Genomic DNA, 69954 nt, shown 5'->3' on the forward strand with positions numbered 1-69954 from the left:
GTTGAATCATGTCCCCCAGATTTCATGTCCTTCCCGGAACCTCAGACTCTGACCTTATTTGGAAATAGGGTCACCACAGACATAACTAGTTAAGATGAAGTAGGGCAGGCCCTTAATTCAGTAACTGGTGTCTTTCTTTAAAAGAGGAGGGACACACAGAGACACAGACACACAGAGAACATCATGGGACCACGGGGGCAGAGACGGGATGATGTGTCTACCAGCCAAGGAACCAAGAGATGCCAAGGATTGACAGCAACACGAGAAGCTGGAGGAGGTCAGGGCTCCCCTAGGGCCTTCAGAGGGAGCCCTGTCCTGCCAACACCTTGATTTCAGACTCCAGCCTTCACAACTGTTGAAACAACAAAACTGTTGTTGTAAGCCCCCCAGTTGTGGTGCTTGGCTATGGTGCCCCTGGGAACATGGCGCAGAGGAGACAAAGCCCCAGACCTCGAGAGGCTCGCAGTCCCGAGGGGCATCTCTTTCCAAACTCCGACAGGATTCACCATCGGGCATAACTCATGTCGCACTTCTTCTGGGCTACCTTGTATTATTACTGCTCTTTCAATGTACATTTTAGGTGCTCCTTTAAATAAAAAGTGAGATCCATGCTTGGGTGTCCCACCTCCCTGCCTGTATGCAAAGCTGCTCCTTGCCCTCACCATCCTTCCTCCCCCAGGTGGGGGGACTGCAGTGGGTCCTGCCCCCGAGCGTCTCCAGCCTGGGGTGATAACCTGCAGCCTCTCACATTTCTTCTCAGACCCTTCTGTTATTTATTTATAGACATCCACTGCAGAATTAAGCATCATCACTGGCCATATCAGGCCTCTCTTGTCTCTCTTATGTATGTACACACTGACATTCGGATGCATGAATGTGTCCGTGTGTACATGGGTGCAAGCATATGTATGCATACATGTGCGTGTGCGTGTGCGTGTGCGTGTGTGTGTGTGTGTGTGTGTTTTCCACCTTTCCCCAGCAACAGTTCTCATGTATCTGTGTATATCCTTTATTTTTTGTCTCTGTTCCTGAAAATGTGTCAGGTTGCTTCTGGTGCTGGTGTTTTGATTTATGTCATGGTATCATGCTGTATCATTCATCTTGTCTCTTCCTACATTCCTAAAGCCCACCCCAGGGAGTTGCTGTGTGGACACCCACCAGCTGCGCAGTACCCCCACGGTGTGCACTGCTTGCCACTCGCTGGCCTGGCGATGGACCCCCAGGCGGCCTCTGGCTCCCCAGCTTCACCACGATGTGTGTCTGTGTCCCACATGGTGCATCTGCGTGAGAATCTCTCTGGCATATATGCCCAAAGCAGCATGACTCCGTCCTGTGGGGTGGGCTACTGGCTCAGGGCCCGCATACGGGGCCAGCCCTCCAGCGGGCCAGGTCCTCGGCCTGCCTCCCCACAAGCTTGGCTTGAGCTTCACATCTCACCGCGTTGCTGCCAGCACTGGGTATCATCCAGCTTTCTCATTTCTGCCAGCAATGGGTATAAAATGAGATCTCGTCAAATAATTGCATTGTTCTAATAGCCACCACCTTGGAGCATCTTCTTCTGTGCCCTTGGGCCTTTTTGGTTTCCTCTTGTGTAAGTGGCCTTGAGATTCTTTGCTTGTGTTTCCAGTGGGATTGCTTCCTCTTTCTGGCTGATTTGTAGGCTTTCCTAGTGTGTTCTAGATATAGTCCCTTTCACTTAAAAAAAAAAAATAGCTCTCTGGAGTTATTCACATACCATACAATTCACCCAGAAAGTGAATCATCAATGGACTTCAGTATATTCACAGATATGAGTAACCCTCCCCACCATCAATTTTAGAACATTGTCATCCCCTCAAAAGGAAACTCTATGCCATTAGCTATCACTCCCCCCTCCCCCTGCTGCCCAGCCCTAGGTGACCATTAACCTACTTTCTGCCTCTGTAGATTAGCCTATTCTGGACGTTTAATTTGAGCGGAATCATATAATTTGTAGTCTTTTCTAACTGGCTTCTTTCATTTAGCAGAATGTCTTTTTTAAAGATTTTACTTATTTATTTATTTGACAGAGAAGGAGAGAGAGAGCACACAAGCAGAGGCAGGGGGAGAAGCAGACTCCCCACTGAGCAGGGAGCCCGATGCGGGGCTCGATCCCAGGACCCTGGGATCATGACCGGAGCCGAAGGCAGACGCTTAACGACTGAGCCACCCAGGTGCCCCTGCAGAATGGTTTTAAGGTTCATCCACATTGTAGCGTGAATCAGCACTTCACTCTGTTTCAGTGCCAGATAGCATTCCACCGTGTATCCATCCATCAGGTGATGGAGCTCTGGGTTGTTTCCACCTTCTGGCTACCAGGAGTAAGGGTGTGCTGAACATTTGTTCCAAGTTACAATTTGTTACAACATTTGTTACAAGAAGGCATGTTTCCATTTCTCTTGGGTCTTTACCTAGCAGTGTGGTGGCTGGATCAGATGGCAGCTCTGTGTGGAACTGTTGGAGGACGTGCCAGACTGTTCTCCACAGCAGCTGCTCCACTTACATTCCCACCAGCAGCGTGTGAGGTTTCTGACTTCTCCACATCCTCACCGACGCTTGCTGTCTGACTTGTTGATTCTCCCCACCCTAGCGGGTGTGACCTCATATCTCACTGTGATTTTGATTTGCATTTCCGTGATAACTCATAATGATGAACCATCCTTTTCCAGTGCTTTTTGACCATTTGTGCCTCTTCTTTGGAGAAATATATATATTCAGATCCTTTCCCCCTTTTTCATTGAGTTGTCATTTTATTATTGAGTTGTGAGAGTTCTTTATATATTCTAGACAAGTCCTTTATCAGATACATGATTTGCAAATAGTTTCTCATATTCTGTGGGGTGTCTTCACTTTCTTGATGGTGTCCTTTGAAATAGAAAAGTTTATGAGGTCCAATTTATCTGTTTTTTCCTTCGGTTGTTTGTGCTTTTGAGTCATGGCTAAGAATCCCTTCTAAACCCAAGGTCAAGAAGATTTATGCCAATGTTTTCTTCTAAAAGTTTTATGGTTTGGCCTTTTACATTGAGGTCTGCAATCCATTTTGAGTTAATTTTTTGTATGGTGTGAGCTAAGGGTCAAGCTTCATTCCTTTATGTATGGTCCCTTTCTCTTCTAATCTTTACAAGTATCTTCCCCTGATCTGTCCTCACTCCATTATCTTGGATACGATGTCCTTTGTGGAACAGAAACAGACTGCACTTCTCAATGTCAAATTGTTCCTATAACTCTCTTTGGATCCAACATCTTCAAGTCTCCATGGAGTTGGTGAGCCCATAATGGAGATTAACCAAGGCTCAACCCTTCAGACCAATGAAGGAGGAAGGATGTAAGGGAAGTCATTATATAAATCATCATCTTAGCATTTAAAGCTAATCCCCTTCCTTGAAGACATCAAAGGGCCTTCTGGAATTGCAAACGGGTAACAAGTTGACTAATTATTTTCTTCTTCCTTCATCTAGCTGCCACTAAATACCAAAAGGACTTGCAGTGCAAGTAGCAGGGAGATAATGATGAGAAAGACAAAAGACAATGAAAGAACAAGCAATCAAGACTTGGTGGTCAGGGGATGATCTTCTTCCAAGCCTCATACTATTCCTGATTCTACTCTTTCCCTCTGACCAGAAGCTCCTTCCTTTGCCCATGTCTACCTTACCATCTCCCTGAGCCATATCATGCTGCAACCCACCCCTCACCTCCCGGTTTCCCCTTTTTCCCCCACTTTCTGGGCCAGAGCCCCAGCCATCCTGAGTGATTTTGTCACCAGCGAGCTCCTCCATCCTTTCCCCATAGAGATGGCTAACAAGACCTTCTGACTAACTCAGTGGCTTCTCTCTCCCTGGCTATTCTGTCTCTGGGTCCCTATTCTACAAATGGGTCAAATCCTCTGTTGTTGATGTTGGTGTCCATCTGCACCAGCCCCAGCTTCTGCCCTTTGATCTGTTTCAGGGAGGCTACTTGCTAATAGACGTGCACTCGTGTTTATCTCTGGCCTCTGAAACTTGCCACCTGCCCTAACAGATCATGGCACAATGCAGCTCGAAACAGAGAGGACGATACTTGACTCTTGAGGAAGATGCTCCTGAAGCAGGAGGAATGAGAGGGAATCAGACCAAGGACAGTGGGCTTTTTGGGAAAACAGAAGTGGACCCTGGTCACTAAAGTGGTGAAGGACTGGGGATTTTTCCAGACGTGGGTACCTGGAAGGGGCAACAGGAGCCCCCCAGACCACAGCAGCCAGAGCCCTGTGCACTTCCTCATGTCCCTGCCTGCTGGGGAACCCCTGAGCTGTAGGTTCCCCTCCTTGGTCAGCCCGTGCCTCACCCTGTCCCTCCCTCCAGGGTGGGGTCGATGGAGCCATAAAGCTCAAGGGGTCAGAGACAAAGCAGCAGAGGCGAACCCAGAGCAGAACACACAGGTGCGTTCTGATGGGGGAGGCCGGGGGCAGTGGACAGGGGGGCTGGAGGGAGGGGAGCATGGGAAGAAGGGCATGGAGAGAAGGGCAGGAGAAACACAGACACGGAGGGGGAGGTGAGCCAGAATGCAAGGGGCAGGAACCCAGAGGGAAGGACTCCAGGGCGCAGCACACTGGGTTGCAGGTGTAAACTGCCCAGGGGCGAGATAGGAAGGGCACAGCCAGGGCCTGGATGCCATTCTTGGGGTGCTGGGGATGAGAAGTGGGGAAGAAGGGCATGTTTCACTTGTGGTCTCACTGGCCGCCAAGTTCTCCCTCCTCCAGTGGCTTCATCGCCATCATGCACCTCACCCGCTGCCCGCTTGGACTTTGGAATAGAAGATTGTACTAGGAAAGGTAAAAGTGAAAGGAGTAGCCAAGTTCAGGTTAAAAGGACCACAGATCACCTGCACATCTCCCTCCTTAGCAAAGCAGAAAGAAATTTGGAATTAAGAGATTATAAAATAGGGATAGTGGCCATGAAAATACATGGAGGAATTTAAATGAATATTACTAAGTGAGAGAAGCCAATCTGGGAAGAGCTACATACTGTGTGATTCCAACTGTATGACATTCTGGAAAAGGCAAAACTATGGAGACACTAAAAAGATCAGTGGTTGCCAGGGGTTAGAGAGAAGGGAGGGATGAACAGGTGGACAGGTGGAGCCCAGAGGATTTTTAGGGCAGAAAAATGGCTCCGTATGATCCTATAATGATGGATGCATGTCATGGTACGTTTGTCAACCCCATAGAACGTACACCACCAAGAGTGAACCCTAATGGAGGCTCTGGACTTTGGGTGACAACGATGTGTCAGCGTGGATTCATAGATAGTAACAAAAGTCCTACTTTGGAGAAGGATTTGTTCACTGGGGAGCGGTGTATGAGTGGGGGTGGGAAGTGCTTGGGAAATCTCTGCATCTTCTCAATTTTGCTGTGATCCTAGAAATGCTCTAGAAAGCAAAATCTTGGGCGCCTGGGTGGGTCAGTCAGTTAAGCGACTGTCTTTGGCTCAGGTCATGATCCTGGAGTCCCAGGATCGAATCCCGCATCGGGCTTCCTGTTCGGCAGGGAGTCTGCTTCTCCCTCTGACCCTCTCCCCTCTTGTGCTCACTCTCTCTCTCTCTCTCTCTCTCAAATAAATAAAATATTTTTAAAAAATGTTTAAAAAAATAAAAAGCAAAATCTTGGTTGGGTTTTTTCAAAGGAGGTTTGACAAAATTTAATAACAGAACACAAGCTCACCCCATATCCTTTTGTTGGCTCTGGATTCACCCCAGCAGCCCCTAAGTGTCCCCCACGCCCTTCAGGCTGGAGAACACAAGGTCATATGAGTCCGGGACTTCCCACCAGGGCCAGCGGAGGAGACGAGACAACCAGAGGGGACTGTGTTGGCAGCCCTGGGGGTGGGAAAATGAGGCGAAGACCCTGACCACAGCCCCCCAAAATGGAAGGGAAAGGGCATAACCCCAAATGCCACCTGGGATGGCTCCACCCTGTTTGGATGGTCAAGCTGCCACAACTGGAGAGCGCCACCAGAGGGGCCAAACAAGCTTCTGGCCACCAGGTCCTCACCCTCAAAGCCACAAGACTACAGCCTAATCACAGTTGAATTACTTCACATTGCTTACAATTTTTTAAATGTGTTGACATCACAGACTGTATCTTCATAGTTGACTTTTTTTTAAAGATTTTATTTATTTATTTGATACAGAGAGAGACACAGCGAGAGAGAGAACACAAGCAGTGGGGAGTGGGAGAGGGAGAAGCAGGCTTCCCGCCGAGCAGGGAGCCCGACACGGGGCTCGATCCCAGGACCCCGGGATCATGACCTGAGCCGAAGGCAGATGCCTAACGACTGAGCCACCCAGGTGCCCCCATAATTGACTTTAAAAAAAGGAGTGTAGCTAGCATTTCCTGAGTGCTTCCTAGAAGGTGGACATTGTCCTAAATGCTTTATCCTTATTGTCCAATTAATTTCTTACACCAATTCTAGGAGGCACTATGGTTGTTATTTCCAGTGTAGTTGAGAAAGTGGAGGCCCAGAGAGTCTGAGCCACTTGCCCAAGGTCACACAGCTGGTCCTAGTGGGAGGTCGCACCAGCACCTGAGCCCAAGCAGCCTGACTCTGGAGTCGACTCTGTGAACTTCTACACTAAATTTCAAAATATATCTACATAAAGAGTATTGTATTGTATCAAAAAATGTAGTTTTGCTGTCAATTCCCCATGACACAATAAGCACTCTGAGGCATTTGGATTTGGATTACTCATAATCTAAAGGTGGAGAGGTAAGAGCCCAAGGTTCTGCCATGCTGAGAAAATACATAAAAAAGGGCAAAATGAGTTTATATAGGTAAGAAAATGCACAGGACTATCTGAGGTCTGCGGATGAGCAAGGAGAGAGCAGAATTAAAATTGATGGGAAAGGGTGTGTGGGTGGCTCAATCGGTTAACCATCTGCCTTCAGTTCGGGTCATGATCCCTGGGGTCTGGGACTGAGCCCCGCATCGGGCTCCCTGCTCAGCGGGGAGCCTGCTTCTCCCTCTCCCTCTGCACCTCCCCCTGCTTGTGCTCTCTCTCTGTCATATGAACAAATAAAATCTTCTTTAAAAAATCGATGGGAAGCACAGATCTAAACAGCATTAGGTCCCCAGCTGCCATGGAGGCCTGGGGCAGCGGAGGGAGGGGGCTGAGTCTGTAGGAAAACCACCAGGCAGGGGACATCGCCATCCAAAGCTCTGGCCTAGAGGAAACCCACTTCCTTCCATAAACTAAGTTCATCTCTGCTACTGCATTCCAGAGCCATGCAGCCAGATACCCTGGCCCTCGGCTGGGCCATAGCTGCCATCCTGGTGCTGCAGGCGCTGGCCACGGCCAAGTGCCCCTCACGGACCCTGCCCAGCCAGCCCGGGGTGTTCGAGGACCTGAGCGCCCAAGAACTGAAGGCCGTGCGCAACTTCCTCTGGTCGCAGGAGGAGCTGAAGCTGGAGTCCTCCCGAGCACCCACCATGGCCAAAAACTCCGTGTTCCTCATTGAGATGTTGCTGCCCAAGAAGCAACACGTACTGAAATTTCTGGACAAAGGTGGAAGGCTTCCCATCCGCGAGGCCCGAGCCGTCATCTTCTTCGGAGCCCAGGCGCATCCCAATGTCACGGAGTTCGCAGTGGGGCCCCTGCCGCGGCCCTACTACATGCGAGAGCTGCCTCCCAAGCCGGGGCATCACACCACCTGGGCCTCCAGGCCCATCACCGGGGCCGAGTACGCCCTCCTGGCCCAGGCCCTGCAGAAGGCCACCAAGCCCCTGCACCGATTTTTTCTTGATACCACAGGCTTCTCCTTCCAAGACTGTCACTCGCGATGCCTGACATTCACAGACGTGGCGCCTCGGGGCGTGGCCTCCGGCCAGCGCCGCTCTTGGTTCATCTTGCAGCGCTTTGTAGAAGGCTACTTCCTGCACCCCACGGGGCTGGAGCTCCTCATGGATCACGGGAGCACCAACACCCAAGACTGGACGGTGGAGCTGGTCTGGTACAACGGGAAGTTCTACCAGAGCCCAGAAGAGCTGGCACGGAAGTATGAGGAGGGACAGGTGGACGTGGTGGTTCTGGAGGACCTACCCGCCAAGGGCCAGGGCGGGGAAGGCACAGAGGAAACACCCCTCTTCTCCTCCTACAAGCCGCGCGGGGCCTTCCCCACCACCATCCCCGCAAACGGCCCCCGCCTGGTCCAGCCCCAACGTCGCCGCTACAGACTGGAGGGCAACACCGTGCTCTACGGCGGCTGGAGCGTCTCCTTCAGGCTGCGCTCGTCCTCGGGGCTGCAGATCCTAAACGTGCTGTTCGGCTGCGAGCGCATAGCCTACGAAGTGAGCGTGCAGGAGGCGGTGGCACTGTATGGAGGGCACACGCCCGCCGGCATGCAGACCAACTACATCGACGTGGGCTGGGGGCTGGGCAGCGTCACGCACGAGTTAGCGCCCGGCATCGACTGCCCGGACACAGCCACCTTCCTGGATGCCCTCCACCACTACGATGCCGATGGCCCCGTGCGCTACCCCCGAGCCCTCTGCGTCTTTGAGCTGCCCACGGGAGTGCCCCTTCGGCGACACTTTAATTCCAACTTCAGTGGGGGCTTCAACTTCTACGCGGGGCTGCAAGGCCAGGTGCTGGTGCTACGGACCACGTCGACGGTCTACAACTATGATTATATCTGGGACTTCATCTTCTACCCCAATGGGGTGATGGAGGCCAAGATGCATGCCACCGGCTACGTCCACGCCACCTTCTACACCCCCGAGGGGCTGCGCTACGGGACCCGCCTGCACACGCACCTGCTTGGCAACATGCACACCCACTTAGTGCACTACCGCGTGGATCTGGACGTGGCAGGTAGGACCCAGGCTTGGAACCACCCTCCCAGCCAAACATCCGCCTTCCTGCGGGAGACAGTGCTGAAACTTTCCTGGAGGCATAGATTCAGGAGCCTAGCCTGCCTCTCTGCAAACTACGGGGCTAGACATCTAGGTGCCCCTGAAAAGCAGTGGAAGTGACCAGCATGTCCATGGCCCTGAATGCGGCAGTGGGCCCTGCCCTGGCCCTGGGGCTCCTTGACCCCTGGAGGGTTGGATGGGGCAGAACAGTGCGCATGTGGGCTTAAGGGTGGGGACAATGCTTAAGGGTGTAAGAAATGTCACTGCCTACGGCTATGTCGGCCGCAATACTCATTGTCTCCTGCATTAACAACGTCACCACGAAACATGGCAGGGGCATTATGACGGGCTTTGGCTGCAGAACAGGCCTGACTCTGAGTTGTCTTCTAGTTCCTCTGTTAATTTTTTGGTTTTAATTCTTTCCTTCTACCCTACACCTAGCTCAGTGCATATTCCCAACATCCTCTTTGCTCCACTCCTGATGGTTTGCTCTTGGATGTGGTCTGGGATGGAGATCCCAGCACAGAAATGAGGGTATTTCAGGTCAGGGGGATTCATTCTCATTGTCCTTCTTCCTGCGCATCTGCAGGCACCAAGAATAGCTTCCAGACCCTGCAGATGAAGCTAGAAAACATCACCAACCCCTGGAGCCCAAGACACCACCTGGTTCAGCCAACCCTGAAGCAGACAAGTTACCACCGGGAGCGCCAGGCAGCCTTCCGCTTCGGAAAACTTCTGCCCAAGTACCTGCTCTTCACAAGTCCCAAGGAGAATCGCTGGGGTCATAAGCGCAGCTACCGGCTACAGATCCACTCCATGGCCGACCAGGTGCTGCCCGTGGGCTGGCAGAAGGAGCGGGCTGTCACCTGGGCCAGGTAAGGGAGGCCTGGGAGGCGGGGCAGGGCTAGTATTCATGTGTCTCTGTGTGTCATTGTGTCTGTCTATGAGATTCTGAGTCTACGTGGTGGTCTATCTGGGCCGGTGAACGTGTGTGTGTGTGTGTTTTCTGAACCTGGGGCTCTGTGTTTGGGGAGGGGGAGGGGAGAGCTGTGCCGAGCACCTGAGCCTCAGCTGACGGTTGGTCGGTCTGGCTGACCTCCAGGAGATGATCTCACAATGGGGGGAAGACAGTAACTTCCCCCCACCGTTGACCCTGAAGATGTCTCTGGGAGGGCTGGGAGGCCCCCTGGCACCCAGAGCCACCTGGCTTCTCTTCTGGGCAGGTACCCCCTGGCAGTGACCAAGTACCGGGAGTCAGAGGTGTGCAGTAGCAGCATCTATAACCAGAACGACCCCTGGGACCCACCTGTGGTCTTTGAGGAGTTTCTTCACAACAATGAGAACATTGAAAACGAGGTACTGGGGGCGCCTGGGTGGCTCAGTTTGGTTAAGTGTCTGACTCTTGATTTCGGCTCAGGTCATGATCTCAGGGTCATGGGATAGAGCCCCGAGTCAGACTCCATGCCCAGTGGGAAGTCGGCTTGAGATTCTCCCTCTCCCTCTGCCCCTCCCCCCAGCTTGTGTGTGTGTGTGTGTGTGTGTGTGTGTGTGTGTGTGCGCGCGCACGCGCTCTCTCTCAAATAAAGAAAAAAGAAAAAAAAAAGAAAACAAGGTACTGGCCCTGCCTTCCTCCAGGCTTAGACCAAGGCCGGACCTGTGCAGCGCCCCAGGGTGGAGAGCATAGCTCACTGTGTGACGGACGAGCTCAGCGGTCTGCCCATTCCTTAAACACAGGGCTTGAGGGGGTTGCCCACCCCTCCCCCCTCTGAGCCTCCTTAGCGCTTGCCCACCCCTGTCTCCCATAGGACTTGGTGGCCTGGGTCACCGTGGGCTTCCTGCACATCCCCCACTCAGAGGACATCCCTAACACGGCCACACCCGGAAACTCTGTGGGCTTCCTTCTCCGGCCTTTCAACTTCTTCCCTGAGGACCCATCCCTGGCGTCCAGAGACACCGTGGTCGTGTGGCCCCGGAACAGCGGCCCCAACTACATCCAGCACTGGACCCCGAAGGAGGAGGAGGGGGACTGCTTGATGCCCGACCCTTTTAGCTACAATGGAACCTACAGGCCTGTGTGAAGGACCCTCTGCCCCCAACTAACCCCACATAGAAGCCCAGGTGCCCCCCAGGGAAAGGCAATAAAGCCCTGGGGGCTCAGCTCTGCGTGCTGCTTCTTGGGGGGAGGACACACCCAGCTGAGGGAGCAGGTGGCCTTGACCTCCCTTCACCTTGGTCTACTCCACCCCAGAAAAGACCTCCATCACTAAGGCAAGTGATGCTCACTCAAATACTAGATTCACCTATCAGATTGGTTTTAAAAAACAGACTGGCAGCTCCCTCTCCGGGCTCTGCAGAGGACTCTGGGATGTTGCTGAGGGGCAGGCAAAGTCCTGCGGCTATTAGGAGGACGCTTCAGAAAACGGGCAAAACTGCCAACACCTCTACCCTGTGACACACTGATTCAGTTCCCAGGGCTTTATCCCAGGGGTCTCCCTACAAACACAGGAAAGACATGTGCTCGCAGTGATTCACTGCGGTGCCATTTGTAATAGCAGTCTGGAAGCAACGCAGACGTCCATCTACAAGAGAGACCCCGCGGGTGTGAATAAACAATGTACAGCCACACAATGCAATCCAGGTGATTGTATGGGCAGGGACATTCTCTGCACTGGTGAGGAAAGAGCTTCAGGATGCAGATACCCCAGAAAGACAGGCAAGGAGATAACTAAAGACTGTTGTCTTAGTCTGGTCCAGCTGCTGTAACAAAAATCCCTCAGACTGCATGCCTTATGAACAGCAGAAGTCTATGGCTCACGGTTCTGGAGGCTGAAGTCCAAGATCAGGGTGCCATCAAGGTTGGGTGAGGGCCCTCTTCTGGGTCGCAGACTTCTGATTTCTGGATGTGTCCTCGCATGGTGGAAGGGGGAGGGAGCCCTCTGGAGTCTCTTTTATAAGAACACTGATCCCATTCACTAAGCCTCCATCCTCCTGACCTAAGCACCTGCCAAAGACCCCAAGTCCTAATACAATCACGTTGAGTGTTAGGACTGCAATATGAGTTGGGGGGGGGGGTGATATACACATTCAAACAGTAGCAGCTGAAGGTGATGGGAGAAGTGGATGACATTGGGGAGGAAGCAGGAGTCCTCAATGTAAACCAAGCCCCAGGAAGTGCACCAACTGCCCATCTTCTCCTCTCCTTTGCTGAGTTGTTTTCATTTCTTAATCATGAGAATGTATTACCCATTTGAAAAAATTTAAATCTAAATTTTAGAAGAGAAAGGGAGGGAAGAAAAGAGGGACTCTTGTTGCTCATTGATGAAACTGATTGATAAGGCAGGCTGCTTCCTCCCAGGTCCCTACTCCTTCTCAGACTTTCTCCTCCAATTCCAAAGAGGAGAAGACACGGGGAAAATAATCGGCGCACAGATGTGGTTGGTTCTCTCTTCCCTCTCCATCACGCCTCTGAATGAAGACTTGGTGCACTCCCACCTGAGAGTTGGCCTACCCCGCCCGTTCCTGTTCTTTATCCTCCATCCAAATGGGGGCGAGGGGTGGCCATCATTCCCTCCTCTCCCTGCCATGCACCCCGCTGTTGGGACGGTCTGAGACTTGAGTTTGGGCTTTAGAGGGGCTCCCAGGACAGCCCCTACCTCCCTTATCTGCTGTAGTCTCCCCTCAAGGAAAGCTGCATGGGCTCACCCGCTAGGCTCGGGGGCCCACCCCTAGCTAACCTTCACCGTGACCTTGTTTTCCTCTGCCATTGTTCTGGTTGCCTGTTCCTACCCCAGGAATCTGGCGGGAACGTGTGGCTGTGGTGAGGGCAACATTAGTCTGGGTTCCCTGGTGCCCAAGGGCTGTTAATCAAGCAAACAAACTTGCATTGTGCTTAATATTCCAGGAACCCCCTGGAAAAGCTTTAATTTATATGGCAGTGAGAGGGTGAATCTTAAGCTTTTCATCTTAACACCGTTAAGACCAACATTATGGGATTTGGACACAGCACTTTTGTAACAACCGATACATTATTTAAAATAGCAACAATTTTTATCTTAGCCATTTTTAAAAATTTTTGAAATTATCTGAGCGTTGTTCCAGAGCTTTGGAACTCCTAAAACACAAAAGATCATGAATGTCCCCCACAGAAAAAGGAAGAGAGCAAACTTTTTAGCACTAGGGGAGGAAATCTAATCCTCTTAAGAAGGGTTAATAGTTCAGTAGACAATAACTCCTTCTGAAGGGGAGCCAGGAAATGCATTTGCTTTGAAACTTTTTACTTTCCATTAACCTTCAGCCTTGCTGGAGTAGCTGCTCACTGTGCTTTAAAAATTCCTTTTTTTCCCCCTCATCCTACTTTCCTCAGGTTATCGCTATCATGAGTCTCCTGCACCCTAACATCATTCTAACGTCTGGCAAATTCCATTATTAACCCATAGGTTAGCAACAACAACAAAAAGAATATTATCTAAAAGGATCCGTCTTTAACAACAACAAAAAATTATGAGACACACAAAGAAACAGGAAAGAGTGACCCCCACACATGGAGGGGGAGCGCCAAACAGAAACTATCTCTGAGGGGACCCAGATGTAGAACTTAGCCAAAATATCAAAACAGCCATTATAAGTACATTCAGAAACCAGAGGGAAACCATGCTTGAAGAAGTAGATAAAACTTGGACAAGGTCTCAGCAAACAGAGAATATCACTATAGAGATATAAACTATTTTTTAAAAGAACCAAAGGGAGGGATGCCTGGGTGACACTCTTGGTTGGGCCTCTGGCTCTTGGTTTCAGCTCAGGTCCTGTTTCCTGGGGGCCAACATGGCCATGAGCCAATTTACTGAACAATCAGAGCTGGGTGGTGTGCAGAGTAGAAATGGAGGGTCCCCCTCTCCATTTGCTGCCTTTCAACTTGTTGCACTGTTCCTGAGGCCCTCCCCGGGCCCCTCTCCTCTGTCCTGTCACTCTGGGCACAGGCACTGTGGCTGGGGCTCCTAAGCTACAGGTCCCACCAGTGGGAAGCCCTGGTGCGAGACTGGGTGGGGAGGGAGAAGGTGGGTCTTTGTTCTCCCCTCTCTCCAGCTGGGCCAGACAGGCCTTCGGGGGTCCAGCTTCCACCGCTGAGCCTGGCCACTGGGTCTAGGAGCACCTTTTCTTCTCGTTGTCCTCGGATCCTGGGCTGGAATATTTTCCCTGTTATTGCTGGCTGGCTCTTTTATCCTGTTCTTAATGACACCGGGAGCACATCCCACCGTCGCTTTTGATTGTGTTCGTGTATTAAACAGCCCCATCAAGTTAATTTAAAACTCCCACCTGACATCGAATTCAGTTTCCCTCTCCTCCCAGTTCAGCCTGACCCCAGGTCCAAGGGTCCTGGCCTGGGGATGAGTTGGGCTGGCTTTCCCTCCCTGCCTGTTCTTCTGCTCAGGCTCTCGGGGGCCAGGCTAGGGTGGGATGGGGATGGAGGGAAAATTGCCCTACTGATGTGGCCTGTTCTTGCTGTCCTTGGGCTCTGGGGGGCAGGGGGTAGGTATGTGAAACCCATTGGCTGAGAACCAGGTGGAGAAGAGTGAGCTGTTCGGGGACCCTCTCCCGCTGGGTGAGGGGCGTATCTGCAGAGAGCAGGGAACCCATGGCTGGGGCTTTGGGGTTGTGTGACGCCCAGTGATGTCGAGACAGTACAGGAAATTCTAGGTCTTATAATACATGGGGTCTTAGGTGCTCAATGTTGTCAGTTTTGGGCTTTACACAAGATCCATAGACACTGAAAAAGGCCCATTCCCTTGGGACTTTTCCGGTCCTTGTTCTCATCTTACTTTTTAATTAATTAGCTACTCTCATGGTGAGAGCCGGGGGATCTGCTCAGGCCCACGTTCAAGTCTAAATCTGCTCAGGTCATGACCTCAGAGTCATGGGCTCGAGCCCCACGTCAGGTTCTGTGCTGGGCTCGGAATCTGCTTGAGACTCTGTGTCCCTCTGCCCCTCCCCCCCTCAAATAAATAAATAAATAAAATCTTCAAAAATTAATAAATAAAAGGAGCAAATGGAAAATCTGGAGTCAAAAAGTACAATCCCTGACATGGAAAATTCCCTGGAGAACCTGGACAGTGGATTTGCTCTGACGTCTACACTAGAATTCCCAGCCATGGTCAGGAGGCAATCCACATCAAAGAGGGACAGCCATGTGCAGCCACATGTCGGTGACCTGGCAGCAGGTTCTGGACTGACAAGACAGGTCACTGCCTGAGGCATGTGTGGCTGTGTCCCCCAGCAGGCCCCCCCACCGGGCTGGCGCTCCCCTGTGGCTCCCAGTCCACTGTCCCTGCTCAGCCCGGCTTTCCTCTAGATTTAGAGGCCTTCGTACACTTGGCACATTTTTGTTCAGCCATGACATTTAAGGTCCTCATGGTTACCTCTGCCCAGGGCCAAACAAAACGCTGATCTCGACAGGGTCTGGCCAGTGATGCTCAGATAATGCCAGGGTGATCTGGACCCAAAGTCACGTCCAGTCAGTGGTCCTTGGGGTTAATCTCCTGGAGGAGGAGCCCTGACCACACCCTTTGGGGTGAGCAGATCTTTCCACCCAAATCATGGGCACATCCAGTAATTCGCCTCCCACACGGTCAGGCTGGCCCACGGTCCTCTGTGGCGGCTCACAGACCCCAGCATATAGGGTCAGCGACAGGGAAACTCTCAGAGCTGCCCAGACATCTCTTTGTGTGTTTAGCTGGGGGGTGGGGGGGCAGTGGCAGACGTCCCCAAGTGACAGACCCTTGTTATACACACCTCCATCCACCCATACTTGCCAGAGGCTCAGACCCTAGGAAAAGGGGGCGGGGTTGGTCCTCTGCATTTTCCCCCAAGACAGGGCCAAAGTCCCAGCTCTTCCTGGGAAGAGAGGCTGGTGGGCACCCCCACACCAGGCTTGGCAAACCTGTCACTTCGGGAGAGCACTGACAGAAGGAGAAGCACAGGGCTGGGTTCTGAGTGGGAAGAGACACCCCCACCCCACCCCCAACCTGCTTTGCAAAAGACTACAGAGCTCCCACTGAGAGAAAACCAGGATTTACACCCTCAGCCTCCTCCCTGCTCCAGCCCAAGCACATTTCCTCCCCAAGTAAAACAAAATGTAGTCTTGTTTGTGGATGCTCTGCTCCCAGGTGGAGATGCAAATAGAGAAAGCCTTGAGTGAACCAAGTTGCTTTATATAATGAAGAGGATGCTAGAAAATTTAGGGAAAGAAGAACCTGTTGCTTTTAGAGGCTTTTCAGGGAAGGCAGCCTCCGCCGTACCAAGGAGAGCTTTGGGAGACAAGGGAATGAGGGCACATAGAAACCCTTGTCTAAGAGCCAGCAGATACTAGGGTTCCTTTAAGAATTTTCTCATTATTGTCATTTTAAGAATAAAAAGGGTAAAGAGGTAGGCAGCAGGGGCTTCCTGGTGGCCCGGGTCCTGATCCCAGGAAGTAAGACTCTAATCCCAGCAGCCCAGGGGCAGGTGCAGGGCCAGGCCTGCACCCGTGAATCTGTGCGAGTCCCACAGCCTGGGAGACGCCAGGCTGACTCTAGGCTCCTTCCTTCCAGTCCTGGACACACAGCTTCTGGACTGGGGGTGCTTCTCGCGCCCCCCACCCCGATCTCATCTCCTCTTGCAGCTCCATCTTCTCAACACCCACTGCCCCATTGCCCTTGACCCGGGGCCACTCAGTCTCCCCGCTCCTCTCCTTCCCAGCCCACCCCACTCCGGCCTTACAGGCCCCACCTTGGAAAATCAAGGATGTACATCAATCTGCTAATTTCCACCACTGCCCACGCAGCACCCACCTCCCCACACACCGCTGAAACGGCAGGCGTTCCGCTTGGGTTCTGGAGCCCAGAAGCTGGAGAAATCATCTTCCTCCTCTTCTTGTGCTCCTCCCGAAAACCTCTGCTGACTCCTTTAGTGACTTAGGGCCACACTCATTACAAAGGCCCTCGTGGCAGGGCACGGTCAGGGCTGGAAGGTGTTCTGCCACCCTATGTACCAAGGGGAGCCCAGAGAAAGGAGGGGGCACCAGTCACACACCGTCAGTGGTCCACTGGGACTAAACCTGTGTGCCCAGGAGCCAGGGGTCTTTCCACCGGATCTCTGGAATCTCTGAAACCCCAAGACTCGTTTTTGCAGTTTGAACTTTTGACAGTGTTGGCCATTTCAGGTTCGTACAGCGGTCAGCAGAAGGAAGCATTAATAAGCTCGCCCACAGGAGCCCACTTTGCCAACAGCTCAAACGACCGCAAATCCATTTGTTCCAGCCTGCTCCCAGGTTAGGCTCCCTTGGTGTTCATTTCCTGCTCAGCGAGGCAGTGAGTCATCACCCTCCCTCCTCTCCTGCTTTAACTATTGCTCTGAGACCAGAGTCTGCAGAATGAGAGGTCACATGGAACCCTTTATTTAGCACAGAAGTCCTCAACCTGGGGGAGGGGGGAGCACGGCCAGCAGGGGTAGCGAGAAACAGGCCCCAGTGGCTTCTGAGAGCACATCTGAGCTGACCAGCTCAGGACAGTTGGGAATTCCTGGACTTCTCGGAGGTCCCCTGACATTCAGGACTCTGGAGCACTCACTTTGTCGCCGGCTAAAGGATGCCTTGGGGCTGAAATCAAATGAGCGAGCTGCGATACAGCCAGCTGGCTGCCGGTAAAAGCCAGACAGCCCAGGAAAGCGTCCCGCTCTTAACTCTGCGGTACGCCTTCAATGAAGGGGCTGCGGTCTGCCATGTGTCCAGCAGGTGGCGCAGCACACCTTCCCCGCCAGCTCCATCAGGCGGCGGCGTTTCACCAACCCCGCGGAGATGAAGGATGAACGCGGCAAACTGGCAATGTCTCCAGGTGCAAGCTACAGCTTGACCAAACACCGCAGAATCATAATGTTTTCATTAGGACTAAGTTCAGCTGAATTTAACAGAAAAAAATACAGCAGCGGCTTGACAAGAGAGGTTCTATTTGTTTCTATGTAAAAAGCAGCCCAGGGCTGGGATAGGAGCTCCATGAAGGTATCCGAGATGCAGCCTCCTTTCTCTTCACCTCAGCCACCTAAGATATGGCTCTCGGCTTCCTAGTCCAAAGTGGCTGCTACAGCTCCAGCCATCGTATCTGACTACCAGGCTGTAGGACAGAGAAGGGAAGAGAAAGGGATGGCACTATGGTCTAAGGAACTGTCCCAGAATTCAGAGTTATTACTTCTACTTACAAATCATTGGCTTAGTTAGGGAGGGTGGCTCCTGGAGTTTTTACCTGAGCATTGCTACCTCCAAATAGTGTCAGGGTTCAGTTTGGAAGAACAATGTGAGAATGGAGAGCTGAAAGGAACTAGCAATATCAGCCAAATATTATCGTACGCCACTGAAAATTCCTTTATATCAGCACAGCGTATTTTCCATCCCCTGGAAACTGGGATGACTGAGGACTCCCTCACTGCCTAGTTTCATCGATATGACTCCCAGATGCACGTCCCATGTCCAGATTCTCCTCCTAAACTCCAAGATGTACATGTCCGGCAAGAATCTCAGCTACAACAGGTCATCCCTCCCCACCCCACTCCCCAGCCAACTGTGCCCCTCAGCTGAAGGATCTCATCGTCATGGCCCTTGACCCAAGTCAAGAACCAGGAAGCCAGCCTGAGCACTTCCCTCCGCTCTACATTCCCTCTCTTTATGCTATAGACCAGCTTTCTGATGTTTCTTGAATTCATGCCAACGTGCCTTTCCCATGGTGACTTCCCACTCATCTCCCCCAGCCTGAGGTGTACCCCTGTCTCACCCCCTCCAGACCATCCTCAACTGTGCTTCCAGAGGGATCCCTCTAAAATCCAAACCAAACAATGTCACCCTTCTTATCAAAGCCTCAATAGCTCCCCACTGTCCTTGGGAGAAAATCCAAACATGAAAATCTTTCACATGATTTATCAAGACATTCCGAATATGGTCTGTCCTTATGTCCTCCTCATAATGGTTAGCATCTAATGAACACTTGCCACCATGTGCTCAGAAAAGTCCTAACCCCTCTCACCCCACAGCAACTCTCTGAGGCAGTGGTGATAGCTGGGTAATTATTCGGCAAATATTCCCATTCCTCCAGGATGCACTCCCGGGCTCTGCTGAAGCTGAACCAGACCACATGACATGCGTTGGCCAATGGAATGTTAGTGGACAGAACATAAACAGAACCACTAAATGTGCTGGCATGGTTTGGCTCCTTGCCTGCTCTCCAGAAACCCAGGGTAAGAAGAGCTTCCTCCAGAACGCCTTCAGCCTGTGTCAGGTGATCACACCTGAACTCAGTCCAAACCCAGGCTACCCACAGCCCAACGCTTAGCAGCCCACCCATGCCCACCCTGGATCAGCCGAACTGTGGTCATCTGAGACCCCTGAGTTTGAGAAGAAAGACTTTTCTGCTATCTGTCACTGAGTCTGAGGACTATTTGTTATGCAGCATTGTTATGATAACAGCTGACTAACACAGGTAAGTATTAGTATCCGCACTTTCCAGCAGGACCAAAACCTCAGGCTCTTTGTACCTTCGGTTGCCTCTCCCTGAGTCTGCCTCTCATGGCCTTTTGCGTAGCTTGTCCTGACCCATTCTTTAGGGGTCAGCTCAAATGTCACTTCCTGAGAGGCCTTCTCTGTGGAAGCCACACCACGAAACGCTGTCACAGCAGCTTAGTCCCCTCACCCTCGCCATCAGAAAGTACTCACCCTCCTGTATTCTCCTCAGTCTGCATGGGCCTCTGGCCCCAGGAGAGAGGCTGTGTGAGAGTGGGGCCTGGAGAATACCCAGCCCACTTCCGCACTCCCTGGGCAGCCTGGATGCCTGGCTGCTCTCCCCACGTGGCACCCGTTTCCTGGCCTGCTCACCTGATTGCCTCACTAGACCGAAGCTCAGGGCTCATTCTGCCACCCCAGGGGCGCCTCTCCCAGGGCTGGAACAGAGCAAGCATTTAATCGATGATGAATCTCCACTCTGCTCTGATGTCTCCAGCTCAGCAATGGGAAAGATAGCTCCTTTCTGTGCTGGAGGAAATTGCGCAACCTGCTTCTGACCCTGAGGCTGGACAGGGGAGGCCCAGGTTTAGAGACTTCTCCAAGGACCAGACCGCTTTCACTCCTAAGGATAACTTCCCTGCCCCCAGCTCTGTAACAGCAAAGCCCCCACAGAGCGTTAACCCTGGTCCTGGCATTCACAGCTCGCCCAGCCATGCCCTGGCAGCCCGGCCACACAGGGCTCCGTGGCCTTTCCTTCCTTCCCAAACCCCGTGGGTTCCTTTGGTATTTGCAGAGAACTGTGGTGCCCTGGCTCTAAACCACACTACAGAGGCCCCAGGCCTTGATGCACCTGTGACTTGTGGGAAGCACTGACTTCTGAGGAAATAACTGGAAATCCTGGTGGAAATGCAGAGACCCTTCCTCCCCAGGTACTTGGATGTGGCCGGAGTGCCACTGGCAGTGAAGGAGGGTCTGGCAGAGTCTGTCTCACTGACAGGGCAGAGCAGACCAGGCAGGGAGGGAAGGGCCCAGAGGGTGACAGCCCGAGCAGAGATCCAGAGGAGAGAAACATCATACTCTGAGACTCTGAGCAGGGAACTGTAAGAACCAGTGTGATTGTGCAGGCTGGGAGGCCCACAGCCTTGGTCTCGGGATTTACTCGTGGCTGATGGGGCACCTGGCCAGGCCTTCCCCAGGGCAGAGGCAGGATGGGATTGTACAATCTCACCCGGGAGGGTGGGTTTGGGAGGAAAAAGAGTAGAGGCAGAGAGATCATTTAGAAGCCTGAAAATATTCACACAAGAGATAATGAGAAACTAAATCGGAGCAGGGGTGGGAGGCAGGCTGGGGCAGCCGAACTGAGAGGTGGGGGGACCCAGGGGAGGGCTTGTTGGAGGCTTGGGCTGAGGAAGAGGCCGGTGGAGAAGGGACCTTGAAAGGAGGGGCCAAAGTCAAATACTGGGGCTGAGAAAATGGGAGAGAGCCACAGAGACAGTGACAGAGAGACAGAGAGAGCGAGCCAGCGGGGAGAGCACACTCTAGCCAAGGCGCTGGCCCTCTAGGAGACACATCTTCCACGAGGTCCTTCACAGGCTTCTCCCCAGAGCCTCTCATTGTAGCTCCTCTCTACGTCTACCATCTGTCATTTTGCATTACTCAGGACCTCTTTGGCTGCAAGTGATAAAACAGCCTGAAAAAGGTTACAGAAGGAAGAGACTGCTTTGAAAAGCTCTTTGGGCATCGCTTCCAGGGAAGGCAGGTTACAGGACCAGCCGGTGGAGGAGGGGGAGGCCCAGCGCGTCTTGAAGACGTGCTGTCTTCAAGAGCCTCTGGACCCAGCTCGGGAGCACTGCCAGCAGCGGAGGCCCAGGCCTTGTGCCTGAGCCCTTGGGGTTGAGTTCGTCCTCATCTGGAAGGACCTCTCCACCTGCTGGGCTCGAGGCCCCCTGAGGGTGCTATGGACCCCAGCTCAGAGGGGGTGATTCTGTCCCTGGTGCCAGTCTGCCAAACTCCCTGGAAGGACACCCATTGACCAGATCCAAGGACCATGGGGCAACGGGTAGGGTCTATAAGAATTCTGTGGCTCAGACTCAACCTCCAGGTTGGGTGGGGAAGGACCGTGTCCGGAAGTATGTGCCAGGTATCAAGCACGAGAAAAGCGATGGATGAGCCCTAAGGTTAGATGGGCTTCAATAGAAGCCCCCTCCCCAAGCTGATATTCCTCTCCCTCCCTCCGTCTGTCTCTCTGTCTCCCTCCCCATCTCTGTCTCCCTCTCTTCTCTCCCCAATCAGGCCCCCCCCACCGGGCTGGGGCTCCCCTGTGGCTCCCAGTCCGCTGTCCCTGCTCGGCCCTGCTTTCCTCTAGATTTAGAGACCTTCGTACACTTGGCACATTTTTGTTCAGCCATGACATTTAAGGTCCCCATGGTTACCTCTGCCCAGGGCGAAACAAAACGCTGATCTCGACAGGGTCTGGCCAGTGTCAAACCCTGCGGACATACCGCCGACTCTGGACACCCAATTCCTGCTAATGCAGCCAAAGACTGCACAAGCCTTCTTGGCAGCCTTGGCGGCTGAGTCACACTGAATTTTTTGTTTCCATAAAACATGTTTTAAAGATTATAAAAGTAATCATGTGCTCATTGGAGAAAAATTTGAAAACACACAAACATATAAAGCAGATAGTTCAAAATCATCTATAATCCCTCATTTCGATATATTCCCCTTCAGTCTTGTGCAAGTTTCTAAACATTTTTTAAACAAATGCTGATGTTGTCTGTATGTAGCTTGCACTTAACCTTCTAGCAAGAGCATTTTGCCTACCATTAACAATTCTGTAAAACTACTACTTGAAGTGTGCAAACGCTGTTCCTTCCCAGGGCTGCTAAGACAATAGCTGACCACTCCAGGTCCCAGTTAAATGCTTTTGTGGATTTCGCAGTTGGCCCTGGGCTTGCCCAGGAAGCAGGTGCTGGTACTTCCCCCATTTTACAAACGAGAGGACTGAGGCTTGGAGGGGTTACACGACGGGCCACAGTCACACAGCTGGTAAATGGCAATCCCAGTTTGAAATTCAAGACAGCCCCCATGCACAGCCACGTTCCCTTGCTGCCGCCCCTGGGTCTGCACACCAACTCCCACAGGTGCGCCCGCAATGTCTGAGTGCAAAAGGCAGGTGTCACTTCTCTCCACATGGCTAAGCTGGGTCCCTCCAGGACAGTGATGGAGGATGCTTCCCATGAGTAGGGACATCCTATGTGTAAAACCCCATATGATTTTTAAAACCTTTATGTCATGAAGTAGCAGTGTGGGGCCAACCACTCAAGTGCGTACGCACACGGGCTGGAGTAGCTTGCCCACAGCTTGCGGAGCCAGGGTGGGCAATAAAGGACCGTGTCTTCCAAACACGGGGCCTCTGTGCTCTGATCACTGATGGCTGCTTCTGATCAGAGTGCAGACAAAGAGGCAGGCAGCCCCGTAATGTCGCATCTCTCCACCCCGGTTGTTGCAAGCCCAGCCCCCTCTAGCTGAAATGACTTTAGGAGATTTAAATAATGGGTCCCCCTTCCCCTCCCCCACCCCCGCCCTTGATTTTTCACTTTTTCCCCTTGCAGGAACCAGACATTAAAGACAGGGACGTTCGGAAACAACTGCTTATACAGGGGAAATTAGAAAGTGACAGTGTGTGTCCACAGAAAGGCTCAGAAAAGACCTGAGAAAACATTAAGTTGACAACTCAGGCTGATCCTTGGCACAGAGACAGGCTACAGGAATCAAAAAAACAGTAACAAAATCCAGGAAACCCTGGTGATCGGGGAGATTCCCAGAGTTATCACATTATTAGATTCAAACTTCCAGTGTTCCAGGAAAAAAAAGAAAGAAAGAAATCAGGAGGTGTACAAAGAAATAGGAAAGTATATTCCATTCAAAGGAAAAGAAGAACCCAACAGAAACTGTCCCTGAAACAGACCAAAAGGCAGACATACTAGACAAAGACCTTAAAACCACTGTCTTGAAGATGCTGGGGGAGTAAAGGAAGATGTGGGGAAGGGCAGAAACTGATGTGCAAGCAAAATGGAAAAACTTCACAACACTGAGTTTGGCAGTGGTTTCTTGGACAGGACGCCAAAGTCACGGGTTCTCAAGAGAAAAAATAAACAAATTGGGGTTCACGAAAAATTTTTAATTTTGTGCATCAAAACACTCTAGTGACAGAGTAAAAAGGTTTTCCAGAGAATGGGAGAAAATATTTACAGATCATATATCTGATGAGAAGTTAATATCCAGAATATAGAGAGCTCCCAAAACTCAAGAACCAAAAAACAAACAACTTGGATTAAGGACTTGACTAGATGTTTCTTCAAAGATACACGACTGGCCAGTAAGCACATGAAGAGATGCTCTACATCGCCAAGCATTAAGGAAATGTAAATCCAAACTACCATGAGATACCACCTCACACCCATTAGGAGGAGACAGGAAGCAGCAAATGGTGTCAAGGATGTGGAGGAACAGGAACCCATGCACTCTTGGAGGGAACGTAAAATGGTGTGACTGCTGTGTCGTGTTTCCTCAAAACTTGGAAATAGATTTATTATGTGATCGGCAATTCTGCCTCTGGGTACATACCCAAAAAAATTGAGATCAGAGTCTCGAAGAGATATGTGTGCATCCATGTTCACAGCAGCATTTTTTTTAAAGATTTTTTTTTTTATTCATTTAAGAAAGAGAGCGAGAGAGAGCATGAGTGGGGAGGAGAGGGAGAAGCAGGCTCTCCACTGAGCAGGGAGCCCAACACGGGGCTCATCGATCCCAGGACCCTGGGATCATGACCTGACCCGAAGGCGGATGCTTAACGACTGAGCCCCCCAGGCGCCCCAGCAGCATTATTCATAATAGCTAAAATGTGCAAGCGACCCAAGTGACTGTCAACCGATGAACGGATAAGCAAAACATGGTATATACATATGATGAACTATTATTCTGCCTTACGAAAGAAAGATGTCCTGACACCTGCTACAACATGGATGAAGCTTGAGGACATTCTGCTGAGTGAAATAAGCCAGTCACAAAAAGGCAAATACTGTGTGATTCCACTTATATGAGCCACTTAAAGTTGTCAAAATCATAAACACAGAAAATATAACGATTGCTGCCGGGGGGCTGGGGGAGGAAATATGGGGAGTTAGTGTTTAATGGAGACAGAGTTTCAGTTTTACAAGGTGAAAGAGTTCTGGAGATGGAGGGTGGTGACGATTGCACAACATTATGAACGCATTTAATACCACTGAGCAGTAAATACACTTAAGATGGTAAATTTTATGTTATGTGTATTTTACCAAAATTTTTAAAAAGAGAAGTTTGCAGGGGTGCCTGGGTGGCTCAGTCATTAAGCGTCTGCCTTCTGCTCAGGTCATGGTCCCAGGGTCCTGGGATCGAGTCCCGTGTCGGGCTCCCTGCTTGGCAGGAAGTCTGTTTCTTCCTCTCTCCCACTCCCCCTGCTTGTGTTCCTGCTCTCGCTATCTCTCTCTCTCTGTCAAATAAATAAATAAAATCTTGTAAAAAAAAAAAAAAGGAGAGAGAGAGAGAGAGAGAGAGAGAGAGAAATGCAAAAGAGAGGAAAATCTCCCTTTCCTCTGATCCAGGAAGAAATGAAGGGAGCTGATGTGCCAAGGTCAGGGGATCCTGCAGAAGTGGCGGGTTGGGGGTTGGCCATATACCAATGACAACATTTCCTTCCCCCATGAATGTATGGATTTTGCAAACCATCACCAAGAGAGGCTGGTACCCTGAAACCTAGGATGTGGTGGTTCCACAAGATACTTACTGCAGATTAGAAGTAACGAATACCAGGGAACACAGGATGTTCTTCGTCTTTAGGTTTTACATTGTGTCATTAGAAAAATTGGCATGCTAGCTGTTCTACAACAACTCTGAGAGAACAGAGGAAGCCTTCTCCGTTTCCCTAATGAGGACAGGGACATTAAAACCCATTGTCTTCCCTGTCAATCACCTTGGGCAGAAAGAAAGTAGGCAGCTAGCCTTGCTGGAGAAAAGCAGTGGTTATAGCCACAGAGGGTCCTTCAGACTAACCTCTTTCTGTCTGCCTCTCCGGAGCAGGGAGGAGTGGGGGTGCTGGAGTCCTGGGCTGACAGAGTCCTCCTCAGCAGAGGGGCTGAACACTGATGGCCACATCCCATTGTTACTTAATGTACTCTTAATTGGAAAATAAAGGGGTTTTCTTGAGAAAATCCATTCTGACTATTGTCTCCCTCCGAAAGCTAAGCTTATTTACGGACTGCCTTATAAACAGAGCCCAAATTGAGCCGAATTTGGGTCTAAAATGAGAGTGCTGAGAGTGGCCCCCAAAGAAGGGGGGATGGGGGCTCTGTTAGCTTCCTGAAGGCGCCATACCAAAGTACCACAAACTGGGTGCTTTATACAACAGAAGTTTACTATCTTACATTCTGGAGGCTAGAAGCCCAAGATCAAGGTGTCAGCAGGTTGAATTCTTCTGAAGCTTCTCTACTTGTGTTGTAGATGGCGCACTTCTCCCTTGTCCTCACATGGTCTTGAGTCAGCGTGTGTCTGGGTCCTAACCTCCTCTTCTTACAAGGGCACCAGTCCATACTGGACTAGGACCCACGCATATGACCTCATTTTGTCTCAATTACCTCGTTAAAGGCTCTGTCTCCAAAGACAGTCACATTCTCAGGTACTGGGCATTAGGATTTCAACCTATTAATCTGGGGGGAGGAGGGACCCAATGCAGCCCATAGTAGGAGCTTAAGAAACGTGGTGGAAACTAGAACGATTGTTAGGGCACGTCTTGGAGAAAAGGCAGTGATGAGACTACCACAGAGCTGTATCAGCATCCATTTGAAACGAGAGAGCTTACACCTGTCCTGTAGAGGATAAATCAGCAAAGAGCTGTGACCTTCTCCAAATGACCTTGAGATGTAAGGATCACACAGGGGGACTGTGGGAGTGGGACTGGGGAGCCCAGATGAGGCCCACGCACCTTGTATGATTCTCAGAGTGAGCACACCCATTTCTAGGGATTTCTCCTTTGGAAATAATCGGAAAAGCTCTCAAAGATGTTTACCCAAGAGTTTTCACTGCAACCCGGTACATAACATCAAAAATTAGATACCAGGGCGCCTGGATGGCTCAGTTGGTGAAGTATCCAGCTCTTGATTTCGGCTCAAGTCATGATCTCAGGGTCAAGATTGAGCCCCAGATCGGGCTGCATGCTGGGCTTGGAGCCTGCTTAAGGTTCTCTCTCTCAAATAAAAAAATTTAAAAAAAAATTTTTTTTTAGAAAGAAGGTTCTCTCTCTCTCTCCCTCACCCTCTGCCCCTCCTCCCCACTCACACTCACACTTTCTCTCTAAAATAAAAGAAAAAATTCGATACCAGTTGAGGATTCGTTGGTTAAATTATAGTACAACTAATTAAATAATAATATTTAAATATCAAAATAGCTAAAATTAATAATGCAGGTCTATATCTAATCAGACAAAAGTAAGAATGCGTTTTCTTAGCAAAATTGCTGGAAAGATGTCCACAACTGTTGAGTGCATGGCAAGTTACAAAATCCAATCCCATTTATGTAAAGAAAGTAGTATAGAGAGAGACCTGTGGATATCTGGGAAGACTTCACTCTGTTATCTCTGGTGGCAGACTTGAGAGTGATTTTTTTTCTTTATTTTTTATGATTTACTGTTTCAACTGAATTTTCACAAAATATATGAGTCATATTCATGATCAGAAGGAAAAAATGAGAGGTATCCTCAGGGGATTGTTCCCAGGGCCCAAGGTGCAAACCCAGCAGACCAGGATCAGCCACTGGCCACCAACAAAATCCAAAGGCAGAGGGCCGAGCTGTGGTGACACAAGAAAGGAATCTATTTCAGGGAGGCCAGCACCAGGAAGACATGGACTGATGCCCCAAGAATTATCTCCAAAGTGCTAATGATTCTGGGTTTATAAAGGGGAAATGCAGAGCAAAGGTCAGCGGGTGTGTGGGGCTTTGCAGGAAAGGTCAGGTGGATCATTGTCTTGGGGTCAGTCACTCCGGGTCTTGCTGGCGTCAGGGCAGCCGTTCCTGCTTAATGGGGTAGTTTCGGTTCCCATCACAGGATGTTTTGCCTGTCAGTTTCTTGCTTGAGTTAAAAGATAAGCTGAAGAGAATGGATCAGTGAGAGGTACAGGTAGAGGCTGAAATCTAAATGGAGGAGGTTAAAGCAGTAACAGGACCCTCTCTCAGGAGGACCATCAAGAAGCATCATAACTGCATCACCTTGTGAATTAACCACGTTCTAGAGTCTTACTCTCAGCTTTGCTAGCTCAGAAGCTCCACTTAGAAACTGTATCGAGAACTGTATTACTATTCTGCTCTAAATAGTAGAAAGCCCTACCGACCTTGGCTTACACAGATAGGGACCTATTCATCTAACAATGACCAAGGGAAAGCAGTTCAGGGCTGGTGCAGCAGCTCATGGATGTCATCAAGGAACCAGATCCCTCTCTAGCTTCTTGTCTGACATCCTTGGGAATGACTTTTGTCCTCATTGTCACAAAATGACTGCTGCACTTCCAGGCCTCATAGCCACGTCCTAAGTATAAAGAAGAGGGAAGGAAGGGCAAAAACATTTTCTCCTAGTAAGGCTTTCCTTTTGTTATCCAGAAAAGGAACACACACACACACACACACACACACACACACACACACACACATACCCAAGGACTTGCATCTACATTGCATTGGTCAGAACTACAGCAGCAGCTACCTTTAGCAGCTAGGGAATCTGGGGAAATGAGTATTTTTAGCTGTGCACATGGGATGCAACTAATAAGGAATAATGGAAAATAGACTGCGATGACAACTGTCAGTGAAGCACAGTACCCATGGGGTAATCCTTCTAGCAGGAAACGGTTGATATTCTCCAACTTGCATTATCCAGACACCAATGTATTCATTCTCAGTCCAAGAGATCCCACTCCAGTGACCAAAATTCTAATGTTTCCCATCAGAACATTAGGGAACCAGCAAGTAAAATTATTGATCTAAACATGATGAACATGGAATCAGAGCCAAGGCAGGCAGGTAATAGTGGAGGATATTTTTAGGATGAGAACCGATGGCTATCCCTGCCCAAGCAGACCAGCTCTCTGTGACCTGATTGCTCATGTCACTCGGATTCAAAGTCCCAGTCCCCCAGTTGTCCTGGACAGACACTGTCAACTTCCGTCTCTCTGACTCCCCATTTTGTGGTGTGTCCATGCCCGAATCCCCTTCTCTTTTGTCACATGATTTCTTTAGCTCTGTTAACGACATCTCTTTGGCTTGTGTTTGGCCCAGAGGTGCTCTGTCTCTTACCATTTGTGTTGATTTTATTGGTCAAGATTTCAGAATCTTGAGGGGCCCCTATTTCCTCCCTACAAGGGTGACCAAGAGTTGAAGCTCTGCAGGCTAATAAAGCCAGCGACCTCGGGCCACCGGTGAGAGCCGCAGTGCCATTTGTTGTCAGCATCTCAAAATCATGTCCTACGAGGAGTGGTTGAAGTATCGGGGGTTGTTTGCCTGGAGAAGAAAAAGTTGAGAAGAATGAGCATCTGCCTAGCACCTTGAGTCATTGTCGGAGGTTGGACATATGTGGTGGCCGACAGAAGAGACAGGACCAGTGGACGGACCTGGCCAGAAGACAGATTTAGCCTAATAATAGATATTGTCCAGTAAAGGAGAGCATGCCCCATTCCTGGTCAGAGGTCCACCCAATCTGGGATGTGATAGAGGGGATTTTTGTTTTGTATGGGCTCAATGGAATATTCCAAGAGTGAGGAATTTATATCTACACTAGACCCAGTTCTTTTCCACTATCTTAAAAACAGTTTAATTTCTCTAACCTCTTTCTTATTTCCTTTGTTTTTCTACAAAATTTAGAAATTGTCTTTCCTGCTGCCAACCTCCCTGCTACATCACCTAGGGGATGCCTCCCCCCAGTCCTGGCCTGAGTGTGAAGGTGTGAAAACCTCCTTCCCTGATACAATAGCTGACGCAAGTTTGGGGCACACGAAAGGGATCGTTGTGAGATAATAATTCAAAGGAAAATGCAGAGGCGAAGATTATTTTGTTGACAAAGTGAAGAACTGAGATGTGTGAGTACATAGTTAGTGCTCATGCCCCCTTCCTTTCCCAGCCTCCTTGTGTTTAGGTGGGACCACGCGGCTAGCTCCAACCAAGGCACAAAGAGCTGATGTGTCTCTCCCGGCTATGCCTGGCAGCAACTGTAGCGACCGTATGGTAGAGGACAGAGCCACAGGATGGAAGCAACACAGACCCCGTCATAGCACAGGGCAGAGCTGCCTGGATTTTGCACCAACAAGAAATCAAGCACTGTTGGGTTGTGCCTGTGAGAGTTTTGAGTTTGCTTGCTCAGACAGCTAGTATTGCTTAAACCAAAACAGCCAAACCTTTTCACATATCCTTTGCATTTTCATAACCACACGTGGGGAGGTAATATCCCCATTTTATAGGTGCAGTCACTGAGATTCTGAGACTTAAAGCAGAGTCTCCAGAATCACACAATCAGCACACGCTGGAGCTCATATTTGAACCTAAATCTGTCTGACTCCAAAGCAAATGTTTCCATCACTTCGTTTCTTAGAAGAGTACAGTCCTGAAATGATTTTGTTTGCTGGGAATTCTTTTTCCTCTCTTAAACCCACCTTCACATCTTCCTATTTCCATTGAGTGGGAAAAAGAAAGTTGAACAAAGTCACTTTTTAAAGTTTTATTTATTTAAGTAATCTCTACATCCAACTTGGGGCTCGAACTCACAACCCCAAGACCAAGAGTCACATGATCCTCTGACTGAGCCAGCCAGGCGCCTCACAAATTGGTTTTTTTAAAGTTTGCAAGGTTAATTTTTGCTAACCTGGAATGGCCCAGGACCCTAACCCTCATGAACCTGCTGAAAATATCTGGTCCAGGAAAACTTGCTTGCTTCAAAGAAGGGATAATATTTAGATCTGTATGAAATTTACACAAAAACTCCATAGCATAAAAATAAAAGAAAGAATGGCAGACGAAGATACACTTACCAAAATTTGTGTTGCAATGAACAGATGAAAATCATATCTAAATATTTTGCCATGAATTTTTTAAACTCAATGAAGCAACAGCTCAAGAAAGATGTGAGAGAACAGAAGGATATGAAAAGTGAGCTGGCAAAATTCAGGAAAGAGTAGAATCAGAAATAAAATCATCACAGAAATGAAGAGAAAACCAGAAGCAGCGCAAGAGAGACTAGACATCTCTGAATACTTATAAGGACAAAGGACACACATTAGAAAGGCAAGCAAAATGAACAGCAAATAAGGAGAGAACGTGGTAGTTCGGAAAGAAGGTAAAAGAGCTCCAAGTGTCTGGAGTGTCTGAGGGAAAAAAAGTAACAAAACACAAATATTTAAAGACATAATTCGCTTGCATTTCCCTAATGAGATAAAGCAGTTTTTCCTATGTTCTTTGGCCATTTGGCTTTCCTCTTTTGTAATGTGCCTGTTCATTCTTTCAGCCATTTTTTATTGGTTTGTCTGCTTTTCTCTTATTGATTTGTAAGGATTCTTTGTATACTCCAAATTTGAGGCTTTTGTAGTTTATACATATTGCAAATATCTTCCTCCATTCTGTGGCTTGGCTTTTTGCTCTCTTAAAGATAGACTTTTTAGTAAACTTTTTATTTTGGACTACTTTTAGATTGACAGAAAAGTTGCAAAGATAATTCAGAAAGTTCCAAATACTCTTTAGCCAGCTTTCCCCAATCTTAACATCTTAAATTACTATGGTATATCTGTCAAAATTACAAAATTAGTATTGTTACAATACTATGAATTAAACTATAGGCTGTATTCAGATTTCACCAGTTTTTCCATTAGTGCCCTTTTTCAGTTCTAGAATCCCACTGAGGACACCACATTTCACTTAATTCTCATGCTTCCTTAGTCTTCTCCAGGTTGTGAGAGTTTCTCGGTCATTCCTTCCTTTTCATGAACTTGACACTTTTGAAGAGTACCAATCGAGTATTTTGTCGAATGTCCCTCAATTTGGGTTTGTCAAATGTCATCTAATGATTAGACAGGGGATCTGTGTTTGGGGAAAGAATACCACGGAGATAAAGTGCCCTTCTCGTATCTGGTGATATGATATGAAAGTGCCCTCATATCAGACACATGAGGACCATGACTTAGCACTGCAATCTTAACCTTGAGTGGTGTCTTCTGGGTTTCTCCACTGTAGGGTTTCTCCAACATTTTTGCACTGGGGGCTGTGCCTGCAAACTTGTCCTCAAGCCTAATCTCCCATCTTGACAGCAACTTTATAAGCACATAATTCTCTGCCTTGAATCCCCTTCTGATTGAAATAGCTACTTGTTTCTGTTGTCTGCAACTTACGTCTGCCTGATCCCTCTACTAGAGAAAGGAAGAGAGGGGAAGTCGACTAGACAGATATAGTTACCAGAGGAAGAGGAGAAATCAAGGAGGCGAGGACCACATCCCAGAAGGAAAATGAAGGATGCACGAAGATACACAGAAATGGAAATACCCATGTGTGACAGATGGAAATGCCCAAACTGTCATTCACATCCCAAGAAGATGCTCCATCTAACAGTACAAGGAAATCAATAAGTCACCTGGCCTTGGATTGCTGGGGACATTGGTATGAGGTTGGGAGGTGGCCGGTTGCTGGTGTGGACCTGAGAGCCTAACTTGTAGTGAGATTGATGGGAAGTCAGCGTGATGCTAGTGGACAATGAACCGAAGATGTTGAGAATGGTGAAGGACAGTGTGGGGTGGACCAGGGAACAGGGACGTCTGGGGAATAAACAGCTAGCTCTACCGTATCAGGCTACCTCGGGTCTCCAATATCACAACTTCCACGTGTGGTTTCCAACAGAATTAAAGTTCCTGGAAAAGATTCTCCAACCCTTTAAAAATGATACATACAGGCAAAGGGCGCATTAATCAAGCATAAAACCATGTAAGCTAGATAAGAAATCTCTCTCATGTTCATTGTGAAGCAGCTGCAAATGCTCTTCAGACAAAACTGTCCATCCAGAACAGAGTGGAGACACTGTCGCTGGTGTAAGAGATTGGTGAGGGGTGGACTTCAAGAGCAAACAAGGGAAGTGTGACTGCAACCATTCTCCTTGTAAGTCAGAAAATTCCTTGTGATATTTCTAGACTGCTGAGAATTTTGGCACATGCCCCATGCAAGAAGTAGGACCCTGAACTGTGTACATCCAATTAATTAAAGAACCAATGCATCCACCCGGACCGGGGAATGTGACTGATTCACTCTGAGCTGCCAAGTGAATGCCTGTAGGCAATGGAATAATGGCCCCAAACAGACAGAGAAAATGTATAGCTCTTGGCACCTATTCTGACTCCTTGTTTCCTTCTCTGCCTGTGTGAGGGTTTCAGGCTTTTAAAAAAGAAGCTCATTTGTAGGGATTCAATGGTCAGAATAGGGAACATAGCACTGCCCTTCTTTCCCACGCCCCACCACTGAGTCCAGAGATAGAGGGCTTTTCTTTGATGGCTTTTCAGGCTTGCAGACCTCCTAAAGAGATGGCAGAGCATTAGGGTCTCTCTGAACCAAACTTAGCCCACAGCCTAGGGCCAGGTCCACGTGGGGATTAGCCCAGAGGAGACATCCAAGGGCACAGTGGGACCTCAGGGGGAGCCCCGAGCTGACTGGAAAGTGCTCGCCACCAGTCACGATGGCCATAGCTGAGCAACAGACGACACACCTTCTGCTTGATGCCACAGATGGGAAGAGCTGGCCTTCACACTTCTGACTCCTTTTCTGAAGACATTTTTGTTCCTCTTTATCTAGGAAATCCTCCTGGGATACATTCACTTGGCCTAATACCCTTGTCTTGGATTGAATAGTGCCCCCCTAAATCTATATCCACCCGTACCTGTGAACATGGCCTTTTTTGGAAGAGGGTCTTTGCAGATGTCACTGAGTTAGGACAAGATGGTATTGGAGTAGGTGGGGACTGGCGTCCTCATAAAAAGAGAAAAGACACACGGGGCGAATGACAGGTGGACACAGAGGCAGGGATTGGAGCGATGCTGCCACCAGCCCAAGGCCGGCAGCCACCAGACCTGGGAGAAGAAGAGCGCTTCTTCCCTGGAGCCTCCGGAGGGAATGTGGCCTGCCAAGTCCCTCTAGAGGGACTTCTGGCCTCCAGAACAGTGAGAAAAATTAACCTGTGCTGTTTTAAGCCACGCAGTTTGTGGTACTTTATTACAACAGCCCCAGGAAGTGTAATACGACCTTAAATCTTTCTTACGTTGGCTCAGTAGGTGGTCCCTCGGACACAATGCCCTGCATGGGACATTTCCAACACATAGGATACAGTGATTGATTAGTGTTTTGTTAATCCCACCAGGTACATACTTACACTTCAGATTTCTTAATAATTTCAAGTAATAAAAAGTAGATAAATATTAATGAATAATTAATGAATATTAATGGTGGTGGTGGTTTTTAACACCCCCGGAACTCCACATAAAAAGAGACCAGAAGTAGAAAACAAAACCCAAAGCCCATGAACCAAATCCACAACAGACTCGGGACAGTGGATCCCCCTAAACCCAAAGAACGGATGTTTATGAGCAAACTGCTCACAAACACAGGAGCAGCCTCCTAGAAGCCAGTGTTCAGGACGAAGATAAGGAAAGGCAGCTGGCCTTCTCTCTGATGGGCCTGAGAACCACAAAATGGCAGCCAAACCGGGGAGGGGCTTGAAGGCCGCCCGTCCTGGGTAAGAACATGGACCTCCATGTGGTCAAGCTGGGCCTGAGCATCCCAGCCCTGGGAACTCTCAGACCAACACAGCAGAACTCCATCCCAAATCCAAACCCAGCACCAAGGAGAAGCTGCTCAGAGAAGAGGTGCATTTGAGAGGCCCAGGTTGGAGGCGGGGGGAGTCAAGAAAAGAGAAGCCCCTGCACAGTGGGCGAGGGGTCAGAGAAGACAGGTGTCAGGAAGCGGGAGGCCGTGTCTTCTAAATTTTATGAAAAGAACAGAAGTGAGAGCTCTAGAGTCATGACATTCCAAAAAGTGATCTCAGCCCAACCTTCTCCTCTCCAAGTACAGAAAATTCATTTGACTTAACATGAGCAGCCGAAAGGAATCTCATTCAAATATCATGCCGAGTTGGTCTGAGAGAAAAGAGAACACAGTAACGGGCCTCACAGCCCAGGGAGGCGACCCAGGAGGACGTGGCCAGAACACAGAAGAAAACCAGTCATTTAATATTTCGAGATGAGCAGAAACAAATAAAATGACGACAGCTCTGAAAGAAGCACAGACTGAAGGGCAGCATGAAAAGACGGGGGGTGGGGTGGGCAGAAACCGTCTTAGAAATGAGTCCACACCAGGGGAATCACAGATACAAACACACACGGTAGATGCTGGCTCCGGTGAAACAGAAGATGAAAAAGGCAAATGTTTCCTTCCAAAGGAATGAATGAGAAATGAAAAAAAATTCCAGAGAAAGTAGCAGGAGCCAGGCAAGGATCAAACACTTGTAAAACAGCAATTACCAAGAGGAAAACCTAAGCTATAAAACAGAATACTACTCCAAGGGAAAGTGTGGAACATCTTTTCCTAAACGGGCACCGTGCATGCTGAGACTGGTCTCATGGAGCTGTCGGGCTTTGGAAAGAAACCCACCCTGTACATTGGCTAGAGAGTCCAAGTTGCTGAGAAAAGAAAGAGTATCAGGTTGCATGTAGACTTCTCAACAGCCACACTGTATGCCAAAACACAGTGGAGTGAAATATTTAAGATACTCAAGGAAAGAACACGTGAGCAAGCCAACCTTAAAGGACGAAGACCATAGACAGACAGACGGCTATAGACACTCAAGAGCTTGGGGACTAGAGAATGAGGTTTGAACAACAAAATGACTGGAAAGACAGCACCATATGAGCGGGCAGCAAGCTAGCTGCCAAGAGTAAGAGACACTTGTAAGGGAGGCCATAGAGAAGGCCATGCCTGGGTCCGGACGCTACAGGTGTAATACAACTATCAGAAATGGGAGGAGGGAGGGGGCGGGGAAGATGACATACAAAGCAGAATCAGCTTGCCAATGGCCTCACAGGTAGAAGCAGGAAGGAAAAGTGTGTTACTTCGGGTTACATACCAGGTGAGGGGTGGGGGAGCAAGAAGAAGTTATTAGCTCATTTTTTTAAAGATTTTATTTATTTATTTGACAGAGAGACAGCGAGAGAGGGAACAGAGGCAGGAAGAGTGGGAGAGGGAGAAGCAGGCTTCCCACGGAGCAGGGAGCCCGATGAGGGGCTCGATCCCAGGACCCCGAGATCATGACCTGAACCGAAAGCAGACACTTAACGACTGAGCCACCCAGGCGCCCCTTAGCTCATTTTAATACAGCTCCTAGTAAGGAACTCATAGGAAAAAAGGCAAAACCAGGGCACTAACAGTATCATGTAACAGTATCGAATCAATGTACCCATGAGAACAATAATTCAAAACTTCCTAAATACCAAAAGAGAATGCACAAAATAGATCCCATGGAGACCAACATGTAATAAACCAATGTGACCAGACAGAGGCCAAGCATATCAATCATATTGATAAATGCAATGGGGCTTAACTCAGCTATTAAAAGAAAAAATACTCAGATTGGCTTGAATGGCAAAATCTCATACCACGCTACATGTTGGGGATACTCCTAACACAAAGAGATTCAGAAATGTTAAAAATAAATGTGTAGAAAAAAGATTAAAAGTATTTAAAAGATAGAACTGGCAAATACAAATAAAAAAGAAATCAAGAGTTGCCATCTTGATATCTAGCAACGTAGAATTCAGGCCAAAGAGCATTAAGTGAGCCAAAGTAGGACACTGTATGCTTTGAAGCCCGAAGTTGGCAATTCATGATGAAGATTTAACAGTAATACTGTTGCTGCATGCAATGACTTAGCAACAATGTTCATAAAGCAGAAGCTGTAGGAGATGATAGGAGAAATACACAGAAACATAGTTTTTAAATACCAACAATATCTAGTATCTCAAATACAGATCAACGAACATATAGATGATAGATAGATGATAGATAGACAGATGTAGGTAGAAAACTTAACAAAATCATGAAGGCAGATCTTATAGATGGACAAGAGACAAAGGCAGGTGCTGTGACATACCACCCATTTTCCTTCAGAAATGAAAGATTTACTCCCCTACCTACTGCAAGTGCCCTCAGAAGATGGGTCTCAGCTGTCAGCCCTCATGTGGGTTTGCCTCAGCAGAAGAAACTGCTTCATCCAAGGTCACGTCTCTTTCCAAGCAGCCCATATCCAATGATGGCTTAGCTGAGGCAAGAGGGGCCCCACCTGTCACCCCATCCCGGCTCCAGAGCTCCCTACGGGCTTGGCGGGGTACTCTGTTGAAACCATTCAACTTGTCCCTCTGTCCGATCCTTCTTCAGTCCTGTCCTTTCCACAGGTGTTCACCCAAGGATCATTCTTTAATAAACACCTTGCCTGCTAGTCTCTGTCTCAGAGCCTGCTCCCCAGGAATTCAACTTGTGACAGAAACACACAAATTTAAAATGCACTGAGAAACAATTTCTCACCTACCAAATTGGGTACAAAGCCAAAAGTGTGACAACATACTCTGTCAGCAAGGTGAGGATAAAAGTACTCTTTTATGGGAAATCAAATAATATCTTACAGAATTACATACCAGTAACCTCTGACCCAGAAAATTTGGGAACCTATCCCGTAGACAAACTAGCAGATACTTGAAAAGATGCATGCACGAGACTCTTTATTGTAGCACAACTTTGTAATAACAACAAAGAACTGGAAACAGAGAACAATGAACAAAGGACTGGTTAAGTAAACAAAGTCTGGCCACACAGTGAAGTACTATAGAGCTATGAAAAGGAACAAGGAACATCTCTTTCTACTAATGTGGAGTGCTCCCCAGATAGCAAATGGAAAAGCAAGGAATAGAAAAATGTGCTGGAATGCTTTTATTCATCTAAAAAAAAAAAGGTGTTTGTTTTTTTTTTCAGTTAAGCGTCAGACTCTTGATTTTGGCTCAGGGCGTGATCTCAGGGTCGTGGGATCAAGCCCCGCATCAGGCTCTGTGCTCAGCGGGGAGTCTGCTTGAGATTTTCTATCTCCCTCTCCCTCTGCCCCTCCCCCTTCTTCTCCCTCCCCCTGAAAATAAATAGATAAATGATAAAAAATTTTTAAAAGTAGGGGAACTAGACACATACATACATTTGCTTGTTTAAAAAAAAATGGAAGGACAAAAATAGCTGAATGGTTATCACTGAGGGAGGAAAGGTTGGAAGACAGGAGACAGGGATAGAAGCTAGACTTCTCTGAGCACCTTGTTTGGTATGTTCAACTTTGGAATTAGGCTTAAAAAGCAAGCCCTAAAAATGAAAAGGGAAATTATACAAATAAACCATAATTATGTAACATAACCACCCGTTTGTAATATAACCAACCAAGGAATTATTCCCAGTGACTTAAACACAGTAATTTGACTATATATCCCTAGTGGGATATGCTGTAAGGACAAAAAAACTTCAAAAATATCACAAGCTGTTTCCTGTAATCATGTTGTTAGCTGTGGTGGTTGTCGGTGTTAGTCCGAGACTGGTGTGTGTGTGCTTGTTTGGGGATAAAGCAAATGAGTGATTACGGTGGTACCATTACGAGTTCAGGATTTTCAGTGTGGGGAGGAAAGGAGGTTAAGACGTGAGATCAGTGAGGTTCAGTTAAAACTCTGTAGTTCTGCATGTGAATTAGTAATATCAGCATGAACACACTATATATTTTGTCTCTTAAAAGCAGTACAAATGGGACACCTGGGTGGCTCAGTCAGTTAAGGGTCTGCCTTCGGCTCAGGTCGGGATCCCAGGGTTCTGGGGTCAAGCCCCATGTCAAGCCCCATGTCGGGCTCCCTGCTCAGTGGGGAGCCTGCTCCTCCCTCTCCCTCTGCCCCTCCCCTGGCTCGTGCTCGCTTGCTCTCTCATGCAAATAAATAAAATCTTAAAAAAAAAAAGCAATACATATTTCCTAGCTATAGCTAGGTCTGGAAGGACCTAGAAACAGTGAGCAGTCTAGGAGCAAAGAACATCCCCGTCTGTGAATACATTTCCCAACAGGAAGGACCACGACTCATCAGAGAAATGGCTACTCCCAAGATCAGGACAGGCACATACAAAATCATTTGCTTCAGAACATCTTGTCAAATCATAAAACAAGGTGCTCCTGTCAGAGTAACTCAGGAACCAACCTGAGTAAGTTTCCACCAGCCAAGGATGAAAATATGTGAACATCAATAAGGAGAGTAACTACAAAGGACTGAACATTTTTTTTTCCAATCTGTGAGTTTATAATGCTACTAAAGGAAACTCCTTCTTCACTTTTCGGCCATGCCAAGGAACAATATTTTGAAAAACTGGCAAATAAAGGGAAAGAATCAAGCATTGACAGTGCCTTCATTATATGAATTGCAGCTCTGAGTAACCAAAGAGTCTCGGAGACTAAGTTTCTTGTTATGAAAGAAGTCCAGCTAATAAATGGAAAAGGGGAGGTAGAATTAGAATGTCACCATTTTGCAACCCTAATGAATGAAGGATTTATGCAATGGTCATTAATGCCTGCTAATATACAAAAAAAGAAGCAACCAGCTATGTATGTGCCTCCTGGTGGACTAACACACCACCAGCCAGGGAAGAGTCCTGCCAAAAAATTAAACCTGAATCTGATAAACACTCTAGATTTAACTACCAACTCACGAGAAATATAAGTGATGGGGAAAAATGTAGGGTGACTGACCATCCTGGATTGCTCAGGATTTCCCCAGTTTTGGCACTGGGCAAACTGGGTTGGTTGTCACCCTAATGTTAAGCTACATCACACGGATGAAATTACCAAAATCCAGTTGTAGAAAACTCTAAAAGATAAACAACCTAAATCCTTCGATCAAAACCCAAAAAGCAAGGAAAAAATATGGAGAAACATACTATAGGTTAAAAGCTATTTAAGAGTCCCAAGCACATGGGGCGCCTGAGTGGCACTGTTGGTTGAGTGACTGTTTGTTTCAGCTGGGGTCATGATCTCAGGGTCATGAGATCAAGCCCTGTGTAGGGCTCTGCGCTTAGCACAGAGTCTGCTTGGGATTCTCTCTCCCTCTGCCAATCCTGCTCGTGTTCTCTCTCTCAAATAAATAAGTCTTAAAAAAAAAAAAAAGAGTCCAAGTACCATTCGCAAGGTTTGGACTTCATTTGGCTTCTGGATTTGGGGCTTAGTTGAATCACTAACTGGATATTTGATTATATTGAGGAATTATTATATTTTAGGTGTGGTTATGCTATTGTGGGCTTTTTTAAAAGTCATCTTTTGGAAATACTGAAATACTTACAGATGAAACTATATGGTCTCTAGGATTTGCATCCCAGATTTGCAGTCATCTGATGTCAGGGGAGTGAATGGTATGGGTGAAACAAGATTGGACATGAATTGATAATTGTTGAAACTTGATGATAGATACACAAAGAGATGCTGATTATCCAAGTGGGTGGTGATTGAAACAGATTCCACTTTCCATCTCCTTGAAGACAGCAGCACCTCTTGAGCGGGCTCAGCACAACCCTGCCCCAGTCCCAGAAAAATGCTCCCAACACAGGCTGTCTGACGAGAGTCTAGTGCGTTACCTTCATGCCCAAAGAACAGCCTGGGTTTTATGAGGGTTTGTCCTAAAGGTTGGAAGCTCATGAGTTGACCATCTGGCAAGACAGAGAGGCCAAAAACCCTGTGTTCTAGACCTGGCCTTGACACTGATCATCTGTGGGACCTTGGGCAAGCCCCATGTTCTCTCTCTGGGGTTCAGCGGCTCAGTCTCTGAATGGATGGCGCCAAGTGCTCCCCCAAGTCTTCCAGCTCAGACCTTGTGGCCCCATGAGCCTGTTTCCATGCCTTTCCCGGCTCCTTCTCCATCACTTGTGGAGTTTTCCCACAGCCCACTTTTCCAACCCTGACATTTTCAATCAGCCAACCAGCCTGCACTGAGCCCAGCCCTGTGCCAGGCTCTGTGACAAGTGACAAGGACAAAAATGGACAACGTGAAAACATGGGGCTTCTATTTCCTGCACTCAGGGACAGGGGACACAGAAGTCAGGAAGCGTGGCTTCTTTCTGGTGAGAGACTTGCCCTCACTTCCTGCCAGCTTCAATCTCAGCCCCCTCTTCAAGGAATTTATAGTCGTGTTGGGAAGACAAGATTAACACAGATGTCTATTTCATTTTGCCAAAGGTGAAAAATGCCACCTTCTCCACAACAGCAACCAATAAAATGTATCCCCAAAATAACCTCGTTTATATCAGGTCTGTTTCATAATTTTTAACCCTTAACATGGGCTTTTAAATCCTACTCTAAACTGTGAAAAGAACAGATCCGCCATTTTTTTTTATAGCTCTTTTCTTCTCTGGCCAAGGAGCGCATGGCTGTCTGGTCCTTGTAAGGGGGTCCTGCTACGGCTGGTCCGTTCTGCCACGAACTGAATGTTTGTGTCCCCTCCAAAATTCACATGTTGAAACATAATGCTGAAGGTGATGGTGTTAGGAGGTGGGGCCTTTGGGAGGTGAGCCGGTCCTGAGGGTGGGGCCCTCAGGAAGGGGCTCTGTGCCCTGAGAGAAGAGACCCCTTCTGCCATGTGAGGACAGCCGTCTGTGAACCAGGAAGTGGGCCCTCACCCGACACAAAACCTGCTGGGCCTTGATCTCGGGCTTGTCAGTCTCCAGGACTGTGAGAAACGAATTTCTGTTGTTTATAAGCCACCTGACCTGCGGTATTTTTGTTACCACAGCCCATATGGATTAGGACTCCTCCAGCACCTCATACTCCTCTGGGTGCTGGAGCCTAAACTCCTGTTGGTAGCCCCTCCCTCTCGGAGCAGCCCCCTCCCTGAGCCACAGCTCCTAGCGGCCCCTCACGACGGTGCAGGTTGCTATCCTGGCTTGCACTGTCATCGGACTGGCCCTGTCTGAGGAGCTGGGGGACAAATGGGATCCTGCCGGGTTCAGATTCCAAATTTGTGGGTTCCTCCCCTACGTGCGAAAGATTGCAGGGACCGATGGCGCATTGCGGTAACTCCCGAAGCCCCTTTCAAGCTCCCATTTACAGCAAAGAGAACGCCGTCTCAGCCCAGAAAACCCCTGCCCCAGCCAGCCTGGGCAAGAAATGCAAGTTCAGTCCTTGCAAGAGTCATCTGGGGCCACCCCCTGGGGGTGGGAGAGCTGCCACGGGTGAGATCAGGTCTCAGGTAAGCAGGTGGCACATAGGTGACTCTGAGCAAAAATGGCTTCCAACTCGAGTTTACCTGGGTCGCAAGCTATAAATCTTGTGGACCCCTGGTCCAGCATGGGGCAGCTTCCAGCTTTCTTGTGGGAGGGAAGGATGGCAAGGACTAGAACCAGACACATCACAGTCAGAGGGAGCCTCCGCTCCTAGAGAGTGATGGCAAGGACTAGAACCAGACACATCACAGTCAGAGGGAGCCTCCGCTCCTAGAGAGTGAACATTCCCCCCAAATTACAAGCTGTACTTGACCAACACAGAGCTGGACAAGGGGCAAGGTGATGACACACCTCCCCAAGAGTCGGGAGACGTCCTGCATCCAGGCGGAAAACACGGAATTGAGAAAACTGGGAATAGGTCACACGACAGTAGGCGGAATGAGGGGCGCCAGTTCTTTCTTGCCACATTCTAGACAGCTCACCCCTCAGCCCCCTCCGCGGAAACCCCACAGGGAGCCCCTCTATGCAGTAGGATGTGCCTGTGTTCGGCCAAGAAGTCACGGAGTGGGCATGTCATTATCGAAGAGAGCATCTCCATCCACACTAGAGAGGTGTTCTCCTAAATTCCAGCTCTGCTTGGCCCACACAGTTCTCACAACCAAGAGTTGGCCCAGGACAGAGGAGCATGGCGTGTCGCAGAAATGTCAGGATCACTGACAAGTCTTCATGGGGAAGGCCACCCGCGAGGCCAGTCTTGGAGGGAAGGAGGACTTGACTCTCAATAAAAGAGCTCTCCAAGCACTCACAGGAGTGGGTCGTGTTTCCCTCCTGTGTTCGCAGCTGAACAACGGGAGGCTGAAGCACACGGTTGGGTCTCGCACAACTGTCCTTGCGTCCAACACACCTCCTGGCCTGCAGCGGGCTAGCCCTTAACGCTCTGGCCTGTGGTAACCTTGGGCCCCATTCTCCTCCACTGAAAATTGAGGGGGATAAACTCTGTTTTCTGCGGGCCTTTCCTGGTTTTCCACCATTCTAGGCGGAGCCTTGAGAAAAATATCTGAATTGAAAGCGATCCTGCTCTCGGTTGAGCTATAAAGTCAAGACAGGGGAACCTGGACTTGCAACCACCACTGCAGAAAGTCCGGTTGGCTCGGTCCAGAGCGAGGCGAAAGGGCAGGAGGTCCAGTAGCACTGGCCCCGGCTGCTGGGGCTACACCAGGGTCTGGAGCTGGGGAGATGTTGTCCAGTGAGGACGGTGTGCAGGGAAAGAAGTGCTGGTCCTGTTGGCATCGGGTCACTTCCAAATCACTGAGCACTTAGTCAAAGGAGCTACCCCTCTACCAAAGTTACGGCTTTTCCGCATTTTATTCATTTCCAAACCACAAACTTGACAGTTACCCAAAACATTCAGTGTTTGACAGTCAGCTGGCAAAAAGCTCGCGGGAAACCATGAGTCCGTCCTTGGCAAGCAGGGCTTTGCCCCCAGCCCCGCCTCGGGGCCAGGTCTGATGTGACTTGGGTCTCTAATCAGCAACAGCACTTACAGTCCCTCCCAGACCCAGTTCCTTCACCAAATGCGTGAGGTCTCAAGAGAGTAACCTCGGCTGGAGCTGTACTTTGTGCCTCTGCAAGAGGGAAGCTGACTGGTTCATGAACAAATTTTCCTAAGACCTGGGCTGAAGAGCTTGGCCTAAAATCAAGCACTATCTCCATGCCCTTCAGGACTTCCTGTATGGACGGAGCTGAGACGTCCTCAAACCCAGACCATGCTCTGTTCTCTCGGGCTCTTTCTACTGTGCATGCTCTTCACCTCCTCTCTAAGTGCCCACCTCTAGAGCTAGATGCCTCATTAGGAATCACTTATTATTGTGGGAAAACTGCTTGCTAACCAGAAAGAAGGGAGGGTGGGGAGGAAAGGAGAGGGGGAGGGAAGGAGGGAGGAAGGAAGGAAGGAAGGAAGGAAGGAAGGAAGGAAGGAAGGAAGGAAGGAAGGAGGAAGGAAGGAAGGAAGGAAGGAAGGAAGGAAGGAAGGAAGGAAGGAAGAAGGAAGGAAGGAAGGAAGGAAGGAAGGCAGGAAGGCTTTCTTCAGTCACCTCTCCCTTGTAGGGCCATGGCTAGTTCATCTCTGGGTCCATCCAATGTATATCTGGAGAATGTCCCAGTAGCTTGGAAGGGTCTCTTGGAAGAAGGGTAGAGCCTTGGGCAATGTTTGCTGAGAAGAGCCTGGAGAGACTTGAATGTATATGCCCAAACCATTGAGGGGAAATCTGAGCGTCTGGGAGCAGGCCAGAGAAGTGGGGAAAAGGAAGGGGCAGAGGAGTGTCTTCAGAAAGATGGGAACCAACCAAGAGGGTCTTGGAAGAACTAGGAAGGAGGTCAGCCAGTGAGAAAGGCACTGGGAAGGAGACAGCCAAGAATTTAGAACTGGAATGTCTGAGATCATCTTTTCGGTTGTTTTCCGGGCTGTGCAGTGAGATAGCCTTCCCCAGCACCCACAGCAAGCCCACATCTTCAATAAGCATCTGCTACACACGACCGCCTTTGGTGAGTGGTGCTTCGGGATGATGAAGCGGGTCGGGGGAAGCGTCCAGCTTGAGTCAGGGGGGCGTGGAGGAGAGTGGCAGCAGGCATTGGGGTCTACAGCATGCTTATGAGACAGGTGCCTACAGAGGCGCAAGTCACAGGGGGATTAACCCAGAGCAGAAGCCTCGCCCCTGGAACCTCCATGGAGACCTGGGGAGGCACTGGGCATAGCCTTCTCTCCGTGGGATGGGGCATGACCCATTTCCCACCATTTTAAGGGAAGCCTTCCGCGCGGGCTGGCAGACAAAGGGCAGCTGAGTCATGTCACTAATGGCTTATTCACCAATCCTCCTTCCCCGCACTCTTCACACCAGCCCTGAGAATAACAACTTTTCTTTATGACCACTCAGTGCCCCACATAAAACCAACTTCCCTGCAGGACGGTGGCAATTCCAAGACGCCTAGGGCGGTCTGACATTAAAATAAAGCACTCCGCGGTCATTTTCCCATCTGCTAAGAGTTTTATTCCACTTTAGACTGCTTAAGACCACGAGACCAGCCTCATTTGACCTTCCTGGTGTCCCTAATCATCGAGTTCCCTCTGATTCTCCGGCTGTCAGCTCCTGGTGAAGCAGGAAAGGACACAAAGCCATTACATATGGTGGCTTGTTGTGCGAGCCCTCTCCAGACCGTTTCCCTAATGACTGATTTTCTTGCCAGTTAGCATCTAAGTCCTTTGCAGCCAGACCTTATGCTATTGCTAATTTTAAAATAATGGTAAGACAGTTGTGCTCAATTCTTCTGCTCTGGTTTCTTAACAATGACTCTTACTGACTTCCGACTCACTTATAAGGTGTGGTTATAAAATGATGAAGCTGATTATTTAAACAAATGCCTCGGAATGGATTCTTTTTTAATTTGGAAGACAAAAGTTAAAAACAACAACAACAAATGAACTGTACTTGGACTTTTAGAAAATACGGTATCAAGAATCACTTTATTGAAAATGCTCCTGCATTGATAAATCATGAAAAATTGAGCTTTTGTGGGGTATAAGATCATGCACCCATGCAGCTTTAAGGAAACTTACTATCCAACCTTTTACTAAATCATCATTAATTTTCACACCAGCCACTCTTTTATGACATACAATTATCTCAAAGTGTCTCAAAATAATCACCTTAGAAGTCTCTGTGCTTCTAATTTGTTTCAGTATTTTTGAGAACTTGAGCTAAATGGACCCCCTGTGTGTCCTTCGTATGGTCCCCCTGCGGTGAGACCAGCAGGGCGCCAACGAGGAAGATGCCTGCTTCTTACTATACGAGCAGGTAAGGTCTCCCCCGAGCAGCCAGGCTGAGTACTTTTCAGTTCCCACTGGACTGTCCACCACCCGGGGGAAATATGTGTCCCACAGACCTGAAGTTGGAACTGAAGAGCCCTAGGAGGAATGTCCCTCAGCCTTGACCATCAGAGGACTAATGGACAGCCACACAAAGAGCAGTAGGGGAAGCCCACTATACGGAAGCCAGCTGGAAACTGGACGCTGGGAGCAAGACATGCTGGCAAAGTGCCTGCAAAGTCTCCCCAGGGCCAGGACGAAGGTGTCTTGGAGGAGATATAAAGATGACCACTACTCAGCCCGACCCTTCTGGAAAACAGACAAAACAACAGGTGGGGTGTAGTGGGGGCTCTAACAAAGGTCTGAGGCCAGAGCTCTAAGGAGGCTTAGATTCACAGAGAAGCTCAGAGACGCCTGCCTCCTGCAGGGAGGCAACATCTGAGCTACGACTTGAAGGATGGATGGATTTCCCCGGACCTGGAATGACAGAGTTTGCATTCCAAGATGAGGGAATGATGGAGCGAATGCAGGGAAACACGAGCACAGTTAACAGGACCTGATCTCCTGTGGCTGGAATGTCAGGCACAGGGCAGGGGAAGTATAAGGGCAGGCGAGTCTGGAAAGGACAAAGGGCCTTGTGTCCTGCACGCAAACGGGCCATCTCTCCCTTTAGGGCCTGGGCACGCTCTGGTCCATCTGCTTATGCAGCGTGGGCAGGCGAGTGGCAGAAAGGGCCTGACATCAGACCTCCTTCCCCCTGGCCCTGCAGAGAACAGACCCTAGAAAAATCAGCCAGGCTGTAGGGCTGCCTCGGAAGGTTTGGTCAGGCACCTGAGAGGGTGGTGCTGGGAAGCAGAGCAGGGGCTCCCCAAAGCTCAGGTGAGCAGTGGCCCTCACGGGATGTCCAGATGTGCCCTGAGATGCCCACCAGCAGGGATTCCAGCCCCAGAGGGCAGCAGACAAGGTCCCTAATTGTAACTCAGAGCAGGGACCCAACCCCAAGTGTTGAGCTGAGCCAAGAGAACAGGGTGGAAGATGAAAAGAACGTGGGCCCTTAGGGGCCACCTCCAGGGTATCACATCCATGTCTGCTCAGAGCAGGAGAGACTCAGGGAGTGCCAGAAACCCCAAACCACTTGCTCAGCCCTCATGCCCCAAGTCTGGCTGCGCAGGAAGACACGACCGCCTAAAGTCAAGCATGAAGGCCCTTTTGATGTTAAGGATTTTACTGCAAATCGCTACCCAAATCCAGCAATGTTCCCTTAGGAAATTGCTCAGTGCCTGCTCTGGGAGAGCTGCTGTACTTGGTGCTGGGGGGAAACAGAGAGGGACACAATGTAGCACAGAGGCAATAAGCCCCCCAGATCTGGCAGTCCAGGGTAGGTGGGGGATGATAGGGACAGCAGAGGGTGCTGCAGTTGCACCGAGGGGCCCCCAGCCCCAGGGAGGGGTGATTCAAGCATTTCTTAACAAGAATTACCCGAGGACCAGCAGGAATTCACCAAACAAAGGGCCCTCCAGACAAAGGAGCAGAAGATACAAAAGTCTGCAGGGGAGAGAAGGTTCTCAAAATCCCAGACCCTTGCAAAGGTCTCCTAGTCATTGTCCCTAGAACAAGGGCAGCAGTGTGCCCAAGAGTTAAACCAGCAGGTGAGGCTTGCCCCCCCAGGTCCACACTCCGCTCCACTCCCTGGAGCTGCGGATGTCTGGCAAGTGACTTCAGCCTCTTGTGCTTTGGTTTCAGGCAGTGGGAATAATGCTCATCACAAAGGATGTGCTCAATGAGTATTGATTACTCTTATTTGTTCATGAAATGTGAGAGCTGCCCCTGTCTGGGCTGAGCAGGGGCAAGAGTCCAGGTAAGGACAGGTACAGGGGCAAGCTTGTGCCTGGACCCTGAGCAGTGGCTGAGTTCCCAGGCAAGGACACACATCAGGGCCCCACTTGGCTCCTGGACCTTCAGGTGCAGAGGTAGAGGTGGGGGGAGGCAGCCTGGTCCTGTGCTGTCATCGGGTCCTATCCCCAACCCCTGACCACACTCCAGCTCCAAGCTCTGCTGCCTGCCTTCCTGCCCAGATCGTTTTCCTTGCCCACCACCACCTCTTCCAGCCCCAACCCCACCCTCCTGGCCCTCTTGGTTTGGAAGAGCCCTCAGCTCTGGACAGCAAATCCCCAACACATGGGTGCCCAGTTCTGCAGGAGAGGAGGGGACTTTACCCTCACCTTTGCCGCTCCCTCCACCAAAGTCCTTGTGGCTCTGGGAGCCCGGGTGACAGGGGAAGTCAGGGAGTGGATCTGGGGCAGTAAGCAGTTGCCACAGAGCTGTGTGGAGCAGACATGAAGACTGGCATGGGGGAGAGCTTGGTGACTGGGGCGGGGGTGCAGAAGGTGAGAGGAGAGCCCTGGGAAGATGCCCTCCTGCTTCTGCCAGCCACATGAGACCATCCCCAGCCTCTGCCTGCCCAACCCAAGGGTCTCTGTCCCAGGGAGGACGGCAGTGTTTGTATCCATCCATCCGTTCAGGAAACACTGAGCACATCCCAGTGCCGGGCACTGTTCTAGGCCCCACAGAACGAAGAGGTCCCGTCCCCATGGAGCTGCTGCTCTCTATCTACTGCTTCAGGCTAATAGAGGAACAGCCTAGCTTGCAGAGGGCTGCACAGTGGTCCCTGTGCCTCCTGCTTTTCTCTCTTTCTGGGCTCCAGGAATGATACCCCTTAGGCACCCCTTCTACAAGGTTCCCAGGCTACTGCCTTCTGATGGTCCTTCATCTCCCTTCCAAAACATTTATACTGATGGTTTCTACAAAAAAATTAAATTAAATTAAATTAAACGAAATGAAATAAAAATAACTAATAAGATAAGGTGAACATTAAAAGAGTGGGCAATGCACAGAGAGCAAGGGTGGCCCCCCCAAGGGACGTAGCCTGCCATTAGGCTGTACTCCCAGCTGGAATACGGGAGCCGGAGCTCCACCCACCCCTCTCCAGCACACCTGAGAATGCTCAGGGCTCAGGGACGCAACAAGGACCCTGTAAGGTACAGCCAGTCTGGGGCCAGGGCCCCACTATGGGTGGTCATGGCCGCCTTCTGCTTTGGGCAGACCCTGCCCAAAAACTTGACCTTCATCAGCCCGGCAGAGAGCTCCAGTACTGCAGGTACAGCTGTGGTTTATAGCACTACTCACGTGTGCCGGGCAGACCATGACCCCGGGCGGGCAGGAGAGGGGAGGGCCAGAGCAGGCTAGGAACGGGGGTTGGGGTGTCTCCCCAAACTGGGCTGCACTCCCAGTCGTGGCACCCCTGCCTGCCTTTCGGGCCCCACAAGGCCCAGGTTTGAGCCTGCGCCCTGTGGCCAGCGAGCGTCAGCCCCAGTGTTGTGCCTGGAGGGTCACTGTCACTCCTCCTATGCAGTCTGAAACTGTGCACAGTCACCCGTCAGCGGTGTGAGCACCAGCCAGCCACTGACCATGCTGAGCCTTCATCTTCCCACTTGGAATAATGACTCCTATCCCGTATTCCAGGGTTAAATGCCGCACGTACTGAGCACCTAGCTGCATCTGGATGGGTAGAACGATCCCGTAAACGTTGTCCTCCACCCACCTTCGAAACTCAGCAGGTGGCTCCTGGCAGGGACCTGGCATGGGGTATCCGAACCACACTGGCAGCTCCCCGGTACAGACTGAGTGGACTGACTCCTGGGACATTCTCGTGTTTTCATCGAAGACAAGCGCCAAAGTCCACACCGGGCCAGTGGTTGACTGTGGGGCTGGCATGGTTGCTCCCTCCTCACCAGGTGCCCACCAGCACCAGCCCTGACTCACTGGGATGGTCCCCAGCCCCTCGCCCAGGCCCCCAGCCTCCACCCCTGCACCAGGGCAGAGTGGTGTGAACCACAGCTGAGTTCCAGGACGAGGATACTCTAAGGCCAAGGGCAGGCAGTAACAAGGATGGAGCCAGCATCAGAGCGCGGGCACTTGGCCCAGCTCACAAGGACCCGGTGTGCCAGGTGCACTGAGCTGTCTGTACATTAGACTCACCGGTAGCCTCACGGTCACCTCTGCCTGGGTCTGTCTCTGCCCTGTATTGAGGGGGTCTGCTCACCACCACGCCCCCCACCCGGACATCACATACACCAACCCACCAGGAAGTCCTGTGTGTGAACTCCCAAGTGATGAACATGGTCGGCAGATCCCAGGAGGGGAGCCAGGGCCCTGGGGCAGAGTCACCTGGACAGGGGGAGATTCTCTCCCTTCTCTCCTTCCCGCTCTGGGCACAGCAAGAAGCCTCCAGGTTGCTCAGAGACCAGGGTCTCTGCTCCCAACACCCACCCCACCCCAGGCATGGACAGTGAGAACGGCCATATTTGATTTTAAAGCAAGGTTAACAATCCCACTTCAAAGAGTCAGGGATTGTGGGGATTAATTAGGAAACTGCTCGGTCGGTTCTGGAGGCCTGAGACAGCACTGTTACCACAGCAGAGCTGGCCACTGCCTGTCGGCTCCTCCTGCTGGTTGGCAGGTGCCTGCCACGGGCACTGCCAACCACCACTCCAGGAGGCTGCGCGTCCTCGCAAGACCAGCAGCGTGTGTGCGTGCGTGCGTGCGTGTGTGTGCACACCCCTTCCCTGGCCCCAGGATGTATATTCTGATGTGTTTCCCCAGTTATGGCAATGAGCCCACCCAAAAACTTGCACCCTCTTTAGGCAGCAACTCTGTGATCAAGGATCCCAGGCGCTCAGGAGATCACAGTGACCAAGGTGAGGCCCATCTGCAGCCAGACACCCGGGAAGCCCCGGCTGGGGCTGAGGAAAGCAGTGTGCCCAGACTTGGGTTGCTGTGGGGGCCCAACTATACAGGGTCTGCGTGAGTCTGGGTTAAGGTCAAGATAAGGCCAAGTCAGGGGATTGGGGGGTATGGACCAGAACGAACCAACACTGCCCCAGGTTAGGATCAGTGTGGCCTGGGCTCGTGAAGAGTATAAGGCGACAAGCCAGTGTATGGCCGCGCTATCAGTCAGCGGGACCAGCTCTGGGAGCCAGTATGCCACCCAGGAAAACATGACCCTGAGGGGCTGGACCCAGGCCTGGCATCCCATTAGGATGACCTCTCTATTCAAAACAATCCAGGTGGTTCTTTGCTACCCTGACTCCAGGGCCACAAGGAAGCAGGGCCCTACAGAAGCAGGAATCCCCAGAGGTAACCCGCATCAGCCCCCAGGGAACACCCCTCTACGCATGTTCCACATGCATAGTATCCGGGCGGCCCCTGTGCACGCAGACGCACCCGGGTTCCCAGAGACCCCAGCGTGCGTGTGCACACGTGTGAGTGTGAACGCAGGGCAGAGCGTGTGCCGACGGCCGCACCCTCTCAGCACTGCCGGAGTCTCCTCAGGATGGTTATTTATTATTCATGGTCATCAGCATCTTCATTAATTATTCATATGATCCTTAATTATTATCCTTAACAATAAGAGCAGTAAATAGCAGAAAAGTCCTTGAGGTGCCTAAGGCCCAGGGCCGGGTGCCTCCGGGCAGTTAGACCAGCTAATGCCCCCAGGGCAGTGGGGAGACCACAGACCCCCGTCCACTGCCCGGCCCTGTCCTTGCCCCTGCCCTCCCATGGGGGCCCAGGGGACTGCAGGAGGAGATGGTCCCGAGGGCTGGGGGAGGGGCCGTGCCTTCACGTTCCTCTCCCCTTTCTCGGCGAGGGCCTCCCGGGCAGGGCCTCTGAGGGGAGGGGCCCAGGCAGTGCGCTGAACCCTGGGTGAGCCACGTGTCCACACCAGGCAGCCCCACTAACTGCCAGGGTCTGAGCCATGTCTGTGCAGGGGCTGGGAGGTGAGGGCCCCCAGCTGGCCCGGCAGGGAGAGGCGTCGAGGGGGGCCGTCTTGGGGGAGCTCTGGGGCCCCCGGGGGGAGCTCCTCGAACGCCATGAACTGGGAAACCTGCAGAGAACACAGTGTGAGCAGACGAGGAAGACTGCAGAAGGGGAGGGGGGGAGGGAGGGGGCTGCCAGGTGAATAAAGGGGAGGGTCAGAGGACAGAGAGGGTCAGGAGACTTCGGTGACAGAGGACTGGAGGACAGAAGAGGGTCGGAGGCGACAAGGAGATGGGCCAAGGCACACAGAGCAGTACTTGGAGCACAAAGGGGAGGCGCTGACGCTGCAAATAGAAAAACGCGTTCTCCGTGGGCAAGAGCCAAACTGGGCAGCCAGGAGCCGTGGGAGCTGCCCGTGACCCAGGGGAGAACTCCAGACTGCAGCCACTCCCTTCCCAAGGGAACACGGCAGAAGAATCCAAACCCAACCCAGAATAAGGGGCCCTGAGCTGGGACAGAAAGAGAAACGAGGCTCCTTCCTCCAATCTAGAAAGAACTCGGGGACCGAGAAACAGAGGCAGGCTGGCGGCCCGGCCTCGGAAGGCCAGGGAGAGTGCCAGGGCAGGCGGGAGGGGGTGGTGGATGCCGCCAAGGGTGTTGTGAGACCTCTGCGGGGGAGGCCGTGAAGGGAGACTGGCACATGTGCTGACGTGGGCCCTGGTGTCTGCAAACAGGAGCAGGCAGCCTGTGGGCGGGGGACCAGACGCCAGAGGGAGGCGGGGAGCAGAGACCCAGCCACCTCTGGGAGCCAGAAGAGCCCCCTTCTTGGGGCCCAGGCACAGCTGTCTTGTCAGAAGGCTGGGAACACACATGTCCACTCAGGAGAGGACAAAGGGCGACAGAGGCCCACTCCAGCAGAAGAGGGGAGATGCAGGCCACAAGTGCTACCCTCGGGCTCAGCCCAAGCCCTCCAGACAACCCTGCAAGGCAGCTAGGGTGAGAGCCATTGGTCGGCGCTAAAGCCGGAGCTGAGCAGGGCCAGTCACGGCAGGGAGCTGGGACCCTGTCCCAAGGGTGCACTGGCACACAGCCCCCACCCCCGGGCCTCAGGCTCACCCAGTCCCCTCCTCGAGAGACCCCTCATGGCCATGACACAGACACCTTGAGTAGGTCTGGTCATTTGGGTGACACCTCTCAGCCTGCTCGTTTCCTCTGCCCAGTTTTTGGGGGACTTTGGTTTGGGGGCTCTCCTGCCTTGCCCTGTGCCTGCAGCTCCTGAGGAAGCCTTCCACCAAGAGTACTGTCCGGGACGAGGGCAGAAATGGGGGGTGGGAGGAAGTTGAGGCCCAACGCCAAGCCAAAGGACAGCAGAGCAGGTTTGGGGTGGAATTGGGGCAGAAAAGGCAGGGCTGGGGTGCCTTGGACAGGGAGAGGGCTCTGGAACTTACCTGAGAAAGCGAGTCCAGGGTGAGGGTGGGGATGGGGCTGACAGGCAGCAGAGAGGAGGTGGAGGTGGGACCAGGCCCTGGGGTGGTCACAGCACTGTAGGCAGGTGGGACCAGAGTCATCTGCCTCTGCAGCAGCTGCAGGACAGTGGCCATGTCTGCACTCAGCCGGGTCTCCAGCCTGGGGCAAGAAGGAGGATGCTCTGGCTCTCGGGGATGTGGGGACACCAATAACTGTGATTCTGGGACCACCCCATGGACCAGCCAGCTGCTCAGCCCCAGGCGCCCTCCTCCTTCTAGGTGTGCGGCCCGGGTCTCAGCACTGAATGGAAGGAGGAGGTCAAGGTGCAGCACACACAGAAAGGCCTACACAGAACAGACACTCCCCGTTCACTCTATAACACAGCCAGCAACCCACGGATCACACACACACACACACACACACACACCCCGCTAAGCCCCCCCCCCTCAACACACTCGGCTGGGGGCCAAGCAGGATCCCAGGAGCCACCCTCACCTGTTGAGCTGCCTCTGAAGGGCATCCAGCTTGCTCTCCACATCGCCCCGGGGCCTCCGGCAGGGGCTGGACAGAGGGATGTTCAGGAGGCTGGGGGTGGGGGCAGGGCAGCGAGGCAGTTCCTGGTACTGGCGGCCCCGACTGTCCCCCCAGAAGCTGAAGATGTTGGACACTCCTGAGAAGGCACCTGGAGCCAGAGAACTGGGTTGAGACCAGGTCGGATGCCACGCCCCGCCCACCTGAGATGGCCCTTCCCCTACCTGACAGTGGGTTACAAGTGTCACTGCTCTTCTCACAGTCCTCCGTCAGGGACTCCCCACCCGGCAGCTCTCCGGGGGGCCTGGGGCTGGAGAAGGGCACCAGGCGGAGGGGGCTGGAGCTGCGGCCTGGGCCCTCATCCTCACTGCTCTCAGGGCTGGAGGGGCCACTGGATGGGCTCTCCCCCCACGGCCCCCCTGGCCGGACCCGGCTACTCGGCCCTGCCCCCGCCCGGCCCGGCCCCAAGGCCGACACCTCCCCTGGCTGTTCCGGGTCTGTGGGAAACAGAGAACGGGCCTCAGAGAAGGAAGGGGGCATGGAAGGGGAGGGGAGGGGACCGAGCAGGCCTGGCAGAGAGGGCTGTGCCAGGACGCCCTGGTTTGTACCCGGCTGTTTCTTCGGCTCTTTTCCCCACGCTCTAGCGGGCTGAGAGCTCCCAGGAGCGGGGCCAGGTCGTCTCCGACCCGCTGACTGCCCAAGCACGGGAGTGGCACTAATGGGCGGGGCTCTCTGGGACCCCCGTCGCCGGCCCCCTCGCCCTCCTCTGTGCTGTCTCTTCGCCCCACATCAGTTCAAGGCAGCGCCCAAGCCGCTTCAGGCCCAAAGAAGCTGAGACCGGCACTCCCCCGCCCAGGAGGGTGGAAGGGGGCTTCCCGGAGGAGGTGCCAGTTCCAGCGGGCATTAGAGAATGGACAGCGTTTGGGCAGGTGGGGCGAGAGAGTAGGGGCGCGAAAGTGCAGAGCCCAGATGCAGGTGACACCGCCCGACCCCGCGCTCCGCCCCCTTCTCGCCTCACCTGGACCCCGCCCACCGCTCCCCGCCCCCGCCCCGCCCCCGCCTCACCCTTGTCGGTGCGCCGGCGAAAGGACAGCTTGCGCTTGCGCTGTCTGCTGAAGCCGCCCTCCAGCTCCGCGCTGCCGGGAGACCCGGGGATCATGTTGGTCTGGAACCAAAAGCCGTGTCAGGGCCCTTCCGCGCCCACCTGCCCTGCCCGGGCCAGCCCACACCCCCTCATTAACACAGAGAGAAAGTGGGGCCCGGAGCACCCGCTGTGAGGAAGAGCTGGAGCACAGATGTCATCTCTGCCCTAGGAGAGCTGAGTGAGGCTGGGACTTTCACCTCCAGACACCATTTGACAGGCAGGGAAATAGGCCCAGAGAGATCACACAGTTGGGGGCAGCCACCAGGGTGCAGCCTGCTCAGCGCAGCCCACTCACGTCCCGCAGGTTGAAGGTGATCTCCAGGCTGGACCAGAAGTGGTCAGAGAACTCCGGGTACATGTCCAGCACCTCCAGCAGGTCATCCCGGTGGATCTTGTGCAGGTCGCAGTAGGTGAGGGCCCGCACATCCCCATTGGACTTGCCAGGCCGAGCGTACAGGTTTAAAGGCTCTCCAAAGATGTCGTTCTTCCCTGGAGGCCGCCAAGAGTGGGGGTTCAGCCCCTGGGCCGCAGCACAGGCAAAAGGCACCTGTCTTCCCGGCCTTCTCACCCTGGGCTGGGGGCCAGAGACCTCCCCTCAGTCTGACCACCCACCCACCGGCCCCAGCCCCCAGAGCCAGGGAAGCATCAGCCAGCGCCATCTCCCCCCTGCGCCCAAAGGTGGGACTTGTGAGGCATAGTCATCAATGCGGAGGGGGCGGAGGGGGCAGAGGGCTTGGGTCTCCCTGCCTTCCAACAACTGGAAGCAGCCAGCAGGACCAGCCTGGATACCCCTCTCTTCCCATGGTCCTGGCTTCCTTGGGTTCTAAGTCCACTTTTACCCCCCCTCCAAACCCCATGTCCCAAACCCTCTCCTGGCCAATCACCGTGCCCTCGGTGTTCTTCGAGCTTACATCATAACACGGTAGGGAAACAAGACCAGCATTTTGTTTGCCAAAAGAAAGTAGCATACCATGGCTGATCATAGCACAGAACAGATAACACCAGAATGAATCACACATAGTAAAGGTAAGTGTTGTAGAGTGAAACTTCGGTTTTAGTTGTGTTTGGGATGTTTATGGAGTTGAGTATAGGTGTTTGTGCTGAACTGATAAATAAAAATCGAAAATGGCCCACTGTGATGCATCTGCACTGTAAGGGGCAAAGGAAGGCAGAGGGCAGGAAGTCCCCTGCCAGGCCCCCCTGCCCTGCGTACAAGTAGGACAGAAAGTTAGGGTGGCAGGGGCAGAGGGGCAAGACTCTCTTTGCTTTGGAGATGGTGAGGGCTGGGCTGGGCTGTGTCACGTGAGGCTACAGGGAACTTAGTAAGTTTCCTTAGTAAAATCGGAGGCATAACCTCCCTCCACTGCCCACCTTGGAGTATTAGAGCAGGTTTGGTCCTGCTTTCAAAGGAGGCAAGAGTGTCGCTGCCTGTGGGGAGAACCTGAGGGGGAGCAGAATCCAAGAACCCCCCAAGTTCAGCCACCCCACCCCATGTGGGGCTCCTCTCCACTGTCCCCCTTGGAGGGCCTAAGCTTAGGGGAATTAAAGGAACTCAAGGTCCCTGCAGGCGGTCCTGGGTCCACAGCCCCAACAACCGTGTCCTCGGAGAGCTCAGACGTCTCTCCAGGCACCTGCAGCCCGGCACCCAGTCCCCCGGACCCAGCCCCGTACCCAGGATGGCCACGACAACGTCCCCCCGCAGGATCTCGATGGAGCCCCGGGAGATGAAGTAGAGGGCGGTGAGCAGGTCCCCGGCATGCACCAGCGTGTCGCCTGGCGGTGCATGTGTCGTCTTGAACTTCATGGCCAGGGCCCTCAGGCAGCCCTTGGTGGCCCCTCGGAAAGGCTTGCAGTGCTGCAGCAGTGAGCGGTTCAGATGCAGACAGATGTCCGCCTGCAGGCACTCGGGGAAGCCTTTCAGCACCTGGGGGCGGTGGGCGGGCTCAGCACCCTGTCTTCAGGCCCCTGGCCCAGAGACCCTGGGAGGAGCATCAGAGGGGCCACCCCTTCTAGCCGTGCGCCCTTGGGGATGATGACGCCTTGCTGCTCTCGGCCTCCATTTTCTTGGGTAAAGTGTAGAGACTGATCCCTGCCTGGGGCTGTTGGAAGGTTTCAGTGCTCCGCCTGTGTGCAAGGGCCTGCTTTGGCCTGCCCCGTGGTGAGAGTTCTCCCGGTAAATGAGCTCCATTATCAAAAGGAGGAGACCATCTCTCTCAGGGGCCTGCTCAGCACTAACTGTGACCCCCTGAACCACAGAGTGTGATGCTGTCAAGGGTGCTCCCTGCAGCCCGCCGCCAGCCCTTCTCGAAGACCAGTGGCCTCACCGCGTTCATATCGATGCCATTGGTGTAGGACCAGGCGTGCTGGAAGTACTCCTCCAGGCGCTGGCGCAAGGGGTTGGGGATTTGGTGGAAGCGGATGAACTCGCGCACCCGAAGCATCTGCGTGTGGTAGCGGGCAGTGCCCGAGTACAGCCTCTGGATGATGGCTGACACGTTGCCGAAGATGCTGGCGTACATGAGGGCTGGGGGCGGGGGTGAGTGGGACCATCAGCATCCGAAGGACCCCGCCCGCCCCTGCACCGGGTCAATGACACACGCAGTCACATCTCCGCGTAAGCACACACAAGAGATGCACAAACACAGAAGCCCAGGTGCACGTGCCCTGGGGCTCTGCCTTGTGCCCGTCCCCAAACATGCCCCCATGGTAGACCCCGGAGCCTCCAAGTCCCAGGGCCCCACTCTGGCCCATCTGGCATCCTCCCTCTCCTCCATCACAGGCTCTTCCTATCCCAGTCTCTGCTGCCCCCCCCACCCCCCACCCCCCGCCACGCACCCCAGGGACACACTCACAGCCAATGAGCATGACGCAGATGGAGAAGATCTTCTCGGAGTTGGTGTTGGGGGAGACATTGCCAAAGCCCACGCTGGTGAGGCTGCTGAAGGTGAAGTAGAGGGCCGTGACATACTTGTCCTTGATGGAGGGGCCGCCCAGGCCGCTGCTGTTGTAGGGCTTGCCGATCTGGTCACCCAGGTTGTGCAGCCAGCCGATGCGGGAGTCCATGTGCGGCTGCTCCATGTTGCCAATGGCGTACCAGATGCAGGCCAGCCAGTGCGCGATGAGCGCAAAGGTGCACATGAGCAGGAAGAGCACAGCCGCCCCGTACTCCGAGTAGCGGTCCAGCTTCCTCGCCACGCGCACCAGCCGCAGCAGCCGCGCCGTCTTCAGCAGCCCGATCAGCTGGTGGGGGGAGGGGGGGAGAGCCTTCAGTGTGGGGGCAAATGAGGAGTTGGGGGGCACTGCAGCCCTCGGGGTCACTGGAAGTAAAATCCCCAAAGACTTCCTCCCAGAACCTCCTAAAGATTGAAGCCCCTCCCATTCCCTAAGCCCAGCACAGAGTCCCATTCATCTTTGTGCTAGCTCTGTGACAAAGGGCTCATCTTTGTGACAGAGGGCTCATGGGGTCCCCCTGCTGAGAATGGGACTCTGAAAGGTACAACGCCCACCCTAAGGGGACTGGCCAGAACTCCCACTGGTTCCCAGGCCACTTCTGCGTGATTAGAACCTGGCGGGGGCGCCTGGGTGGCTCAGATGGTTAAGCGTCTGCCTTCGGCTCGGGTCGTGATCCCAGGGTCCTGGGATCGAGTCCCGTGTCGGGCTCCCTGCTCCTTGGGAGCCTGCTTCTCCTTCTGCCTCTCTCTCTCTCTCTGTCTTTCATGAATAAATAAATAAAATTAAAAAAAAAAAAAAAGAACCTGGCGGCCTCTTTGAATAGACAAACAGAAAAAGGCGGCCCCTCTGGACCTCTACCTGGCGAGTGGCTCACATGGAGACGGGTGGTGGCCATGGGTTAGCGGAGGCACCTGCCATGCCCCCTTTCTCTCACTACCCCCTGTACCCTACCACCTCCTCTCCTTTTCCAGGTGCCCTCCCAGCCTCTGCCTCCCTGCCAACTAACCTCCTCAGAGCCAGAGCCAAAGATGAGCAAGTCGAAGGGGATGGCAGCCACCATATCGATGAGGAACCAGCCCTTGAAGTAGTGGACGGCGATACGGCCAGGATGGCTGACCACCTCCTCGTTGGCATTGACGTAAGTGGTACGGAAGTTGATGAGGATGTCCACGATGAACATGATGTCCACGATGAAGTCCACCACGGCCAGTGGCTGGCAGGCATAGCCACAGTCGGGGGCCGGGGAGCCCTCTTCCGTCTCCTTCAGCAGGAAGGCGGCCGAGTAGGGCGTGAAGACAGCCGTGTAGATGACCAGCAGCAGGATGAGCCAGTCCCACACGGCCTTGAACGGGCTGTAGTGCAGGATGGTCCAGCGGTGGATGCGCGGTGCCTGCAGCTTATACTCCGGCAGCACATCGGCACCCAGAGACAGGACCTGGACAGGCAGGGAAGGAGGGGGTGATAGAACGATGTCCCACTGGAGTCCGGGGCAGGGGAGGACACGCCATGGGATCTCCAGGGTGGGAGCAGACGTCATCTCTGCTGGGGCCGCCAGAGAAGAGACCGAGCAGAGTAAGGGAGAAGCCAAAAAGTGTCGGTCAGGATGCCCATCCCTCAGCCAAGTGGCCATAGCCACCGCCCACCTTGGGATTCAGGCACTACTCTTCCCCATGTGGCATGCAGACCTGCTGTCTGACGACCTGAGTTCAGGGCACCAGGCAGTAATATCCAGATGTACGGCTCCCCCCGCCGAGCAACGCACACCCATATCTCTGGTTATAACTCCCCCACGCAACCTTGCCCACCGCCCCCAAACACCACACAGACACCACACACATACACACACACACACACACACACAGTCACACACACCATGATGCCAGTATAGAAAATGCTCCAAGGGCTAAGACTCCAAGCCTGGGTGATAACCCCAGGAGGCATAGTTTGACACATAAAATGGTGGTGGTCACTGCCGTTCCCATAGCAGTGCCACTCCTGGTGACCCGGGCACTGAGAGCCTAAAGGTCCCTTTGCCACTGGCCCAAGGGTACCAGCCACCCAGACTCAGGCCCCTTGGCTTCCCTTGGGGAGAGACCAAGACACAAGCCCCTGCCGCTCCCCAGCCCCATCCCCAGACCCAGGGCAGCCCTCAAGCTCTGCCCTCCAACTCTCCTCCAAAGGCCCAGAGAAGACCTAAGCCAGCCACAGATGTACCCACATGTACACAGACGGACATGCACACAGGTGAATGTTCCCAAGTGTCCTACCCAGCCCCGCACAGGCTCAATGGCCAGGCAGAGGCAGGCCTGCCATCCACCCCAAAGAGCCAGCACCTTGTGCCATTCTCTTCCCAAGCCAAACTAGAAAGAACTGAGGCCAGGCTTCCCACACTGGGCCAGGAGCCTGTCCCCTGTTGCCTCCCCCTGCCCCCTCCTCACAGACATCTGACTCACCTCCAGACTCTGTCCCTAGGCCCTCCAGGCCTGGTGCTGCCATCCCCAGGCAGCCAAACCCAAGGCCTCACCCACACCTTTGAGACCCAAGGTTGCTGGCCCCAATCCAGGAAGCACTGAGTGCCAGGGCCCCACATCCTCAGGCCTCTGGACCAAGAGAGAGTCAGGGTGGGGGGAAGCCCCAAAGGTGCCCATTCATACTCAAGCCAGGGATTCCAGGGACCCACCACCCCCACATGGACTCTTTGGAGCCTTAGAGGAAGTAACTGGAAGTTAACGCGGGCCATGGTTAGGGGTTTGGCCACCCTCAGGGAGACATGGCAGCTCCAGAGACATCTGACGGCTGGGGGAGCAGCTGTGCCCTGCCTTCACCCCAAGCTGCTTGCTCCTTAAGGCAGAGAGCATGAGGCAATGGCCTTTCGAGGGTCAAGTGAGGACTGGAGAAAGAACCGGCCAGGGCCCCCACAGACAAGGGGGCAGAAGGTAACTACCCCTGGATGGGGCTCCTCCCCAAGCCTGAGAGGCCAGGCCCCCTGGGGGCTGTGTTAGACCACACCCACGGCACCACCCTGCCCCTCCCCGAGTCCGAGCAAGCAAGACCAAGACAGCGCCCCTGCACAAATGCACACTCGTGGGACAAACCTGGGACTCAAGGCCTGGATCCACAGACCTCATCAGACAGGGGCCAGGCCCTGCTCTGCAACCACCAGCTTACCGTATGGCCTTGGCCCAGGTTTGTAACCCCCCTTGACTTCTGGTTCCACAGAATCCTGAAGCTTATTTAAGTAAACCAAATCCTGGGTCCTCACCTGTGGGTAGTATTCTTCCCCCTCCTTACACCTGTTCCCCAGCTGAGAGGAGCACACGAGCCAAGGCAGGGAGCTCAGGTGGTAGAGGAGTGGGACTCTCAGACTCACTCCTAAACCACCCCCGCAACTGCCTGGAGCTTGCTCCCGGCTGACAGAAGCCCCTGGGAGCAGAGAGGTGACTCCCAGGATTAGCCGACAGAATAATCAGCCTGGGGGGAAGGCAACACAGCCCCCAGCAACACAGCCCCCAGCTCCTCAGGCTGCCCAGGAGGAGGTGATCCAAGTGGCTGAGCTCTGCCCACTGCCATCCAGTGGCCCCTGACCCCACACGCTCCTCAGCCTCAGCCTCCAAATCCGGACCCCGGAAGCAGCCCGAGCCGCCTCCTCCCCGCACGGTGTCCACGCCAGCACACGGCGGGGAGCACTAGGGTCCCAGGGCTTTGCTGGCTGGCCTCGCACTGTCCCACCACGCTCCTCTCCTCCCCCGTTTGGCCACCGTCATCCTCTCTGGGCACCCATTTCATTCCCGTTCTCCCTTTCCTCCTTTTGTATTTGGAGCCAGGACCGTGGGCCACGGAAGCCCTGGGAGAGGGGAAGCCCTGGCAAGAAACACACTGTCCATCCAGGCCCAGCAGGCCTAGAGGAGAGCGAGCAGGGGCCAGCAGTGAGATGAGCAGAGCTGCAGACCCCACGGCTCCCCAAACTGTCCTGCTTCTCAGAAGCCCTCTCCCGGCCCGGCCCTGGGAGCCACAGCCGCACCCAACTTGCCAGCGACTGTCTGGGTACCCCAGCCCAGGGAGGGAAGGGGAGTGGCTGGGGGGTGGCGGGGGTGAGGGGGCTGGGGGTCACCTACCTCCTGGGCCACCAGGCTGGAGATGCGCACGGCCCGCCTCACCCGGCCTTTCTGGGCCCTGGGCTGCAGAGCCCCTGTCCTGCTCGCCTTCCCTGCTGGGGCCGCCATGGAGGACTTGGCTCCCCCCAGCCTGCCTGCCCTAGAGCCCGAGGGCCCGGCCAGTGCCTCACCTGCACCCCAGCAGCAGTCCCAGCCCAGGCTGCGCCCCAGAGGCTGGCGGCCTGGCTTCCAGGGCAGCCTCTGGCATGAAGCCAGGGTCGCTGGGGCTGGGCCCCGGGGCCGGGGTCACCCTGGCAGTGAGTGTGGACGGCAGCCCGCCTGGCTCGGGCTGCCCATGGCCCCCTGGTGTGAGCCCCGCTGCCAGGGTGCTGCGCTCTGCCCGCAGCGCCGCGGTCGGAACCTCAGCTCCTCAGCCGGCCCCTCCTCCCAGGTCCCCACCCCCACCCTGCCACACTGGGCTCCCCCGCCCCGCCTGTGCTGGCCAGCGGCCCCCTCCCCCGCGGCCCGATCAGGGCTCCTGCTGCAGCCGCTCCCGCAGCCCGCGCCCCTCCCCCTCCCCCAGGCAGCCAGGCCTGTCACCGCAGATTAATGGTCTCCCCAACACCCCCGCCCCGCCGGTCCAGTGCCCAGCCAGCCAGAGTCAGACAGACACCCAGAGATGGAGAGACCGCCCAGTGACAGGCAAAGCCAGGAACACACGCGCACGCTGCCACATACAGACCACGCACAGACCACACCACGACAGGCAGTCGCTGTGGGCCCGGGAGCAGGGCAGACACCGGGGCTCCAGGTGGGAAGAGAGGCAGAGGCTGGAGCGGGAGAGGGGTAGGCGGCCAGATATGGGGCCTGGGGTGAGGGGGAACATTCTGGAGTCAAGGCCAAGGGGCTGGAGACCTGGCAGGAGCCCAGAGAGCCAGAGGCAGCGGGAGCAGGGCCAGGAGGAGGGCCAAGGAGGCTGGCAGCGACAACAGCAAGCGAAAGGGGGCAGCTCCCTCACCCAGGCCAACTCAGGGAGCTGCTGTGGAAGGGGCAGGAGGGAGCCACAGACTGAGGCTCAGCAGGTGTGGGACGGTGGCCCCCACTGTCCCGGGCTCCTCACCTACTGTAGAGATCCCCACTCCTGACCCTCTCCCCCGACCCCACCCCCCAAGGCCAGGACGTGAAGAAGGAGTTGGAATGGACCGAGCCATGGGGTTGGTGCCAGCAATCTTGCTGCCAGGAAGGGCCAGGAGACCAGGCTGGTCGTGCCACCAGACAGTGTCGGGCAATGCCCCCAAAGGCTGGCGGTCTTCTCTGGCCCAGGATTAGGGACCTCGTCCTTCTGTATCTGTGCACCCACCATCATACACTCCCCTCCCGACTTGGGAAGGAAATTCCCCTGTCCCGTGCTTTGGGGACAGGGATGGGCACCTCCAAGCCATTCTGGCCCTAGCATAGGATCCCCACCCTAGCTTATCACATTGGCCTAGAAGAACTGGAGACCTTGACCTTGACCTCCATGGCCCCTTCTAATTTGAATTCTCCCATAGGTCTGCCCCTACCCTGCCCCATACCTCCTTCACCACACCCTGTGAGCAGACCCCATCACGCCCCCGTGACTGCCTTCTCCGGCCCACCCTGTCCTCCCTGTGCACCATCAACCTGTTCTCTGTATCTGTCCTGTCCCAAGTTCCCTGGCCCACCTCTCTTTTCTTCCCCTGCCCTCCCCTCCCCTGCAGTCTTCCTTTCTCAGGACCTCTCAGACTTGTTCTCTCTCACCCCAGCTCTGGAACCCCTCCCACCCCCACCTCCAGCCAGTGGGTCTGCCCACCCTCAAGAGGCCCTTACTGACTGGACCCCTCCACCACCCGCCTTGGACCACAGCCCACTCCTACCACCTCTAAGCTCCTCCAAGGTGAGAGGAGAGCCAGGGAGCCAAGCACCGACCTGGGTGACCTTCTCAGTGACATTGTGGGTCCGCTCCTTTATCTTCGGTGCTATGATCTCCCGGTCACTGGTGGGCGAAGCCAGGAAAGGGTCCCCCTTGAGGTCCACAAAGTTGAGGGTGATTTGGGGAATCTTGCTAATGGTACGGTAGCGCACGAGGTCCGAATCTGACGTGGAGTTGAGCAGGCCGCCGCGCAGGGGGTGCATGGCCCCTGGAGTGGAGGGGAAAGTCACGTCAGGGAGGCAGGTGGGGGGGGGCGGTTTGCACAGCCCAGGGGGTGGAGGGCAAAGCTGGGTCCGGGGGACAGGCTGAGGAGGAGACCAGGCCCTGTGTGAACTAGGCCATGGGATACCGTGAGTCAATGAGGTCAACTCAGGAGACAGGCAGTCACCGAGAAACAAGGCCAGAGTCCTGGCCACAGGGAGGAAGCGTGCCACCGCACAGGCAGGATGTGACGGAGGAAGAAGATCCTCCATAGGGTCTGCTCAGCGGGCACTGGGCAGAGGCCAGAGGACCAGGTGGTAGCCGGGACCCAGAGGCCTCTCCTGCCCTCCACACTCCCCATGGCCATCCCCGCTCCAGGCCGTCCTGGGAAAGTGAGCTCCACCAGCCAGCCAAGGCTCTGTGAGTGGAAGAATGTAATGGGATGAATGGACATTTAATGGAGTAAAAGGCCACTTAATGGGATTAAGTAAGTGCTTAATGGGATTTCCATCTCCCAGGCACACAGGCCGGGGCTGAGAGGGGGGCAGCTGAGGGCCCCGAACGGGGCAGGCCTGGCGGGCGGGGAAGCGTCGGGGCAGTTCTCGCAGGTTCCGCAGGGCTCCCGGGCCCTCACCGGCGCTGGCGTGGTGCGGGGGCGGCGGCAGCCCCGCGCGCATGGCTTCGATGTCGTCAGCCGAGGAGGCGCGGCGCACGCTGGCGCAGCTCTCCCGGGAGCGCGTCCGGGCCAGGCTGCAGCTGGAGCCCGAGGCGTCGGGGTTGAGGCTGTGAGCCCGGGGTGATGGGTGCGGCTCGGGCGCGCCCGCAGAGGCCGGCGGGGAGCTGGAGCCCACCAGCGCGCGCCGCTCCTCCGCCGGCCCGAGCCCCGCCACGTGGTTGTCCATGGCCGGCACCTCATCCAGGGCCAGCGACTCGCGGCTGTGTGCCGCAGGCGTCAGGTCCACGTCCACCACCACGGCCCCCGCGGCGCCCGCACTGCCCGCACCGCCTGGCCGCGCGGAGGACTCCCGGGCGGTCAAGGCCAGCAGCGCAGGCAGCTTCAGGCGGAAGGTCTTGGCTCGGCCTGCGGGGAGAGGGGAGGCAAGTGGCCACGGGGACCAACAAGAGAGCAGCCCAGAGCAGGGAAGCCTGGGAGCCGGAGCCCCAGCCACCGAGGGGAGGCAGGAGGGGAAGCGGGAGCCCTGGCAGCCGGCACCCCTTCACCCCAACTCCCACTGCACCGAACTCAAGTCTCAAAAGACCTCCAGAAGACAATCTTATCTAAGGCTCTGACAATACCTCACAGGTCATGGTGGGCTCTGCATAAACCACGCATGCCTCTCACAACTGTGCTGGTGGGTATCATTATCCCCAGTTTAGACTCGAGTTGTGTGATGTGCTAGTGGTCACACAGTAAATGGCAGGGCCCGCATTTGCATGGAGGAGTAATGCCATGGCCTTCGGCCAGACCCTGTCATACCCCAGCGTCTTACAGACGGTCTCTGGAAAACAGGTAAGGCCAGTGTTCTTAATACCGCCTTCTTGGAGCTTGAGAAACCAAGAGCTGGAATCTTTTGCCAAGACTCTGAGGGCATCATTAAAATTAAACCCAGGACGTCAGGAAGGGGGGGGGGGCTTTGTGTTATGGGAGAACGAGATGAGGCCTCCGTGTCTCCAGCCATGGTGAGCATTCCCCCCAAATCCTCTTCCCACTCAGCCATGGCCAGAGCAAGGAGCTGGCCAATCCAGGAACAAGGCCCAGGGGCCCGAAGCAACACACGGAGGGAGTTGAGTCCCTAAGACACAGAGCCTTCTGATGAGCTGGGGAGCCAATCCGAGGTGGCCAGGGCCATATGGGAAGGGTGAATCCCCCATTCCTGGGGCTCAACACAGGACCACTCCAGGAACCCAAGCAGGGAGGGCTAGGAGACCAGGTGCAGTCCTGTCCCAAGGACCTGTGAATCTGGGCTCAGTCCGTCACCCCACCCATCTGTCCATCCTGAGCCATATGGGACTAGGCCATACCCTTGGTGTTCTCCCCCCAGCATCCCTTCCTGCAGAGCACTGGCCTTGGGGAGCCTCAAGCCCTCAGGAAAGGGACCTGAGAGCATGGCTGCACTTGCCTGGGGCCAACCAGCTGCTGGCGGTGCCACGGTGATTGGTGTCATGGGCCGGGCTCCCCACCATGTCCTTTTCCATCACCACCTCGAAATTGAGGATGAACATGATGACAGCTCCATCTTCATTCTTCACGGGCACCACATCCACCAGGCACAGGAAGCAGCTCCCTGAAGAGCAGAGGACTTGGCCACTGTGGCACCGGGGCCCCTCGGGTGGGCAGAGCAGAACCCGACTGGGCCGGTCCGTGCCGGCCCCACAGGCCCCATACCCACTTCCTGGCCCCTCCTCCGCGGTGTCTCCTGCCCAGACCCCTCCTTCAGCCATGTGCCTGCCACTCTGAGCTCCTTCCCTCCATCTGTCCACTCCAGTGTGCTGCTCCTTGTGAGGGCCTCTCTGCTCGTCCCCTCCCTAGCCTCTTGATCTTTCCTTGCTGTCCCTCATGCCAGGCAGTCTAGCGCTGCAGGGAAGCCCACAGACTTCAGGCCCAGGACCTCCAGGCTCCCATTCCAGCTCTGCTGCTTTGTCACGCATGCTTTTTTCCCCCCTTAATTATTTAGCCTCCCTGTACCTCATCTTCCTCCCCTCTGAAATGGGAATGATAATCACTCATTTCTCATGTATTGTAAAGATGAAACAAGTCAGTACCTGCCAAGTGCCTGGTGTGGCCTGGACAGGGAGAGGGCTTAGCAGTCCCTCTGTCTCTGACTCTGCTCTCCCCACATTAGCACCAACTGCTATGCCCGTCCACGGCAAGGTGGGTTCAGACGTTGAGGGCAAGAGTCTCAAAACCATTACCGCAATTTGGTATTGCCACAACATCCAAGCGTGTGATTTTGTGTTTCACAAAAGGATTGGTCTGATATTTATAGAAATAAAGCAAGTGATCTTTCAACAAAGAGTTGAGAAGCACTGCTTCTAGAACTTTCGTTTCTGTTTCTCATTTTTCTCTCTTGTTCCTTGACTTTTTTCTTCCCTTCCCAATCTCTCTCTCTCTCTCTCTGGCCACCAGAGCCCCTATTCCAGGTGAGGTCAGTCCTCCAGGCCAAATGCACCCAGTCCACCTCTGCTCCTTAACCAGAGCACTGCCCCCTCACCCCTCTCTCTGTCGCTTTTTTTTTTTTTTTAAGATTTTATTTATTTGACACAGAGAGCGAGTGAGAGAGAGACAGAGAGCAAGCACAACAAGCAGGGGGAGCGGCAGGCAGGGGAGAAGCAGGCTCCTCGCTGAGCAAGGGGCCTGATGTGGGGCTCGATCCCAAAACCCTGGGATCCTGACCTGAGCTGAAGGCAGACGCTGAACCAACTGAGCCACCCAGGCGCCCCGATCTCTGTCGCTTTCTGAAAGAGACCCTGGCTACGGCCATACCACCCTGAACGCACCCGATCTCGTCTGAAAGAGACCCTGGCAGTCTTAGCCTCTGCCTAAGGCCCAGCTCAGAACCCCCACCCACAGAAAGCTCTCCTGGATGAAACACCCTGTTCCTCCTTCCTTATGGTCCCTACAGGGACCAGACATGTTCCTCATCTCCCTCTCTTTCTTTTTTTTTTTTTTAAGATTTTATTTATTTATTTGAGAGAGAGAATGAGAGATAGAGAGCACGAGAGGGAAGAGGGTCAGAGGGAGAAGCAGACTCCCTGCTGAGCAGGGAGCCCGATGCGGGACTCGATCCCGGGACTCCAGGATCATGGCCTGAGCCGAAGGCAGTCGCCCAACCGACTGAGCCGCCCAGGCGCCCCTCTCCCTCTCTTTCTGAGGCAGAGACTTCTTTGCTTGCCTTCGCTCCCCCTCATCTGTCTTCTGTGAACTGTAGGGGCCTAACTCCCCAGTGTCTACATCCCCTCTGAAGGGCCCAGCACCTACAACGATGCACCAGGGAGGAGGCCCTGGCAGCAGGTGTGAGGGATGGGGTAGTGGGGAAAGGGTCAAGAAGGAGAAGGGTGGAGAGCAAATGTGGGTGGTGAACTGAGTCAAGGAAGAGGCCAACAAACCTGGAGCTGGCAGCCTCAGACTTGAGCTAGTGCTTGATGCCTGCCAACAAGGCCCTGGGCGCCGAGCCTCAGCTGAGCAGGCCAGGTGCAGAGGGCCTGAGTCCTGGGAGACGCTCCCTGGCTTGGGGAGGACTTGCTGGGGACAAGGCCAGGAGAGGCAGGCAGATCAGCACTTCTAAGGGCTGTGGGATCAAGCTAGCAGAAGGAGGTCCTCTGAAACCAACTGCAGCAGGACAGCACTGGGTTGAGGGGGGCTGGGCCAGGGGAGGGGCTGGCCAGGAATTCTCCACCCCACCCCGAAGCCCTTCCACTCACCGCATCCTGGCCCTCGTGGCTTGGCCTGTGGGACCTGAGCTCTGTCTGGGTCTCCCTCCAGCAGCTGTCCCCTGACCTCCGGCCTCTGACATGGCCTGGCTAAAGCCAGGCTGTGGTGTCGGGCGCTGCAGGGGGCCGGGCCCAGCTGGAGACCGTTTGGCACCCAGACAGCCCGCCTAGAGTTTATGCCCTAATATGGTGATGGCCGGCAGCGGCCTGAACAGGGACTGGCCCTCATCAGGACTAAGGAGAGGCCAGAGACCAGGAAACCTGAGCCCTGGAGACCCCCAACACCCACCCCTGGGCACCCCAGTGATCCAGGCCCCTGATTCTCATTCCTCACGAGGAAACTCGTCTCAGAGAAGTCCACGAGTCTGGAACCCAGATGAGCCCACCCGTTCAGGATGGCCTGGGGATTCTGCCCCCAACACAGAGCCCCAGGAGTCTGAACCCCAGGCGTCAATAGCCCACGCCCACTCCGTTCAGGCTTTTCAGCATTCTGCATCTCAGGTAGCCCGGGACCCTGGCATCCCAAACTGCCACCCCACCGCCTGCCGGGGCTGCAAAAACTTCAGCCGCAAGCCCCCTCGCGGTACAGACCAGCTCCCCACTCCAGACACACACTCACACAAAGCCCCCTTGGCCCTCTCCCTTTGTCGACATTCAAGGAATTTTTCCTTTCAAATAACCCTGTCAAAGCCCTGGTTATTCCAAAAATGTGAACTGGAGCCCTGCCTGAGGGCTGTGGGGATGGGGGGAGGAGGGGTAGGCTCCAGCGGCTGTTTTCAAGGGGGCATGGAAGGAAGGAGAGCCGGTGGCCCCAGCTCAGCCAGGGCTCTCTGAGGCTCTACCTCCCACCACCCTGCTGGGTCGGCTGGGTCCTCCACAGACTGCCCTACCACACATCCCCAGCTCTTCGGCCGGAGCAGCCGGCGGCCCCCATCTTGTCACTGGTTGGCCTTGGGGGGGGGGGGCGTCGCTGAGGGCAGCTGAAGGTCAGACAGAACAGGGGTGGGGGCACAGGGACACCCAGAGCTGGGCATCAGCACAGAGCGATTGAAGCCGGTGGGTGGTGGGGCTCTGACCTTCGCACAACTTCACAGCAGAGAAGAAATGTCCAGAGTCCGTGGCTCAGCTGCCTCCGGGGGAGCCCTGGGCGGGCACTGCGCACACAGAACGGTCCCTCACCCTCCCTAGCCCCGTGCCTACCTACCCCTGGCCCGGCCCTGCCCATCGTTCTGCTCCGCTTCCTCTTCCGACCTTGGTCTGCCCCCAGGGCAGGCAGCTCCCCCTGGAGCAGAGGCGGACAGGACCCAGAGCTGGGCCGGGCTGCAGTTCCGCCTGGAGCCACTCTGTGGCAGGAATGGCCCACTCTCCCGAGGCCGCCAGCACCAGGAGCGTGCCAGGAAGGGGCAGACAGGAGTGGAGCTGTAGGAAGCCCACACCGCCCACGGAAAGGCCGTGAGGTTCCCCGACGCAAAGCGAGGGCGCAGGCTGTACAGTCGGGTGGCCTCAGCTCATTGCTTCAGAATGACCTTGGGCAAGTCACCCGCCCTCCGCGAGCCTCCAGGTGCTCCTCGGTGACACGGGAAGATCACGCCCACCCCACAGAGCTTGAGGGATGAATGGCATGATAGATGCGAAGCAGAAGCTGGGCCCAAGGGCGGTCTTGATAAATGGCAGGAGGAGGAAAGGGAGAGTTGCCCTGGGCCAGCCTGGTTCACGTGGTTGACGC

General features: G+C 53.2%; 2 protein-coding genes across 7 annotated transcripts in view; one reads left to right on the forward strand and one right to left on the reverse strand.

Moving 5' to 3' along the window:
- The first annotated feature begins 4376 nt into the window (after window positions 1–4376).
- On the forward strand, window positions 4377–11058 carry AOC1 (amine oxidase copper containing 1). The gene is made up of 5 exons (XM_025862211.2): window positions 4377–4432; window positions 7271–8859; window positions 9490–9775; window positions 10124–10256; window positions 10706–11058. Exons 2-5 carry the CDS (start codon window positions 7275–7277, stop codon window positions 10976–10978), a joined length of 2277 nt encoding a protein of 758 aa, XP_025717996.1. The 5' UTR covers window positions 4377–4432; window positions 7271–7274; the 3' UTR covers window positions 10979–11058.
- Window positions 11059–51031: 39973 nt separating this feature from the next.
- Window positions 51032–69954, reverse strand: part of KCNH2 (potassium voltage-gated channel subfamily H member 2) — a 63163-nt gene continuing 44240 nt past the window's right edge. For 3 of the 6 annotated variants that reach the window (XM_073887515.1, XM_025862203.2, XM_073887516.1), the window contains 13 exons: window positions 65918–66082; window positions 64432–64878; window positions 63593–63804; window positions 58558–58986; window positions 57452–57839; window positions 56924–57123; window positions 56271–56523; window positions 54895–55088; window positions 54521–54620; window positions 53680–53952; window positions 53420–53606; window positions 52906–53083; window positions 51032–51584 (listed from right to left, as the gene is read on the reverse strand). In XM_073887515.1, coding sequence (XP_073743616.1) covers window positions 51435–51584; window positions 52906–53083; window positions 53420–53606; window positions 53680–53952; window positions 54521–54620; window positions 54895–55088; window positions 56271–56523; window positions 56924–57123; window positions 57452–57839; window positions 58558–58986; window positions 63593–63804; window positions 64432–64878; window positions 65918–66082 — 3176 coding nt within the window. In that variant the 3' untranslated portion in view covers window positions 51032–51434. Of the gene's footprint in view, window positions 51585–52905; window positions 53084–53419; window positions 53607–53679; window positions 53953–54520; window positions 54621–54894; window positions 55089–56270; window positions 56524–56923; window positions 57124–57451; window positions 57840–58557; window positions 58987–61666; window positions 62082–63592; window positions 63805–64431; window positions 64879–65917; window positions 66083–69954 lie in introns of those variants that run through there. The other 3 variants (XM_073887514.1, XR_012376681.1, XM_025862204.2) reach the window with 3 other exon arrangements.

Source organism: Callorhinus ursinus, unplaced genomic scaffold (assembly GCF_003265705.2).
Source record: "Callorhinus ursinus isolate GAN/ISIS: 27379988/994484 unplaced genomic scaffold, GSC_fseal_2.0 scaffold80, whole genome shotgun sequence".
Lineage (NCBI taxonomy): Eukaryota > Metazoa > Chordata > Mammalia > Carnivora > Otariidae > Callorhinus > Callorhinus ursinus.

Excerpts from the sequence above, each read along its gene's own strand:
- AOC1 (XM_025862211.2), top strand. The coding sequence starts at position 7,275 with ATGCAGCCAGATACCCTGGCCCTCGGCTGGGCCATAGCTGCCATCCTG. Across the intron at positions 8,860-9,489 it reads CGTGGATCTGGACGTGGCAG|GCACCAAGAATAGCTTCCAG; the intron begins GTAGGACCCAGG and ends GCGCATCTGCAG. Across the intron at positions 9,776-10,123 it reads CGGGCTGTCACCTGGGCCAG|GTACCCCCTGGCAGTGACCA; the intron begins GTAAGGGAGGCC and ends TCTTCTGGGCAG.